Genomic DNA, 72,089 nt, shown 5'->3' with positions numbered 1-72,089 from the left:
GGATTTTTTTGTTTGTTTTCTGGGCTCCCTTCCCTCCCTATCTCTTGGGAAGAACAGATAAAAAAGCAGCATGGTTAAAGGGATTATGGGCCACATGGTACTTGTCCCGTGGCAGCTACTGGGTTACCATTGCCTAGCTAAAGGTTATTTAATTGAACACACTTTATAAAAATAATTAAAAAAAAAATTTAAAAAAATCTCTAAATCAGCCTATTTTTCACACAAAATATTCTGACCATACAGGCATTAAAACAATGATGCTAACATTTAGAGTAGGAGTGTTTTTTGAAGTTTCTCTTAACTCAGGGTTTTTCAGATAGGCATTAGGAACCTGGAATCAGCTGCTCTAACCTCTTATCCAAGTGCAATGTAGACACTAATAACGCTTGAAATATTTATAATGTTTGCCAAACACCAAGTTTCCTAGGAATGAAACAGAGGTTGACCAGTTTGAAGGATGTAGACCTTCTTCCTCCTAAACCTGAAATATAGAAATCAATGTTTGCTTTAAAGTAGTACTAAGTTGAGGAATTGTAGGTTGTTAGGAAAAAGATATATTAGTAGTTTACAGATAAGTTGTGTGCTGTTAAGGAATTGCCTTCCCTAGTCCATGGAAACAGTGATCAAAAGGAGTGCAAATGCAAGTATGTCCTTCAGGATCTTGAGCCTAAGCCCAGCATTTGGTTTCCAAGGAGAAATCTTGCTTGCATTAGATCAAGGGGCAGGGGGTAAATAAACATCTGCTGTTCACAGGAATTTGCATCACAAAACTGTATAGTACAGTGCTTCTTCAGATGACAAAGTTCTTGTTCTCAGAAACAAACTTATAATAACAAGGACATCTGCTTGTTTCTGCCATATTTAAGGAACAGAAAATTACTGTTTGGTCAAGTTATCACTGTGTGATACGTAATGCCATTCTTTTCATCCTGATTTCCAAATCTGTCTTGTCTTGAGGGAAAAAGAAATCATAAGACTTTCTCTGGATATATTTAATGTCTAATTGCTGTCTTAATATTTGAATTTTTCCTTATCGACTAAATTTGCAGTGGTAGCACAGTTCTAAAAATTACTTAGCATGTTCATTTTTAGACTATTTCATTCCATCTTTCTGTCACATTATGCTCTTTTTCAAATTATTCCACTATTTTCAGAGAAGAGGCTTGACAGAGTTGTTATTAAAAATCAGAGATGAAAATACAGTGTCTCACGTAATTCCTACCCTTTGCTATGTAGCAATAAAAGGATAGGAAATTGTTTCATGTTTTATTTGTCTTTGTAGCCTCATAAGTGTATATTAAGCTGATTTCTGTAATTCTTGTGAAATCAGTTCTTGCATGTCCACTGTGCTCTTTGCTCACAGGCTGTGCAGCATCACACATACCCTTCTGCCCCATCCCAGCAGCTGGAGCATCCTACACCACTTAGGTTTTGCTGTGGGACCACCTGCTCTTCAGCTGTACAGGGCTACTGCTCCATGAGTGTGGGTCTCCGATATCCCAGCATGCTTTGTGGAGCTTCCTTCAGAAAGTGTGACTTCTCCAGCCTAGAGTTTCCAGAGTGGTAAGCACTCTGTTTTCAAGAACCCTATTCCATTGCTGGAGCTACTTTGTGCTTTATCGTTCTGAACACACGTGATAGTTGAAGTAGATGGATTTTGCACAGTATTTCTAAAATGTTTTCTTTCTTTCCAGCTCCTTGAGGAAGCGGGAATTAAAGAGTGCACCATCCTTCCATCTCTCACCATTTGCAGGTGTTCTGCAGTGTGTGGTTTGATGTCCTCTCACACTCATTTTCTTTCCGAACTCCATTCACACCGTTATGTATCACTTCAGAAGATCAGGGTTTTTTTCTAAATCATGGAGTCTCTTCTCCGCCTCACTGTTAACTGCATCTTTGGCTGACCCTGATTTTTCAGATTATCCATTTTTGCCTGTCCTAGTTTCACAGCCCGTGAGTTCTTTAGTGACATCTCTGGTGTAGTGACGTCTGTCTACTATGTTGCTTCATCAGACTTTCCATTCAACTCACTACATTTCAGGGAAGTTAGTTTTGTTTAGGGTTTCACCACTGTACTCTGGGCAATATCTGTTTGGTTTATTAAGCATTTCTGACCACAGTTTATATAAGAATCAGATGCTTGGACATATCTCAAGTCTTGCAAAAGTTGTCAGCCAGAAAATGCTCACACAAGGTTGGTCAGTAGTTGCATGCATTTTTTTGAGTCTGTTTTTAATAGAAAAACTGAAATCACTTCAACTACAGGAAAGTGTATCAACCCCATCTCTTGTGATGTTCTTTGAAAGCTGGTAATACTCTTCACTTTTATCTCTTCAACTCATCTGTATTTTTGATCCATTTTCTGTTCTTCTCTAGGGTTTACACACAAGTTCCCTAATATCAAACATCAAAGTTTCCACTTTCTTTCTTTTCTAGAACAGATTACATCTCCCTACATAGTTGATAAATTGATCAGAAATTACCACTAAGTTAGTTTACAAGTCGAGTTCTTCGTGACTTAGAATTTCTCTTTTAGCACACCTCTTCTGTTCTTAGTATTATTTTCTTAAAATTTCTTTTGGTAATGTTCCTTCTCACCAATTGGATTACTCTTGTCTTCACCTAGTTCTCCTTTTTTTCTGAAGCTTGTCTGTTACAGCTTTGGTTATGTTTGGTTTTGTTATATATATTCTCTATATCTTGGTATTTCATTGTCTTGTAGCATAATGTCTATGTTCTCTTTAGCCCAATGCTTGCTGTTCTTACTTAATCCTGCTTCACTTATGCCAAGTTGATAGTTCTCCCAAAAGGAATATGAGACAAGGATTTAGTAAAGCTAAGAGTTTAGAATATATAGAATATAGGAATTCACTGATGGTCCAGAAATGAAGCAAATAAAGATTTCATAAGTCACTGTGCACCAGCAAACATAGAAATGCTGAAGCTTTACTTTGAAATTTAATTTGATACACTTATGTCACTACCATTCTGACTAATTGTTTCTTATAACATCCCATATTTGTCTAAACTATTGGTTTTCCAGTCTGAGGACAATCTCTAACTAGCTCCTCAAACTACCCCTCCAGACAGTGGAAACAGTGCAGCCATTGGAGTCATCTCTGCCAAACTGAAAAGCTGCCAGTTCTGAAGCTTTTCTTTTTGTTCCTCAGACAGCTTTTTTATTCCATATTCTATTGTACCTTCTTTGATTGAAATCCCTTGCCAAATGCTCTTGAAAAATCTAAATATAACTACATCCTCTGAATTTGCCTTTATCTTGGTGGTAGTACCTTCAAAGGACTCTTGCAGGTAAGATAAATGTTCTTTTCACAGTACAAATGAATATGGAATAACATTTCAGCTGCGCATGGATCTGAAGGAATGTTGAAAAATGTGACAAATTTTACCACGGTGGCTTTATACTACCTCTTTATACTCAGCTTTTCAAGTAAAGCATAATTGCTTTCACTAGCATCCATTTTTTCAAGATTCTCACTTGAACTACAGAATCTTTTGAGGATTTTCAGGTGAAGAGGGGTTAAGCTCTTTTTGGATGCTTCTTGAACTTAAGCCACCTATCAAAGAATAATAAATGAATTCCTAAAATGTAGCGATAGCACAGTGAAGAGAAGGGATGCATGATATATACTATTCCAAATGCAATACAAACATTTATTCTTAAAAAAAAAAGAAAAAAAAGAGACAATAGTCATTGTTACACGTTCTTTTTTTCCAGAAAGGAAGTATAAATGCTTTCATACTTTTTAAAATTTGTGTTTGTTTTCATGCATAAACATACTTTAGCTCTTTATAAAGAAATGTACAAAAATTTCATGTAAAAAAAAATTCAGCTGAAAGTAGATGAAAGCTGTTGCAGAAGTATTACATATGGCTTGCCCTGTTCCTGTTGTCTCTTAGCATTTCCTTATAGCACTTCTGGGAACAGAATAGGTGGTGAGGTGGGCTCTTGGGCTAATGTAAGTCACCAACTTACCTGTAGTATTTCAGTCTCACAGTTAGGAAACTGATATATCCATATATTCTATCAGAAAGGTCCAAATATAATTTTATGCTGAGTGACCACCCTTACAAAGCCAGTATTCTTTATGCAAAGAATATTATGTAAATAGTTTCTGCACGTAACATGTTTTCCGAGTGTTGAAAATGTATACAGAATAGCTCCTAAAGAATTCCAAGGTGAGCTACAATTTAGGTTTTGAGCTAGTGTGATGGATGAAAATGTATGAAGCAAACTGCTCATATTAAAACATAATACTATTCCCATTTTTGATAAATAGGTTTATTTAACAAATTTGCACTCTGCTTGTCTTGCAGTCTTCTGGAAAGTCTAGTTAACAAGTAAAAACTGAATGGACATCTCATATTCTCATTTCTTGAGTTTCCTAAAAGCAGAAAATAGAGAGTTCAGGTGGTTGGTAATACCCAGGAAACGCTATGTATGCAGTCTGTATGGTTACCCTGCATGGGAGCAGGGAGAGATGGAGTGATGTCACCAGAACATATCCAGGATGCATCACCTCTGAAAATGCAGGTGTCCACAGATGAAGTGACCTTTTTTTTTGCCATATGCTCGTAAGGGTAATCAGAAGTCATTTTGAAAGGGGTTGCAGCTTGTTTCTGTAGTTGTTTCTTTGTGCTGCTGCATCAGGGGGCATGCTGAATCTGAGCATTAACTTAAAATGTCAGTTGCTAACCTTTTGAACAGTCACGCAGTGAGCTCTTACCATTCAATGACAGGCATATATAATTAGGTGCCTAAATTTCACTCACCTTTTTCCTAGAGGGCATTTTCATTAGGACCACAAACAGCAAGCTTTTCATTCTGGAGGATGCAGAGCCACAGGAGCAAATGTATTTCACTGTTTGCTTTCATGCTTTCTGACAAACACCTACAAAACAGTGCTAGAATAAAAATGAAAATACTCCACGTACACAGTCGGCTTTTGGCTTTACGTTGTGCAAAATAGAAACTTGTCCCCAGAAAAAGTCAGATTGTGTCTCACAGGGACAGTCTACCTGATTGGAAACCCATTTAGTGTTGGCAGGAAACTAGAAAAGGTCAAACTTTATGCTTATTCATGACTTACTCTGTAAAATCAGAGACAATTCTTAAGTAGACTAACCAAAGCAGAAGCGGTGCAGGTTTCAGCATAGCTGGCCTCATCCTTTCTCTAAGGATGGTCATACTGAGGAATCAGTTCTGATGTTTCTGTGCCCTGAGAACTTTAGGAAAAAAAGGGCCACAAGCAAAAAAGCAAGCTCTTAAATGTGCTATACTTCAGGACAGAGACTTCCATCTCCGAAGAAAACTAGAAAGAAACCTGTATGATGAGCATATTATATTTTCTTTTTGAACCATGGGGCTCATCCCCATGCTCCTGAGGTACAGTATTACAGTCCCTCATTCCCCACCTTACGTCTAGCTGTGTGTTTGCAAAATGTTTCTTTTGTAACCAAGAGATTTCAAATGTGCTTTCAGAAACATTAAAGGCTGTGAAAATGCTGTCAAAAATGATTTGCCAGACCCAATTTGAAGTAAATATTTATTCTTTCTTTGTGAGTCCTGTCACCGCTGTGTGAGAGCTAATGAATACATCTCCTGGGAAGCGTGGGCGACAATACCACAGGCCCCCACCCTGCAGCCACGGCTGTCTCCTGGGCTGATGCGGGGTTGGGTTTTTACAGAGCTGCCTGTGGGCTCTCTAGGGACCAGCTGCTGTGCCACCGTGGTAGCAAGCAGTTGCTTCACTAAAGCTCTGTGGGCTAAATACTGAGAAATTAAGGCAAGACAAACCTCCAACAGGTGTTTGTCATAGGGCTGAGGCTGATGTGAGGGGGCAGTACTGAATCCTGCTTGCTGAGGCTGATGTGAGGGGGCAGTACTGAATCCTGCTTGCTGAGGCTGATGTGAGGGGGCAGTACTGAATCCTGCTTGCTTTAGACACGTTGAATACTGGGTTTCTTGAAGGAGGAATTGTTCTTGGTATTTTAAAAGGGTTCTTGCAGAAAAAAAACCCTGGCCTTAAAATGCTGTTGGAGTGTATATAGTAAATGATTTTGTGTTTTCCTTTCTGACAACATGAGAAACCTTATTTCAGGTTCTGAGGCAATTTTTAAATAATTAAGGAACCATTGATTTTACCCAGGGGAATGAGCATTTGTGTGCGCAGGCTAGAGTGTCACTGAAATACAAGTTTTCCCTTTGTCATATGACAGACACAGGCATATGGAAGAGGAGATACAGCTAAAAAAAAAAAAAAATCTGTTCTATTAAATACCTCACAGGGAAGACTCAAAAAACCAGATCGAGCAAAGAGCTGCCTCAGGTGCAGTTACAAAAACTTCTGTACTCTGTAAGAGGCATTTGACTTTCTAGGAAGAATTAACACATTTGATATTAAGCTGGTTAGGTTAGGTTTTAATGCATAAATTATAGCATACCTTAGCATTGCAATGGGTACCCATTTCCATGGAAGATTCTCAAAGCCAGCAATCAGTGTGTACTCCTTCTATTGTTGTTAAACACCTATTTTCATGTATTTCTTCATTTGTTTGACTCACATTTACTGCACAACAAAACACAAATCCATGGTTAGCTGTTGCTGATTTTATCACAGTGGTCATTCAAGGAACCATTATTATTTTTCCCTCAAGCATACACAAGTTGGTCTGTCTTTTAAAACGTTGCTCTCCTAATACCTTTCCCCTGCATGCTGATTTAAGAATTGTAAACATGCTGATTAAATTTTACCATATTTCATGTCTTAGTGAAAAGCTTCCTTGTAATTATAAGTACCAATTACAGGTTTTAACATCTTCATTTTGAAACCAGTTGCCAGTTCAGAGCAAGACACTGATTTTTTAATTGCCCTTGACACTGGCTGTGTTTGGAGCATGTGTTTGGTATATACGGTATAGTTAGCAAGTGCTTTGGAAAAGGGCATTCGTATGCTGAACCACAAATATTTCTACACATCTTTTAGCTCACAAATGATGATGAAGCTTCTCTTCTCTGATGGTAATTTTATTACAGTGATTGGATCAACTCAGGATTAAACCTTCTCAGGTTTGGCAATAGCCTCTTACACTGTGATACTATAGGTCATGCTTTTGACAAGAGGACTAATTGCATTGTTTCTGTGAAGGTCTGTTCATATTTATGTTTTTCCACTAGAATAGCACCCAAACCATTTTTCAGACAATTAGCTCACAGTACTTTTTTACCATTTTTTTTTCAGAACAAAAAACTAACTTTTCTTTAATTAAGTTTTTCACACATTCCCTCAAGTGTCAAAAAGATAGAACCACTTTTGTTTCAGATGGCTGAAAATTCCACCCCTACATATATCTTCAAATATTAAAGGTGGGGGAAGGGTGTATGTGTGAACTAAATAAATGGCTTTGTCTTGGAGAGACATCAGGCCTCTAGCACTACAGATTTCATTCAGAATGTTAACGTATACAAAATTGGGAAAACAATGTGATGTTATGGCTCCTATAATTCAACTTGCCCAACATTCCTGTGTTTTGCTAGAATAAATAGAATGTCAGAAAGCAGTAAATAAAGCTGTATGTTAGTACAGGTCTAAATTATAAGGCATGGCATGAGTAATGCTTTTAGTTAAACTGGCTGGGATAAAAACTTATCGATGTTGTCAGTCTTCATGCTTCAGGATGCACATTGATCACTCAAAAAGGTTGGGAAAAAAGGTATGCCCCCATAGCCCATTCTTCTTCCTTTCACTGCAAGTTTATTGAGTATTAGCATCTTAATTGCTTTCTGGTTTATTTGCTTTCCCCTGTTGTTGACTCCTGCTGAAGATTACCTTACATATTGGTTTAACCTGATAAAATAATTCCTGTTCATATTAACAGCAAGATGTAGTGAGGAATTATGTGGCCACGTGTGAACTGATTAGAATTTTATTTGTTTTCTGATTTCCTTAAAAAGAGGTGTCAGATCTGTCTTAGGAAGATTAACCTGCCATTAACCTAAGTGCTATCAAGAAGATAAAGGCTTGGCAGCCTATAAGCTGTTAATTGAAAACTTTTTTTCTATAGCAGTCACTTAGCAAAAAGTAAAAGCATCCAATTTCACCCACATTTTTCTACAAAAACTGCAAGTAGGGTGTTGCACAAGAAAATGGTACTTTAAATATAGAGACCTCTATCCTGAGAGTTTGTTGCTACAATCAGAACTGTGAACTGGGGTGCTTTAGCACTGAGGTATGTTCATTCCCCAGAAATGCCATTTAAGATCTCTTCCATGCACCCCCGGCACAGAGCTGTAACTCACATCTGGAATGTCCTCTAAGAAACTGAAGACCTTTTTCAAAAAGAAACGTATTTTGCAAGGTGACACAGAAGGAGACATCCAGGGATTGATTTCAAATTGTTAAGCCATTCAACATATGTGTTGTTAAGGCAAAAATACTTCCAGCCTAGCTTCTTTCCTATATAATTTTGCAAGTACCTCTTCCCAATCTAAAGGAAAACACCTGTTTTGTGAACCGTGGATGCCGTTACAACTGATGTGAAAAACAGTGATCCAGAAATTATCTCTGTGAGGAATTTATTTAAAACACCAGAACTGCTGTACAAGAATAAATCATATCAAGATTGGACACAGGGATGATGCTAAACCGCCTGCTGCTTAAAAAAACATTTTTTAAACTAGTGTCTTATAGTACTGTACCGTCATTGCAGATAGAAAGCAGTTGTGCACAAATACGAATTTATCAAGTTTCTTTTAAAGCACGATAAAAGGCCGTGCTGTGGCAGGAAAAGTAGCATGGATGGACTTTCAGTGTCTTAAAGCCAGTAATGCTCTTAGTATGGTGACTGAGCACTCTAAATATCTGGCTTGGGATTTCATTTGCCTTAATTACTACTGGGTCATTTGTCTTAAAGTGCTGACTTCTTGAAACCATAAGGTTGGGGATGTAGTGAAAGTCAACCTACAAACCTGATGATAACTTCATTTAATATTTTCTTACAATTATTTGCACAAATGTAAACAACTTAGAAAAATATTAAGCCCTTTAAATAGTAGGTTTATCTTTTCCTCTCTTTCTCCCTGTCTCATTCTCTTTCTTTCCAGAAAAAAAAAAAGAAAAGAAAAGAAAAAACTACTGATATAGTACATAGGAGGTGAAGACATATCTATTAACTTTCAGAAATGAAAATTTCATAGCCAGAGGCTAATTTACAAAATTATAAAGAAATACAGGAAAAGTAGTTTCTTGAAAATAGTGTGAATTGAACACCTCAGAATCAAGAGGGTGAAGCGTAAGAGGAAGATAAATCAGGCAAAGCTTAGAAGGTATTAGCTGGTTATATTCATGAATTTGTTGAAGAGTTTCACTATAGTACAGAATGGGAGTTTTAGGGTAGAAAGAATATTTAAAAAATCCTAATGTCATTTTTAATTGAACAAAAGAAACCTGCACCAATTTCTGGCACCTTTGGTGGAGAAAGAGAATGACTTTCAAATCAAGGAGCAGTTTATATAACAGAGTATGGATGGATAGTAGTCTTGCATTAGGAATTAGCAGTCAATTTAAGAGCAGAATATTCCTGAGCTGATTGGAAGCAAAATAATTCCATTAAACTAAATGTCAGAAACATTTTGAGTGCTTATAGCTCACAACTGTTTCTCATAAGGTATACAAAGTTTGGCACTGAGCAAAGCTCCAAGGGTGTATGTTATTTATTATCAGATCTTGGAGTTCATCCCTTTTGGGGTGATATCCCAGGAAGCTGTTTAGATTGCAGTCCTTTTGGTCAAGATGAATCATAGTTGTGTTACTTTCATTTATACTGTGTTCCATGTTTTGCCTGCAACTGAATACCTGCTATATGTAAATAAAGTGATTTTTAAGAGGTAGCATGCATGATAGAGCTGGATTATAGATTAGTATCATCTGACCCAAGTTTGCAGATCTTACTAAGACATGTTACAAATGAAATCACCCACTCGCTGTTTCCTTTCTGCAGTAGAGGGCCTGTGCTGCTGATGTGCAAGAAGAAGTTGAGTCTATACACCATACTTAATATGGCTAAAACAACTACATTATTAAGACACCTGTTTGAGTTACACCAAAATTTTTGGTTTAGTGACCAAGGATCCACCATAATACAAGTTTTACCTAATATGTATCATTTGACCCCAATCTGTCTTTAATTTCTGCTTAGATAGTGTTGTGGTTGTCCAATAAATTATGAATAGCTATAAACTCACTCCAAATGGTTATGCTTTAAACATTAACTTTTAAAAATTACTGCATAATTCTCTCCAGGTGTGCCACCCCTCACAATGCTTATCTTTTCTGTTTCCATGTGAGCTTCATTTAGATCTTATGCCACTGTCTCAGTTTGTTTAAAACACATACACCTCTTACACTATGATTTGCCTTTCCTCGCCTAGCTCTCTGGACACAGTCTTTCTCTCATTTTTGTGTTTCAAACCGTGCAAACTCTGGCATTTTGTCAGAATAAAAGTAGGTAGTAATATTCACTAATACTAGGCCCAGGCTCTTCGTAAAACTGGGCTAGGTCTTCTTAAGTTCTTGGATATCTGGCAATTTTAAATGCACTGAGATCAACCATTTAATCTGTCAGGTGGAATAATGTAGGATAGGTTTGATGAATAGTTTGCACAACACATATTATCCCTGTTTCATGACTAGCTGAAGTGCCTGATACTCATTATACCCTGCTTTACCTCATTCTTATGTGTTATGATTTACCTCATTCTTATGTTTCATCATGCCTGAATGGTGTCAATAATAGCTTCAGTATTGCTTTCTATTTGTAGGAATGTGTTGTTAAGAACTGGAGTAAGTTACATCTGTCTTGATCCTTTCCTTGCTTGGAAAGCATGACATCGCTTCCTTTCCTCATCCCTTTAATCATCTCTTTGGCCCTGTTGGCATTAGCTACATCAACACACTTCAGGGAAATGGCATAGCTAAGGCTTGTCTAAACTGAATTGAGAACCTACCGTGGCCACAAGAGATGAACAAGAGCTGTTAGTGTTCTTCATCTTGCTGGATCCTTTTGGTCCACTAGCATCACCCTGCTCTTTTGGAGCATTTTGTTTTCTTTTCTTACATCTTCTTTAATTCTGGGGAACTTGAGGTGGGATTTTTGATGTTGGGTTTGGCTTTTTTATGTTGTTGTTTGGGTTTTTTTGGATTGGCTTTTTTGGGCATTTTGACTGGTTTGGTTTGGGTTTTTTTGCTTTAAGCTAGAAGCTTGCCTGTCTCCTTTCATGAGCTAAAATTCTTGACTTTCCATGACTCCTATACTAGAGATAGATCCATGATTAACTTTTGTGGCTGATCTGATTTCATTGTAGCTGATAATCAACTTTCTTTTACCACAAAGAAAGTTACAGTACTGTTCAAAACCACTTCATAAAACCATTTTTCCAGGGTATCTGTACTGATAAGCAAGAGTGCACATGGATAGAAGATAACCAATGACAATTACACTGTGAAAAAGCCTCTATTATTCTCAGATGGTAACTCCTATCACCTCTATAATAAAGGCCTGCTACTAGCTCTGTTACAAATCCCTATTCTTCTGAAATATATAACAGTTCTCAAAGTATACTTTAAGATAAAACTTGGTATAATAAACCTAATATTGAAGAGCAAGTGTGAAATTACCCACTCACTTTTCAGGAGGCAATCAAAGAGGGACGTCGAAGCAGTTATGTGCTATACATAAATGACAGGAAATTGTAGGCTAGTATGAATCTATACCTCTGATTCAACAGGGAATTCAGATTCTGTCTCCAATAGTCTGCACCCCACTGAGCGCTTTCCCTGCAAAACCAGTCCTGTTTCTTCTCCTTCCTTTTGGAGTTTGCCTGTCAAAGGGCAGAATGAGTGAAGAGGCTGACCTGGTGCTGTCTTGAGCTGTTGGGTGGGAGGTTTAAGCTGCTTCAGTCAGCTTTTGACAGTGGCTGTGAATAGGGTTCTTCCACTCGCATCAGTCCAATCACTTCTCTTAGAGATCTCTATGTCTGCTTATGATGTTATTTATTAACGGTCAGCAGATAGACATATTTAAGATCATTAAGTCAAGTTAAAGAACTTACAAAAAGCTTGATCTTTTTCACCAACTCTGGTGAAATGCTTTGTGTGACCTTATATATATATATATATATATATATATATATATGTGTCTTTGCTCTATACTGTGGCCAGCAATTGGGTACCCACCAGCCCCTCACTCACACCTTCACCCACCTCAGTCCCCCAGGAGTTGGAGGAGGGAATGGGAACAGCAAAAATGAGAAAAATTTGTGGTTCAATATAAAGAATGCGTCATAATCTGTTTCACAATAATGATGAGCTGGTGTCTGAAAATTTATTGGATTGAAATGGGAAATAACCTGTAAATATTTCTGTAAGGAAATTTACACCTCAGCTCTGCCATTTTAAACCCAATAACATCAGTGGACCTGTTTCTGATGAAAATAGAAGCAAAGATAAATTAGGAAGCAGTTGCACCTGATGAGCCAGTAGCACCTGGCTTTTGTTAGCTAAAGCCATGTTTTTAATCAAAACTTCGGTAGATTAACACATAGAAAACTTGAATTTATTGTAAATGGCATTTTATAAACTTTGCTTCAAGATGAGACTGAAGATTTACTATGGCATGAGGCTTTTCCTAGATTTGAGTGTGATCTTGAATCTGATGCATGGAATTTTTTTCTTCCATACCCATTGAAATGATTATTTTATTCTTTTAAAGATTTAAATCACAAGCATAGCTAATTTTGAAAAACTAAAAATAATTCTACATGCAACATTTTTTTGAAAATAAATGCCTCTTCATGTAAGTGATATCTATAGAATTCTTGTTTATTCTTGTTGTTCTTCATTTCCTGGTAATTTATTTTATAAATATAGTGTTAAGACAATAAATCTGGCATTTTTGATGAAAACACAGTCTCAATTATTTTCCGAAAGAAGACTTTAAAAGCAGTGATTAAACACCTATTCTCTAAACTGCCAAAAAAACCAGAAAGGGTTTTTCTAAGACCCTGCTGTTCACCCATATTATTAGAGTCAAGGATTTGTTCAAGGTTTCAGATCCCTTAATCATGCTAGCTTAGCTTCAGTGGTACATTTTTAGCATGTAGTTAGAACAATATAACTGCTACTTTATGCAGCTGTGAGAAAATGTAGCTGCTTAACTCCAGTGTGCCAAACACAACATGTAGTCTTGTAAGGCTTGTAGGAACATCTGCTCTCATAAATTTGCTATAATAAGACTCTCTGGTCTGGGGTTTTGGATGTCTGACCCTAGTCCTGTCAGGGTGGCTAAATGCAATGTAGCATTCAGCCAACTGTCTTGTTCTTTGTTGGATAAATGTCTGTAAAGACACATAGAGTGTGCCTGCACAGAGGTAAGATAAATGCAAAACGCACTTCAGTAACACTAATGCAGGTACTAAAATAATGTTATATCAGAAGGGGGTGGTATCTGGACAAATAATTTTCCAGCAGTACCTCAGTCATTTATCTTTATGCGGCATCTTGAACTGCTGCTGTGTCCAGTATCAATTTCTGCACTTTACAATATGTATCAAACCCAGGAATTTTTGCTTTGAATTTTCTCATGTGCTTCTCTTAAAAGTCAGTGAAAGGAAGCCCACTAAATAAACCTTTATTTTTAGGAGATTTCTCAAAGTAATTTAATTTTTTCTGGAGATGGTAAGAGTCAGAATATTGTCTTGTCAATACTGAAATACTAGATATTTTAGTGTAAAATATCCAACATTAAAAAAAATCCAAATATATAACACTAGGTGTTTCTTAAAAATTTTAGTCTGTTTCCCATTTTCCTTATCTTTGTGCAAAAGTACATATTCACCTGCTAATTGCTTGATTTTGTGTGTTTGAGTTAATTAAGTTCTAAAGTTTCACTCCACCAACCACTTCTTATTTGCTCTTTAACAAAATTTACAGCTCTAATTCACTTGTCTTCATAGTACAAATGTACCTGTCTCCTGTTGGATGAAAGAATATGTTGAAGGATGCCTTCTGTCCATCCCTGACTGATGCTATTAGACTCCAGCAGGCAAAACAGATGATTTAATCAACATTTTCCTGGCTTACACTGTGTGTATCACACCCTACCTTACACAGCCAGCTGTCAAGGAGACCATGTTTTTCAAGAAACATATACTCTTGTTCCCAAAGCAAAAGCAGATGTTTGATACCTGAGCTACTTTCTCTCCACTTCTTTCAAATTTTTCCAACCCTTTCTCTTCCTGAGAAGTATTAGTACTGCCATCATTTGGAAGGGCTCAAACCTACTGGACCCTACTAGCAAGCCTTTCTGTTAGCCCTTTGTTTTCACTTTGCTCTTACACTTCTAAATGCACTTTTTCTGCTGAAGAGGCTGGGGTAGCCACCCCTTCCTTAATCCCTGCTTTCAGGACCAAGTGAGCTTTAGAATTGTGCTGCAGGGTTGGAGAAAACCAGAGCCTTGGGACCAGTGCCCTAAGCCCAGTGGAGGTTTCACGTGCTTCCACAGCCTTGACTCAAAATTAAGGACAGTGTGGTCTCCATGATTTCAAGTTTTAGTTTGACACTTACTGTGGTCAGCTTTAGAATGTTAACTGCTAAGAAGGCAATAGGAAGGGTACCTCTAACTTTCTTTAAGTGTATTCTGTTCTCTGCTTGCTTAGTGTACTGAAGAAGTCTGTACCATTATATGGGAAGCTGGTGCAGTGACAGCATTCATGGGATTTGGGATCTTCCCTGTGCATGTGGAAGAGCTGAAAATGTCATTTAAGGTAAGCTTTTCTATGCGAATACTTAAGCAATCCTGCTCTGTTCATCTTGTGTGCTGGTGAGTTTGAATCCAATTTCAGTTTGTGTTTCAGAGTCTTATGCACAAACATAGAGAAAGTTTGAGTGCTGTTCAAAATGTCCAGAACATAGCAAACCTCTGACCAAGTTTTAACCTGTCTGGAATCAGTGCCCTGAAGTTTTACTGCAAGCAGAAATCCTCAGGTGCATAGAGATCGCCTGGACTGTGCTTTTGTTAAGTCTACGTGTGGGTGACAGTTGCAGTTTTGGAGACTTGGCTGTTGTTTGTTCCAACAGGGACAGTGCTGTTCAGCTGTGATTTTAATAAGGAACTGAGAGATTCCTCCCTTCGCACGCTGAATTCCTCTTTTACAACATTACATAACTCTAATCCTGGTTTCAGCACTTCAACAGGATGAAAGTGGCAGGTATTTGGCTCTTTTCCTGTCACATCACCATAGTGTAATGGTGGATTTAGCAGGGTGAAATGAGGATTTTCATCTCTTACCACCTCTTATGTCTATCTCTGAAGCCAGTAATAGCCATGCCCCCTGTGGGTGTTCAGGACTGTTTTTCAGGGGCTGAAAGACTGTTCCTTTTTATGGACAGTGAGTTGAATTAAAAGTGAAGCTGCAAGTAGTTTGTCCTTGGATGAGGGAGGAAATCTTTGGTTTAGTGCTGAAGTCAGCAGTCAGGAAATTGTGTAAGTTGAATACATAAGTTTTTGGCAGATGCTGTGTTTCTACGAGATTTGGAGGAGGAACTGGGATTTGAGAGTATAACTTCGAAACACTGCACTTAGAATTTAAACTGGATGCATTGCAGCAGCAGTGCTATTAAACTCTCTTTGCAACTCTCACTTTTTACTGCAGGAGTTTTGGATATTTTCAGCCTGAAAATATTATCTCCTGAAACAAAAAGAAGTAGTATACTAAGCAAATGACAGAATGAGGGACATATTCCACACCTCTGCTAACACTGATCATTAAAACTAAGAAGCTCTAGGTCAGGTCTAAAGACCACCTGGTCCCATAGAAAGTTTCTGCTCTCCAGGAGTTTTTTACACTGAATCACTGGATAAAGTATAGTTTAGTATATTCTTCTTAAACTACTGAAAAAATATAGGCAGGAACTAAGATTAGAACGTCAAAACTTAACCAGGTTTCTTACTTAACAAATATCAACTTGTGAAGTAAAAAAGGTGGGGATATGAAGAAGTTTTACAGGTATTTATTAGCAAAGTGGTGACATTTCCAGTGAATATAGCTGCTGTATCCAGCTACCTCAGTAAGATTGTTAATATAATTACTCTAAGTCATTTTCTGAGATAAGAAAAACAATCTCTAAATTAGAAAAAATGTTGAAATCGTTCAAAAACATTTTAGTGACTGATAGAGAAAAAGCTGCTGTGTTTTGTTTTGTTATTCTTTTATTCAGTAGATACAGTTTGTAAAAGAACAAGAGCACACTGCAGTTGAACTGCCAGATTTTAGTTCATGCATCAAACGGTATCTTCAAATGTGTGTTCTAAGCATGATATAGCAGTCATCATTATTATGTGTCTGAAACTGAGCAGATGTTCAATAAAATTGCCAGAAATACCAGTGGCTCCCTAAAGTGACTTTTCTGCCAATAGGGAGAAATGCATTAAACACAGCCTTTCAATGATGTTCTCTGGGAAAAGATGACAGCCTTAAGGGCAGAAGTACATGCATCTGAAATGCTACCAGTGTCAGCCTTTCCAGTGAGACTTTTTGCAGGTAACATTAAGCTTGCAAGAAGCGGCTTTCATTACTCTCTAAGTGCAGTGGTATAATAACTGAATGTATAAGGTGGGGTCTCACACAAGTTTGCAGTACAAGTTTCCAGGTGTGTTAACCCTCTGTCTGTGATTGTGGCTGCACTTCATTTATTGAAATTACATCCATGATACTTTTACATCCATCTTAAGGCATACAGTAGAGAAGGCATCCTTCTTATAATCAAGAAGGATTATTAGGTAATGCAGATGAGGCAACATGAATATTCTGTCTGAAAGAAGTTCCTCCTTCATGCCTTTTCTCCTTTGCAACCCTTCCCTTCCTTGCTGAACTCAAAAGCACTGTGCATGCAGTGACATGAGTAAATACACTGTAAATTGTTTAGTGGAAGCTGTCACATTCCCACAGCAGGAGGCAGCTCTTCATCACCCCTTCCAAGGATAGAGGCAGAGAAGTGGGAGGGAATCTCATCCACAAGATGCCAAGTGACTAAGTCAGGTGTCAGATCTGCACACACTACTTCTGGCCCTACCATGGTTTCACTGCAGCTCCAAGACAAATCTCTTTCTGTGCTCCCACTTCTTATCTGAAATAAAGGAAGTGTTTTTTTAAAAAATTCTTTCCATCACAGATGTAAAATTATAATAAAAAAGCTTTCTGTTCTTCTGCTGGCACTGTGTGGAAGACACATTGATATCACAGACGCATAGTGAAGACAACAAAGAGTTGGCCTGCAGTCCAGTTCCTTAATTTTAGTCACAGCAAATTATACACTATGGCTGCCAGATGCCATTTTATACAGCTGGTTAAAAAAAACCTGAATGAATTATCATAAAATTGAGAAGTTTTCAGCTACTTAAAAGTGTACTTATTTAGAAACTGCCCATTAAGGAAATTTTCTGCTAGTTCTTCTAATGGAATGGTGCGCACTCAAGTCTTGTAAGCACGCTTTGTGTGTACGATTTTAATCTTTCTCCATGAAAGCTCTGACCAAGTTACAAGAAGTTAAAGCCTTGGGCCATTTAAAAGCATTGGTTTCATTTGTTGCACGTGGTTTGTTTCCCTCCACTCTATCAGGGAAAAGCTGCACTGTGGTTGTCAGTGAAGATGCCCTGTCTGAGTGACCAGGACGCATCTTTCCTGGCCTTGGCGCTTTAGAAATCTTCATCCCTGATGTTTATTTGCTTTTATTGTCATTGAACTTAGACATCTGCTGTAGCTTTTTTCCAAGCATAGGCTATCAAGAGAACAGCTTGCCTGCACACCCCTAGGGGGTCTTACATCTATGTTCACAGTATGGGAACCTACAGCTGCCTGACTCTATTGACTCAGAATTTGAGTATCTTCAACTATAAGAGATCCAGAGTGGTGTAATTTGGAAAAAAAAATAAAAAAATAAGGAGAGTATCCCATTCTCTGACATACGGATGCAGGCAGAGTTCCTGTTTCATTGGAAACCACGGTGATCCTGACTGTGGCAAGCCATGCATAGACAAAATTTTTCCAATGAGTTTTGTGAGGGAAGTGATTGGCTTCTCCTGTTTTTCAGTGCAGACAGTGTTTGCTTTTGTCCCCATTGTCAGCTGCACTGAAATTTTGGTTGAAGCAATGTACAGGGTGCTGGTGGAGGGCTGCAGGGCTGGTGGGGAGTGGCCAAGACTGCCCCATGCTGAGCACAGCCGGTTTCAGCTCACTGCACTGGACCCACCCAGGGGTACAGCTGAACCCTGCAGCCGCAATGGCTGTGCCTCAGGAAAAGCCTGTGTGACTGCACAGCCAGTGAGGAGTGGGGGGAAGCATGTTAAAAACAGCTCTTCAGAGAGAGAAGTCAGAGAAGGAGGAGATGCTCCAGGTGTCCAAGCAGAGACTCCCTGGCAGCCTCTGGAGGGGATCACGCTAGAGCAGGTATGCACACTGAAGCCCACGGAGAGGACCACACTACGGCAGTTGGACATGCCCTGAAGGAGCTGTGGCCTGTGGATACCCACACTGGAGCAAGTTGATCCTGAAGAGATGTAGGCCATGGGAAAGAGCCACCCTGGAGAACTGGAAAAGAGTGCAGAGAAAGGAGAGGCAGAGAAGAGGTGCTAAGGACTTACCACAGCCCCCATTTCCTACACTACTCATGGGGAGGAAGCAGAGAAGTCAGGAATGAGGGAGTGAAGTTGGGAATGGAAAAAAGAGACGAGGTGGGAAAGGTGTTGTTTTGTCTTTTTTTCTCAGCATAGTACTCCATTTTAATTGAGAATGAACTAAATTAATTTTGTCCATGTCAAGTCTCTTTTTGCTCATGACAGTAATTGGTAATCAATCTTCCTCTCTTTATCTCAACCTTTGAGCTTTTTCGTCTTATTTTCTCCCCTGTCCTGCTGAGGAGGCAGAACGCGAGAGCGGCTGGGTGGGCACCTGGCAGCTGGCCAGAGACAACCCACCACAATCATTTACAACAGAAATTGTTACGCTTTAGAAGTCACTCTGGGTAAGTACAGTTACTCAGATTTATTTTTACCACTCCATGTTACATGTGTTTAGTTGCCACGTTTTGCCTCTGTGGACAAATTGCTACCCGCTTGTTTCTACAACTGTGCAGATGTAGAATAAACTCACAAGACAGGACTACAGCACCATTCAGAGAAGCTGCAGCTCACTCTGCCCCCATTAATAAGCTGCTTTTCTCCAGCTTCCGCATATTGCTAATTCAATTTAGAAGTAAAAGCTTTCAGACACCTTTAATGTGAAAAGCAAAGATCAGATATTTTCATGCAAAGTTTGAATAGCTTCCCCATCAAGGGCCCAAGAAACTAAGAGATTTGTTTTCAGGAATCTTTTTATATTTTGTCCTAATGCTGTCTTGCAGCATCAGGAAAGTCTTCTACCTGTGCCTGTTTACTGGGGGGCTTGTGTTACTGAGAGGTGCCAGCAGCTGGTTGTCCAAGGTGCGCATTCACATTCTTAGAGGTTTTTCTCAGCAACACACTTCAGTTTTTCAAACTTTTCAAGGAATTGTTCTACAGTGTTAAACAGCCTGTTGTGGTTCTTCTGGTGAGTTTCATTTTAGATCAAAGGATATGAAACTTGTAATAGTGCTAGAGGGCAGGTTTATCAGTTGTCCTGGCCTTTTTCTCTGATATTGCAGACTTATTATTTTTAAATACTCCAATGACACCTTTAAGGCATAGGAGGACAAATCAGCTATGAAAATGTCGTTATTCACCAGCTGATGGTACAGAACTAGTTTACTCAGCTAGGGCTTTCTTGCCCTCCTGAGTTTAATTAGTGTTCTTTCCTTTCTCTGTTTGCTTTTGTTCTGTTGTTTCTCCTCTTAAATCCTTTTATACACACACAATACCTTGTCAATGTAAATACTAATTATTTTTACTTTCAAATAAGAACAGAGATTCTTCCTGAACAATTAAAGTTTAAATCATACTACACCCATGTAAAAAATTTTCTTTAAAATTCATTTCTATTCCAAGATCAAGTGCCACTATATAGGTGTTATTATGTCTTGTGGATGCTTTTTCAAAAAAAAACAAAAAAGCATTCCTTGATTTATATTGTTAAATTTATTAAGGAACTATGTTTAATATTTCAGAGAGCCTTAAGTTATGTGAAGCAGACAAAAAGGTTAAGCCTGATTCAGATAACCTTTCAGTTATTGTTGCAAAATATTTTGGCAGTCAAAACTATCAAAAGGTTACTGAAGAAAGAATTTAGTTCACTTAAATGTTTTTTGTGAACTTTTTTGGGGGGGGTTGTGAATACATCAATTTCTTTGATAACAGGCTGGAAAATTTGTTCTCAAACTCAATAATGCAAAAGCAGGGTGCTTAATTTTAAGTAAATCTTCAGATTGAGAGGAATTTCTCTAGGAGGTGTATCTTGTGTCTTGGACAAATCACATCAACATGGTGATTTTTAAGAACCATGAGTGAAGTAAAATTAATCTATGAGAGGTCAGTTTTCCAGGCTCATACAAACAGCTCTTGCTGTCAAGAATAGGTCACATATTTCACTGTGAAGTGCTTTGCAAGGGAGAGTAAAATCCTTATGCTCACTGTTGTGTGCTGAACATGTGATTTTTAGGGGATAAGAATTTTTTCCTATCATGCCATATCTTCCTAGTATTTTCTACCAATTCAGTGAATATTGTATTCTCTCAGAATATGAAAGTTTGGAACAGATTAAAATGCCAGCTCACAAATTTGGAAGTTCAGTTGAGGTGCCTATTTTCACCTAAGTATAATGGCTGAGAGGAACCTACTTGGTTTCACAAACGTAATACGCAGCCCCCACTTCTTAAGCTAAAGAGCACATTTCTTTTCATGAAATTAAACCTTAAGACACCTTTGGAACATCAATCACTTTTTTTCCTCTTGCTTTCTTTTCAAATTTTGATTGTAAGTCTAAGTCAAATTTTTCAGAGCTTAGAGTACAAGTGGTTTACTCTTAATAATGAATGCTGATATTATGATCTGTTATGTAATGATGAAAATACTTTAAAAATGCAAAAAAGAAATCTGTAATACATCAGCAAAATTGTCTGGAAGCAATGATCTTTACTTTCCAAACTCTAACAGATATCCTGTGCCTTTATTTTAATTGCATGTGCTGATTAAGCATTATTTTCCTCTTTTAAATGCGCTGAAGTTGTGCCTTCCTACTCAAAGAGTGTAGCTTCTCTGCAGCTACACTCAAAGAGTGTAAGTTTTGTAATGTGTAGTTTTGTCAGGTTTTCAGACTAAAACACAGAGGAATACTTGTTAAAAAACATTTGAATAAATGTTGTTCCTGCTGGTATTTTTTCATAAACTTTCTCAAGAATTACAGCAGCCAGGAACTATCTTGAGATTGCTGTGGTGGGATGAAACAACTTTTGAGCACAGTCAGTGCTGCTTAGCACAGTGGTGATGAATTTCCTCTTGAGGAATAAGTTAAACTATGAAAGGTCAAAAGGTCTTCACGCATCTTTCATTTAAATTAAATTCCATGCTGGTTTTATTTTTCTGTATTGCCTCTCAGGATGTAATACCAAATGCTGATAGTAAGATAAAAAAGATATTGTTTTCCTTTTTGTTTCCTTCATCCTATCCTATTAACAGACCTTGCTCTCAACTACCCAGGGTTCTTCTGGCAGTAAAGCAGGAGTGGCAAAAGTCACAAGTTTTTTCAGCCTGAACTTACTAATGTAAAAAACTGGCATTGTGGCTGGCCAAAGGTTCAGGCTTTGGATATGCTACAAAGTTACTGTAATCACGAGTCCATTCTGCATTAGTTGCTGTTGACCATACATGAACCTTACAGGCCACTGTTTGCATGTCCTCTATTATGGATTATTAACCACGGTGAGTTAACTAGCTAGTAATTCTCTACACGCTGATGAATATTTATAGGAGTTCCTAGCAGAAATACATTTTAAAGGAAGTTCAGGGTTGCCTTTATCTATGATATAAAACAAAACAGTCTGTTTAGATTATGAAGACTATTTCATACTGTTTAAAAATGAAAGAGAAAAATTCTCTCATCATATCTACAAAGCAGACTGTGCTTACGAACTGCAGCAAAACTATGAGCTGCAAACATAGCTTTTCAAGGAAAACTTAGTAGCCTGAAGGGAAAGACGGCAGAAATACTGCAGTGCCTTCATAGGGTAAACTACATTTGATTTTCAAATATTTCTTGTTATTGAACAAAATAAGAAAAATGTGGCTGGTCCTGGGCTTCCAGAGTAAGGAGCATGTCCATCGATAAGCACAGATACGTACAGACAGTATCTCTGCTTGTTCACTTTGCGCTGGTCTTGCTGCTCAGGTAATTCCAGGCTCTACCCCAGGAAGGGACTGGCAGATTACATGCAATTACTGCTATCAAATCAAATTATGATTTCTTTTCAAGGCTAATACTACTAAGCACATTATGTATGTTCTTCAAATTGTTTGTATAACCACTTTACAGATACTAATTGTGAAATTGTTTCATTAATTCCTTTTGGTGAACTTTATGATATTTAGTATCCCTCTGAAGGATATAAGTTTTATTTATCCTATCTCTCTTTCCCACATAGGGTAGGGGAAAGGGGACGGTTGCCTTTTTTTTTTTTTTTTAAGATAGAACAGTGTGTGTTGTGTAAGAGTTCCAGAAAGATTATGGATTAACGGTGTCACCTTAATACTTTAGAAAGGGCTTTAGTAGCATTAGAATATTACTTAAGTAACCTTAACAGCAATTTAGAAACCACTTACAAAACTAATTTTAATAAGGCATCTAATAAAGTTTGAGAACCACTCTTTTGTCCCTGTGTGCTCCATGACTTTAGTAGTAGATTTCTGCATATGTATTGTTTTGTCACTTAAGAAAAGAGGTATCGGACCTAGCACAATAGCAAGGAACTAATTTACAGGTTTCTTACTGGGTATTCAGAGTTGCATATTTTCACATACAAGCACACTGAGAAACTTATAAGTAAATTAAAAAGAAAAGTGTCCTAATAAAGAAGCATTAAGCCTGTGCAAAAAAAAAAAATATGGGAAGATGCAAATAGAAACTGTACAGAAAATATGATTTACCGTCAATGCTTTTATGATAATTATGCAACTTACAAATAAAGTGGGTTTGCCTGCATTGTACCCAGACATCCATCTAAGACAGGACCCTCAGAACACCAGCCTTTTTTCCAAAATGACTTATCTTCAGTCAGTCTGACTACCAGCTGAATAAAGATAAGCCCGTTAAACACTCTCTGGGTCATGTCTGGCGTATAAAAATAGCCACACTTCACTAGACAGGTCAAAGATACTTCAGGTCCACTGTCTTGTCTCTGGCAATAGCCAGAAGCACATGCCTAGGGAACAGACATTCCTTAGTCACACTCTGCTTCCAGCAGCCTATGGCCATTCAATTAAATAACAAGTTCCACAAATAGGTTAAATGGACTTTTCCTCCATGAAATTATCTATTTTTTTAAACTCATATTTACTTTTAGCCTCCACACCACCTTGTGCTAATCAGTCCCACATTATAATTACAGATACTTTTTTCTTAAAGAAATCTGATTCTTTCTCAAACTATTTTGCAGGAATTTTTCACAGAATTCCAAAAAGACTGTCTTGAGGTTAAAGGAAAGTAAGACTTTTCGGTTCAGTCACCTGTGATTTTTACAGCTACAGTTAAGGCTGTCACTGTAGTAAAGGGATCAAATAAAAATTCTAAATGGTGCTGTCTTCCTACATCCATAAGTCCAAACATCTTATTCCTGTGGCTTGTAGAGGCTGATAGTGCTAATACACAACACTGAGAGAGACTGAGGGAGAATTTAGCTATGGGGAAAAGTGGGGTACAGAGTTTAGTCCCTTGAATCTTCTCTCTAAAATAGATGTGGATTTCTCTATCCTGATATTATTGTTCACATTGTCTGCAGTTCTGTGTTTCAAATGTTTCATTAAACTTTCCCCTATATCTTATGGCATCATCTGTAGAAAACTTGAAATTTCCTAGATACATTTTATCAGACCCTCAAGGGTTTTTGCTTCACAACGTGTCAATAACCTTGAGTCCCCACTATTGCATATGAAGGTGCAAGTATCTCTAAATATTACATATGAAGATCTGGTACAGTGCTGAGAGATTCCACGTGACCTGGATGGGTTTATCCAATCATATTCAGTGGAAAATAAGCACATAGTGTATCTTTGATACTCAGGCAATAGGTTTCTGTTTGCAAGTGTTGATGCTGGATTAAAGTCTATAGAATTAAATTCTGGTTTTTACTCTAATGTGTAATTTTAGCTTCTTCTTTCCATGCCTCATGTTTATGGCAGAATTTATTATAAATTTTTTTTATCCTTTCTTGAAGTGCCTTACATTCTCAAAGTCTTGCCAGTCTCTCTGCTACCAGTTTCTTTGCTTCTTCCAGTTGCCTTTCCTCCCCTTTGTATCACATTGCCTACAGACCTACAATGCAAGTTTTTCTCTACTTCTGCATTCTCCCTCATTTTACTTCTAGACTTTGCTTGGAGGGTAATACACATGAAGAAATGTAATGCCCAACTAACCTGGATGTGGAGATGCAATAAATCTGAGAAAACTGTGCTTTAAATAGAGAAGTAACTTTTCCTGAGTGAAAGTGAGGATTTTAAATGGCTAAAAAGAACAGTGTTGCCAGCATAGCCCTTCTAATCTGTGTGAACTTCATCACTATAATCCCTCAGTAAAGCTATTCTAATAGGAACGTGGCCAACAGAAATTCCTTTACAAGCAGTCTCTTCTCCTACTTGCACTTAATTTGAACTTCCATGTTTCCATTTTATTCTGGGTTATTGCACTGCTTCTTTAAATATTCTGGCTGTTTTCTCTTACTTCTTTTTTAATTACAACCTTTGCTGATAAGCATCTCATGCTTGTTCATATGCTTATTTTGTCAAATGCTTCAGTGTAAAATTTAAGGGGTTTTTTTTTCAGATTCATCAAATAGGTAATTTACAATAGCTTGATGATTATCTTGAAGAATTATTTCAGTAAATGTAGATTTTTCTGACATTTTAACCTTGTTTTCCAGAAGAACAATCACAGCAGTTAGGAGAGTCTTCCATGCCATATGAAAGAAATATGCATGTTTTCAAGGAATGAGACGGGACTGAGATGGCATAGCTTTTGATACTTGCATTTATGCTGTTGCTTTTTTCAGAAGAATGTTTGAAAACTGAAACATATAAAAAATTATTGCAGACCCCTGTATTTACCAAAAAAAAAAATCATCTATGGCTCCTGAAACTTATGTTCAAACCTTTGATTTTTTTCTTTTGAATACTGCTATTATTTCAGGGGATCAGGGAAAGTAAGTTTGAGTAACAACAGAGTTTTTTAAAACTCCCTCTTCTCATTGAACAAGCAATTTGGCTGATATACACCAGAAAATTCTGTGTCAGCATTTCCAGTTCCTAGCTGCTGAAAATTAAGATTTGATGAACAATAAAAGGCTGAAGATTGACACTTCAAGCTACCTTTATTTTCCTTGCCGTTCTTGATTATTACAAATACAGCATTCTTTGCCTATGAGTGATATTTTGAAGTGGAGTGTTTACAAATACCACTTCACATGTTTCATATTTATTCTGGTTTAATATCATATAGAAAATCCCTGCTGCTTCTCAGTATTGAAGGTCTTGATCTTATAACTGACAGCACATTAGTGGGCAGCTATTGTTGCTCTGGGGAATCTGTTGAAAGCAGTGCAAGGAAAAACTAGAGATTAGAAAAAAATCACCTTTTAATGATAGTTATGGTAAATGTCACTGTTGAAGTCCTCCAGTGTGCTTCTTTCCCCCTTCTCTCCCTCCTCAGCAGCATTGCCCTGACTGGCTGCACACTCTAGTTTATGCAGTGAGGTTACAAATATGTTTTGAAAGTCTGTTCCACTGACAGTCCAGCTTGTTGTCCTTTTGCAGTGAAGGCTTGTACCCATTTCTGAGAATACCTTGCAATTCTTATCTTACATAATTAGCATGTCACAGCTCTTTGTTTGCCTAAAGAATTCAACTGACTTCAAAACGTCCACGTGAACCTGTGTGCCACAGCATAGAGCCTGCCCTAAACTTCATGCAGCATGAGCATCTTGCCCATCTGGCTATGCCACCCTCACTGCTCACACCCCACAGGTGCACCACCACTCATCCCTTTGGCACCCAAAAAACATGTCTCGTGACATGTCCAACAGCAGCGTTCAGTTTCTTTGCAGTTTTAAGATCAAATTTGTCTCTCGCAACCGTTGACGCGGCTTTTGCAGCTGAACCAGCATGAACCTCGGCCCAGAGGAAAATTCATCTCATGAAGCTGCACAGCACCCCAGGGCAGCCAGACTGTGCAGAGAAATGCTGCTCAGGTGGTGCTCTCTGTCCTCTTGTGAGGCACCACGGGAGTGCCGCTGGTGAGACAGCACCTTTGCAGTGGGCTGAAGTGTAGCAGTTGTATTTTAGCATTCTACCACAACTAGTGCATGCCACAGTGTGCACTGTAAGGCTTAAAGCTGTAAAACTGTACAGTGCTATGTACCTCAATACAGCACAGATATTATGGCACTACAAGTTTCCACAAACAATTTGAAACAGCAGAAGCAGCAGTCCCGCACCCCTTCTACTGCTGGCCACCCTTTTCCACCCTTGTTTTATCTGTTCTCTTATAGAACCCAAAGTTTTGTGAGACCAGGCAATGCAAAACTGTAAATAATGTTGTCTAAAGCTAACTATATTTTTTAGTATTCAGCCTATATTTATTAGTATTCAAAAGTATTCAAAGCTTATTCAATTCAAGCTTTTGCCTGGATCTGTTCTTATACTTTTTCCCAAGTGCAACCACAAACATTCATGCTGGCCTAAGGGAAGGGAAAGAATGGGATTGAATGAGCAGTGGCAGTGGGGGAGCAATTTTTAGGACATTAGCTTACAGAAGACTGAGATGTTTGTAGAACTGCTGTCTAAAGACAATGGCAAGTTTTTCGTGCTTAGTGTACAGCTACTTTCAGTTTTTTCAAGTTATCCAAGTCAAATTGTGTTGCAGTTTTGATTTTTAAGGTAAGATTTGGATCAGGGTACATACAGAAGTAATAAAAATGAAAAGTCATTTACCACAAGGCAGCTGCACAAATCGTATCCGAGTATTAAAATGGGGTTGAAGTTTTAGTTAAAACTTTGTGAATTACTAAAATTAAGGTTTAGAAACTACTCTGAATATTCCTGCATGTTGCCCTTTCAATATCCAGTTTAAATTATTTTAGCACCACAGGTGCCAGTGCAAGATATAATGCAATGGTATAATCAGTTCATCTGAGGCTCTGCAGACTGACTGTGCACAAAGATTGTAATCAGCTGATAAAACCATGGGGCACTAAAACTGGCCGCCAGTAATCTTGCTAGGGTGCTATATTTACTTAGTCTATTCTGGTAGTGATCTGTAAGAGGTTTAAAGTAGCTCTCGAAGGCAGAGTTGGTGTTTGAATGATCATTGTTTGGAAGCAAGAATCAGCATTTGGATGAATAGATACTGAAAAAAGTTACCTGGTATGTTCGATGCAATGGGTGCTGCTGGATCAGCAGATGACATTAATGCTATGGAAATTCACCACTGGTACACAAAATTTATGAAGGAGTGCCCATCTGGACAACTTTGTCTACATGAATTTAAACATGTCCTGGATCTACACGGACTTACTCCGGAAGCTAACAGCTATGTTGAACAAGTATTTCACACATTTGACATGAATAAGGTAAGAATTCATTCCTGACTTCCTGGCTTTCTTGTGGCTGTGTCATTTGATGCACTCAGCAACGTGTCTCAGAGAGCTGGCAATGCTCCCTACTCAGAAATAATGAAAGTGATTCACAGGTGATGCAATAGAAAATTATGAGTAAATAAACATGAGTGGCAGGCAAACAATTTCGAATGCTCTGTTCCCCGTTCATTTTACCAGCTTGCAAGTTGCATAGTTATTCTAATACATGCTGATTGTTTCTCACCTTCGAAAGCGAGATTTTTATGATTATTTCCAGTGTGTATTAATAATTGAAATTTTTATTTATATAACTGCTTGAAAAATCTTTCTAAGGTAGTAAGTTGGTTTGGTTGGATTCATAGGTATTAATGTTTTAAGATTATGCAACGTAGATACAATATGATTTCTTCTGTTGCTGGATTCATTCTGAGCACCTTCTGCAGCTTAATTCAATCCCCCTTTTCCAGACACTTCTGTCTGCTTTAGATCCATCATCCCAATTTTACTGCTTCACATTCTATGTCACCCTAAAGATACGTCCAGCAGCTGTTAGCTGCATTGCTGTCTTATGTTCTTCATACTCGGTGTTCCTACAGGTTCCTTCTAGCCACAAGACTCATCCACAAGACTGTGCCTTGTTATTTTCCCCTTAAGCCAAAGTAACACTTTCTATCAAATGCTACTAAGGAAGTGAAGAGTCATCTGTAATTCCTGTATTTGTCCTTGGCTAAAATAAGGTTTAGGCTGAATTAATAATACTACAAACTCAGCTTTCAGATAATAGACCAGATAAGCCCACCATGGTATAAAAATTTATTTAAAAAAAAAATAATAAAGCATTAGTGTTCTCTATCCACATAATTTATCTCAAAGAGTTCAGAGATGCTAAGGAAAATGTGTTATTACACTACACAAATTACTTTAGTGATAGATTAAAACTGGTCCAAATAGTAGCCAAAACTACTCCAGACAGTTTCCAGCTCCAGAAATGGCCCTTCTGTTCTTCATTACAGAAATAATTATATTTGTTTCAGAAAATGCTGAGAGTATAAGGTACCTCATGTGCTCTTACATCCAACATTAAATTTCTTGTATGGTGCCCAGCAGACTAAGAATTCCCAGAGTCACTACCTCTGTTACACCATTTTCCTGTTATGCGTATTTCCATACACACCTTCACCTCCAATTCAGCTTGATTTTTTGTATTTATGTGATTCTTTCTTGCATAATCTTCAAGGACTGTTCCTATAAAATCAGACTCATTGCATGCTCTTTTCTTCCCCCCACCAATCACCAGATGGTTAAACATACCGGAATTTGATTAAGTAGCATCACCTAACTCAATTAACATGCTAATTACAGATCATGAACAAACTTCCAGTCCACAAACATGGAACCTGACTGACAGAAATTGTCAACTTGCTGTGTTCTTTTCAATTAATAAATCAATATGCTAAGTTCCCCAGAAAAGCTTTATCAGTGCTAACCTTGGACAACACCCTTGGACACTGTCTGAGCTCATCTGGGAGCTTTTCCAGTTTAGCTCTAAAGTGTGCTGCAAAAAGCCCTTGACACACCAGTGCTCCTGAAATTATTCGGAAATACTCACAAAATTTATTTTAGACAAATAGTTTCAAATCAACTACTGACTTGAGGGCACTTCAGAAAGTTGAGCGTGCAGCTGGTTTTAGTTATTTTTCAGAAAACTGGACCGTGAAATAAACACTCCCTGAAATCAGGCTTCTGTCAGGAAGACAGTGTACCAGGGCAGGGCCGACCACAGGCACAGGGAGATTGAGCCCTTGCCAAGATGAGATAACCGAGGGTTTGAAGAGAGAGGAAGAAAGTAAGTAGCCTTCAAACAGTTTTGTGCCAACAGAAAAGCCTGGGAGAACTTGTCACTACTGCTGATACTGGTCTCTATATTTGGAAAATATCTATTGTACTCAGTAAATAGTGCATCCAGTACAGGCAGATAGCACAAAATAAACCAGATAGCAACTTTCAGGGCACGGTTGCTTTTCAGCTTGCCCCATTCAGCTTTGTCCACCATTTGTAGTCTTTGCAATACTATTTGAAATCAAAATTGTAACAGTTTTCTTCACTTCTTTATATTACCTGTTTGTATTACTTGTTTATATGTACGTTGAGAATGTACATATAAACTGTTTATTCTAACAGTTGAAATGTTACAGTTGTGAAGAATACTTATTTAGTATTTAAGAGGTTATTTAAGAGTACCTTTTTGTAAGGAAAAACCATTTTGCAAATGCAGCTAGTAACTTCTATGAAGACAAGCTTTACGTGCACCTGGGACGTGTCTCAACAGAGAAAGAACTCCAAACCAAAAAGATGGTGACCTTTGGGGGTCTTGGGGGTTTGGGTTTTGGTTTTTCTTATTGTTTTTTAATGGGGCAGTGTCTTTTGGTTCACCAATTTTTGACAAGTTACCAATTACAGGGCCCTTCCCCCACTATAAGGAGCTTAGCAACCAGGGAGCAGTTTGCTCAACTTATCTGATGAACATTAGATGTATGCCTTAAACTTTTCAGGTTATATACACATCAGAGTTTGACTCTTACTACCAATCAATCTCTCATCCCCTTCTCCAGTTTCCCCACAACTTTTTAATGAATTGGCATATTTCAACCCAATTTCAAAGAGTAGACATTTTGGTTTATTAGTTCCTAATGTTTTCATAAAATTTAGCAGCTGCATAGCAGGGACACACCCAGAACAAATGCCCCACTCATGCAAGACTCAGCTTTTATTCCTTGTTTAAGGCAACAGTTGGCTGGCTAAATGATCAGGCAATTGCTTCCTTTTGTCTGATGAGGATATAGGGAGGAGCTGGGGTACCAGGATGTGAGGATTTAGGAGACAAAAGACATAGTTTGTGCTAATCTAGGCTTTTGTTTTTCTGTTCCCAGAAGGGCTTGTTTAATTAATGTTACATTTCAGACAGAAAAAGATGTTTCAATTTTTTATCCGTCTGGAAGTCTTCCCACAATTTTAATGAAATTTAGCAATGATTTGGCCTTTAGGGCTTCATAAAATCCACTATAAAACTGCTTATGCTAGGTTTATAACCTCATTATTTAATAATGAGCTCCCACTAAATATCTGATATTCATTTCCAGTTTTGCAAGATATTGTAACAATCCCCTATTAGCTACTGTAATCTTAGGCATAGATTTTATTGTGTATTTTCTTAATTCAGCTGTTGCTCACCTGTAGCAATAGGAACAGGCAAAGCTATTTAGAAGGCAGAACAAGAATGGCACATTTAGAATTGTTAAATACACAAGATTGTATAGCCTATATCCATTTGTAGATGGAGATAAAATGAAGGATGTGGCATCCACTCCCAGATAAAAGGCTGGTAAATTGTAATATTTGTCCAGTCTATTTGTATAATTTAGTCACTGGAAAGGCTTAAACACTTAGAGAAATAAATCAAGTGAACCGGAATATTTTACCTGAATGTTTTACTTTTTCCTTTTTAATAATAGAAAATATTTAATTTTTATGAAATGGCAACAGTCTATTTTTTAATGAAATGGCAACAGTATAACTACATGGTTCAGGTACGATACATAACATCTAGATAGCTGTAGCTCAGTTTTTTTCTTCTCTTGCCTTGAATAAAGTCTTGTGAAAGCCTCACTGAAAACCCTGTGGCAAACAAGAACCAGGACCTCTCAAGACACATGCCAGGATTTCATAAGCCTCCCCTTTGGGATTCATACTGAGTCTGTTTAGTTTGATATGATGTGTATATTTATCTGTTTTAATTTATGTTTCCTGTGAAGTCATTCTGTTGGGCTTCAGGCTGGCTTAGGGGACTGGTTTACATAAGAAGAAGAATGAGCTGTTGGCATACCAGCTTGCCAAGAGTAACCCATTTGGGATTTTTATGTCTTAGCACTGGCTTTCTCAGTAACGCTATCTTCATATTGTTCTTGATCATTCTGACTACATTGACACTCCTAACAAGAGCATGGCTTATGTGCAGTGCAATCAAAAAAGCATTTGTCTTCTGGATTCTGCTCTTAATACAAAAATCCAGATCAAGACTCCTTTCCATGCTTAGCAGAGACTAAGGATATTATTTCAAGATGACTCAGCTCCTTTCAAGTTAGATGTACCGAGTCTCTCTACCCTGCTTTATACATCAATGGGATAACAACCTATCTAATTAAGTCAGTGGAAACTAACTCTTTCTTAACAGAATAAACAGATTGTGAAAAAAACTACACATAAATCAAGTTTCTGAAATGGCATAACATGTGCAGATATAAAAAGTCATTATCATTCAGACTGTCTTGCCCACAGCAGTGCAATTACATTTTGAAGTTGAAAATTGCAAGGTTAGTTTTCTTTTGTTTTCTTCCCCACCCCTCTACCCCCTTCCAAACTCTGTGTGTTATTTTTCTTCTGCTGGAGGATCAGATTTTTTCTGCTACCATCATTTTTTCGTGATGGTAAAAATCCTGCAGGTTGCCAGATCTTTGATGTTAGTGGATGAGAAAAAGAATTTGGGATCTAATTTCTTGCAGCATGCATTTGGCATTTAGGAAGTGAGATTCCAAGCAAACAGACTTTGGTGTCTGCGAGCTTCTCCCTGAACCTGAAATTGCTCAAGGTGCCTCCGTCATCTTCCAGCTTCTATGATACTGAAAGTGCCATGCTTTAAATATTCAAATTTCTATCTCTGTATTATCTGAAAATCCATCACTGAGACTGCGAACAGAACGAAGAGAACGTGTGCGTTAAGTGGATTATGCAAATGAAGAATTACGATTACTTTTTAGTGCCTCCTCATGCTCTTACTGTTTCAGAATTATATACATAAGGACACATTCCTAGTTCTTTTTAACCTTAGGATTATATCAAAAGTGCTTATCCCATGCTTAGTTTAGATAGGATGTTAAGTCAAAGTATGTAGTTTAAATTGTAGAGTCATGAAGAATCTCTTCTCAGTAAAAAGTCCCCTTCTTGAATTTCACTAGCTCCTCTTTATATCCTTTTTTCAGGTTCTGTTGTGTGAGTTTCAGCACTCTTTGTATTTAAATAACCTGATATTTTCTGTGAGAGATTATCAGAACATTTTTTTCAGTGCTAATGGTACATAATTTTGTACATTATTTTCTGTTTGTACATTATTTTCCTTCATCTGGATAAATACTTACTGGCGGAGTCACCAGAGTCACCAAACACATCACTACTATTTTGCAGAATTTGTGATTATGATTCTTCCTGTTTTCCAAGGGGTTGAATGCAAAGTTCTCCAAGCAAAGCACAGCAACACCATTTCACAATTTGGGAATCATTCAAATTCATCTAACTGCATTTTTAGTGCAAAGCATTTTGAGTCTAGTAAGAGTGCCGAGGCTGCAAACCTGACACAGGCTCCTACAAACATGAGCACTAATGTCATGTTTTGTCTTCAACAGAATCCCTGTAAAAGCAGGTTTAGCCCTGAGAACATGTCAAGTTCACTCCAGACGGACAAAGATCCACCTATTGACAAGCTCTTCAAAAATTTACTAAGTGAGTTTGTTTTCTTGTAGATGGGGCTGGATGAGAGTCTTAAAACCCTCATGTTCTCCTTTTCACTACTGGAAGGTTGTGTGAATATTGTTGTCTTCCCTCTCCATTTTAAAAATTACTTTCCCTGCCATTTCCAAAGCAAGATGGAAATAAATGTCCAAGGAGTGGAAGGAGGAAACAGCGTCTCATCCCTTCTTTATACGTTAATTGAAAACATTGTGGAACTGAAATACAAGTTGCAGAATAAAAGTGTTGAAAAGATAGTTAAAATTTTAACAAGAGATTCATTCTCCATCAGAAACAGAGCCGATACTTGGACAAAAGCAACACAGGGGAAAAAATGTGTTTGTTTGCTCGTCTGCAGTGAGAGGGAGAGGAGGCTGGCAGCGGCAGCCACAAGACCCAGCCCCTCAGGGTGTCTCTCCGCAGGGCCTGTCACTCCACTGGCCCAGAAAAGCACTCGAACAGGGATTACTAGACAGAAATATCTTTAGCAACCACAACCAGCCCTTGTCTTTCGAACTCGGGCCACTAGGAGATGCTCAGTGTCTGCTCAGTTTGGGAAAGACTTCAGGCACCCAGAAAGGAAATGTCTCCAATCAAAACAACGGTTCCTAATTAGGGAAGACAGCCTCGCCTTTTAATTAAATGTTTGCTGATGACTCTATTGGCTTGGGTTTGCCTTTTCCAAAGTGCTTAACTCAGTGGATTTGATTGCTAGTAGCGGGGGCGGGGGGGAGAAAAAAAAAGGAAGAAAAAAAAAAGGATGATTTAATATCAAAATTTATTCCAAATACCTGTGCTGTGGTAGGCAGATAAAAACAGGAAGCTGAGATTTAGAGTTGTTTAAGGATCTACATGTAACATTATTAAGTGGAAAAATCCAATTTCTCTAAGATGAAATCCCTCATGAAAATAGCCTGTGGCATCAAAATGTTGTTGGGGTAGGGTCAATTTGGAGATATCACCCTCAAGATGAAGATTTTTGGGGACTCCTCCTTCAGTTTATCAGTATGCAAAAGTTCAGGGATTTCTTTTCTTCTTATTTCTTCCAGTTGAAGCCAGGACATTTTGTTGACCTCTCATATATTCCCTACATGAGAGGCCTCTTTCCTGTCATTTCTATTAAGACCACTGAAAAATAACAGTTTACCAGTGGATTGCTACTCTCACTTGCAGTTCCCTGATGTCCACCTGGCAAGGCGCAGCCCAAGCTCTTTCCAATCATGAGTTCAGGAAAATGAGTGAATTTGCAATAGCTACAAAAACAAAGTATTCCTGACTTTTCCTCCAGTCAAAGGAGGATGCATCTCTTTGGCAACTAAAAACATCGATGAACAGCTTCAGCAATGGGCTCTCATTGTGTTAAGTCTTGAACTCCAAATGCAAAATGTAAAGCTGGTATCTCAGAGCTCTTCCCATAATCATTAAAACTAAAACAACTGCTCTACAAATGGTTCTGTGGGAAGTACAAGACTTGTTATTTCATTATACATGGTCTGTTCGTTATTTAAATGGTGCACTGTAGCATATGTGGCGAACAACACCCACAAAATCATGTCTGTAATTGGCTTAATGACCAAAAAAACATCTTAAACTAGACTGTTCACAACTAAGATAAGAACAGTTGACTATCTCATCACTGGGACATGTATCATTGAGGTAAGTTCATAATCCCCATGTCAGGAATAATCAAGCAGTAGTACAAAAAGAAATCAGACATAATAGGCTCCTATAGATATATTTTAAATGGTCACTGCCTTTTCTTCAGTTTAAAATCCATACACAAAATCAAAGGGTTCATTGTTTGTAGAACTACAGAAGCAGGCACACAAGGAATGTGGCTGTGAGCTAGCGAAGCTGTGCCAGTGCTTGATCAGTGTTTTCAATGAGAGAATAATTAAGCAATTGTGTGTCCCACAGTGGTGCCAGGGTTGAAACACCACAGAAATTAGCAATGACCTCTCTTTTCCCCATCCTCATGCTTGAGTTAGCAAGAATTTGGTGAGTCCTGTCATCTCAGGCAGACAAATTAGGCGTTGTGTACTACTACAAATTTACCTCATTGGGGCAAAAACTTTCTGGTGTATGAGGGAGAGGAAAACAATCCTTAAAAGCAAGCTACATTCTGATGAAGATAGGAGAAGGAAACGCCAGCTCGGTCCTCCTCCTTTTGTAATATGTATAGGAGGAGAAATGTGGAATTGAGAAGCTAAATACTCATTCAAATAGTTAGAAAACTGTACAGTTGTCCACAGAGAGAAGATGGTGATTGTTGGGACCTCACAGTTTGGGTCTTAAAAAAATCCCAAACAACAAAAACCCACAGAAACCTCAAACTGTTAAAGCCTTCATAGGTAAATTTTCTGACTAGGATAGGCCATTCCAGTTCTTCCTGGAGGATAACCTCCTCTTTCCACAATTTTTTATCTTGTCCAGATGACTCTTTCACTTGGGCTGCCTAGGTAGTCCCTCTGGAAACACCCCACGCAGGTCTGCCTTAACTGGAAGGTAGGTTGCATCCACCTTAAGAGACATAAACAGTCACTGAAGTTGGCTACAGATGAGTAGCCACGTCCCTGTGGGGAGTTGGCAAGGTAGTTAATAGAGGGAGATGGAAGGAAACTGCTCTAAAGGAAGTTGGCTAGTCAGGGACATGGGAATGCTTTCTCTGGTCCTGCCCACACAGCTCCCCTCTGTGGCCGAAATGAGCAGTGGTAGATTTCCATATACACTCAGCACCAGTAAGATCCAGCATCTGATTGCAATGGAGTTCTGGGAAGAAAGGGAATGGAGAAAGAAAGAAGTGGGGCAAAATCCAGAAGCATGATCTGAGTCACAAAGGAGAGAGAAACGGCATTTTCTCAGAGCAAACACAACATAGAAATTACCGAGTAAGGAAAAAGGAAGTGAGACTGGATTGAGCTGGAACAGATGCAAAAAGTTAATTGCAAAGGTGACACAAATTTAGATAAAAGCCTGTGGATTAGCTTTTTATGCAAATGCATTTAAAACTTGGCACTTCAAGCACTAGCAGCTCTCTTTTTTGTCTCACACTTCAGGCAGGTATCATTCTACTGGAGTTTCACAACACAGAGATGTAGTATCTGCTGCCTACAGCTGAGTTACTTCTGTTTTCACAATACCCAAGAGAAAGAGAATGTCATCTTTATTATTTTATTTTTCTGCTTTTTTATGTATCAAGGTAGTTCCTGATCACCCTACTGGGAAGCTTTGTTTTGTTGTGATATGCTTTTTTAAAAAGGTTCAACTTCTCCTTTCAAATGCTATCAAAAGACTACCTTTTTTTCCTTGTAAAGAAATCTGAATTACATCATCACTTCCAAAACTAAGATATTTTATACCATTATCAGAGCAGAACTAAGGAATGTGATTTTTTTTTTCTCATTGTTCCCTACAGAGAGAGTTTTGCAGTGTGCATTTCCTGTGTGCCCATGTTCTTGCAGTTTAGCAATAGTCTGTCCCTGAAGCAGCAATCTTTATTACAGGACTGTCATTTTCAGTGCAAGTGCATAGTCCTGCTGTTGCCTGTTTGTATCCTTTTCTTAATTCCCAGAATATTGTACAGACTCCAGAAAGCTTCTTGGCATCTCAATAGATACTGTAATTTTGTCTTCATCTTTTAGAATCAATTTAGTTTGGTGCAGATATTTCATTGGGAATTGCTTCACTGGGCTTCCTGTATATAAACTAGCCTCTGTACCCATTGTTTCAGCATTCTGTGAAATGGTTTTGCTGTATTAATTTATTCAGTTCAGCTCCACATTGTTATCAATTTTTCTATTTTTGTTTATAAAAGTAGAAATGCTCCAATGCCTTTGGCTTCTGGAACAAGTGATTTCCATAGAATTTCTACTATCTCAGCATAGGCTTTGTCTGTGAGTTTATCAAGTGCTGTCAAACTATGCAGCAGGTTATAAATTTTAGTCTTTTTGTGCTCCATAAAACTCACCTTTCTTTTTATGTCAGCTGTTATATCAGCTATTATATACTATTCCAGTCCCCTATTAGGGATGACGGATGCTGTGAGACTAAATTATAAATCAGATTATTTTCTACCCAGGCAGTTTTGCTGTCTTTTACATGTATTTTAATTATTTTTATTAAGCTAAAACGATTCTGAAAACAGGTATTACTTTAAAAGCATTCAAACTTTAACTTAACATTCTCTTAGAAGTCTTTTACCAGAATCTACAAAACCTGACAAAAATCCAACTTCTAAGGCCCTATCTTTAAGGTAACACAGCAATCTTTCATGTGCCTCACTCACCATGGGTACATTTTCCCAAGACTTGCTATTTGGAAGCAACTAGAAGAAGGAGTGTGTGGGTTTTTTTCAGGGGGAGAGAAGAAGAGGAAGGGGAGAGGGATCAGTATATGTGAGCAACTCCCAAGTTCCCTGTGCCTAAGTGGAATCCTGTGAATAGTGCTTGCTCAAGATCATGGGAAGAGATGAGAGAGATCTGCCCAAGTGAAAGAGGTGAAAGAGATAAAAGATGACTAGCACTGGGTGAGTTATTGATGGACAGTTCTTAACTTACTCATATCACATTCCTGGTACGCTGTTGTCTTGGTTTCAGCTGGGATAGAGTTCATTTTCTTCCTAGTAGCTGGTACAATGCTGTGGTTTGGATTTAGCAGGAGAGCAATATTGATAGCACATTGATGATTTGGTTGTTGCTAAGTAGTGTTTATCCTAAGTCAAGGACTTTTCAGTGTCTCGTGCTCTGCCAGTGAGGAGGTGCACAAGAAGGTGGGAGGGAGCTTAGCCAGGACAGTTGACCCAAACTAACCAAAAGGATATTTCATACCATAGAATGCCATGCTCAGTATGTAAACTAAGGGGAGTTGGCTGGTAGGGGCCCACTGCCACTCAGGGATGAGCTGGACATTGGTCAGTGGGTAGAGAGCTAATGTATTGTACACCACTTGGTTTTTGGGGGGCTATTCCTTTCTTGCATTATTATTATCATTATTCACTTTATTTTAGTTCAATTATTAAACTATTCTTAACCCACAAGTTTTACCTTTTTTTTTCCTATTTTCCTCCCCATCCCACCAGGGTTGGGGACAGGAGTGAGAGCGAGAGCACAGCCACCTGGTACTTAGTTGCCAGCTGGGCTTAAGCCACACCACCTGTCTTTCTCTGGTGTTTGACACAAGGACTGGTTATTTAAGAGCAGAGCTGAGGGAGAAAATTCAGGATTATTGTCAGACTGTTCATCCTTAAGAGGTTTGTCTGCTTATTTCCTTTCCCCTCCCTTGTCCTCACATCCTCTTCATTCACCCTCGCTGCTCCAGACAGCACTCATCTGCAGAAAAGACGCCTGCGTGGGATTTGGTTTCACTCTCCCTCAGTCACTGGGATCACACAGCAGCTCTGGGGTTGGCACATGGTCTCTGGAGTAAAGCCAACACTCCAGCTACCCAGTTTGCTCTGTTTTTTGCCTGCTGAACCAGTCAATGTCTGTATTTTTCTATTTGATCCTCAGAAGTTCATGGGCACCTGAGGAGTGTTCAAGCGTCCTTACTTGTCTGCCCCATTTTGAAGTATGCAATATTAAACTTAATGATGTCCTTGTGGAGACAGCTGTAGCACAGACCACTAAGAGTATGGGAGTCCTTCTCAAAAACTGACCTGATCTTATAAGATATTTATTGTTCCCTGGCTGAAGTCAGGCTGGAGGACAGTTGTTGTTTTTCCTGGGCACTCACCACCTCACAGGACTTTGCTCTTTAACTCCACTGTGTGATTATAAATGAAAAGGATGAGTGGTAGTGTCTTTTTTTCTGCATCACTAACATCCTATATTTTTACACTGGTATTTATAGCTCCAAATTTCTTTGTCCTGTAGTAATACTCCTGAGCCACTCTTCTCCTTGTATAAAAGTTAATCAGTAGAGGAGTATTACTGATACTTAAGCCCTTTCTTGAACTTCCAGAGGAAGAAGGAATTCAGCTCCTGAAAACTGTAAATTAAAAGCATGACTAGAGCACTGACCAATAGCAATGAAACCTTATTTAATTCACGTATCAGACTAAGCTGATTCTTGTGAAAGAAATTACAATAAAAGATTTCTCTTCCACTCAGCTTCTGTCATGAGGCTGGTGACCAAAATTGTGTGTTGTATCTAGGAACCCATGCTGAGAGGGAGGAAATAGGGTGCAATTGCACGTAAATAACAGATACCACACAGCATATTTATGATAAAAAGTACCCCAGAAGGAGTTCAAAGGGCTCAATTTTTGGAAAGGCTTAATACACTTAAAACAAAGAGGATGTAATAATGGGCATTTTCCATCCTTATTTACAGCAAAAGTTACAGCTATTCCTTACAGGTAGTCTAGGATTAGACTCATGTATTGCTAATTGTTTGTATATAATTCAAAATCAATCAATTTAGGATCTCCTCATTTTTCTTTTCATAACATGAATGTTTGTAGTCAATGGGAGAGTGGTGAACCACAATTTGAGCATGGTGGTCTTTGCTTCTACTTGAGCCAGATTGTGAAATCCCATCTATTTTAGAACTGGGCATTAAAGGTAATCTCTCACAAGTACCAATAGGCACTAAATAAAAATAGAAACTTATCACTGTAAGATGTTTAACGTGGCCATTTAAAAGCTGTATTAGCCTGAGTTGTGGTCATAAGCAAGACTGAACCTGGCAGATAGAAATGTGAATAGAGACAGTTTCTCTGTAATAACATGGGCGCCCAAGAATCTATACCAAAAGATGCCCCTGCTCAGATGCACCATTATTACAGCAAATTTATGAGAGAATGTCCATCTGGGATGCTTAGTCTGCATGAATTCAAGAGACTTTTGGATATTCCAGGGACGGATCCACAGGTTGATCTATACATTAAACGAGTGTTTGACATCTTTGATCTGAACCACGTAAGCCTTCTTTTCCTTATTTATTTTTTATCTCATGCTCTTGCTTTGTTTGTGAGCTGTAGCCTGCAGGGTCTTCTTTGTGCTCTGCTTCCAAAACTGCTGTTGTGGTCAGGGTTGTAATTATGGTGTACTAGAGGTGAAGAAGTGGGACTGTGCTGTGAGGGCTTGGAATAGGACTTTTGTTGGTATTTTCCAGGGGCACTTAAAAAATGTCAAAAAACAATTCTGAAAATGAGATGTAATTTCCAGCTCACTGGTTATTCTTCTATCCATTACTTATCCTGCGCTTGTATATAAGCATATGAAAACATTGTTGTGCTCAAAGTTACTAGGTTCTTACCACAATGTTAGACAGAGGGAAATATGGTCTGCACTTAACCGAAGATGAAGCGCAATGTAGATAAATGGATTTTCCCAAAGTACTATATGGAACCTGTGGCAGAGAGGAAAATGTAACTCAGATGAGGTGATCACATACAGTGTAAAAGTTAGAAGACAAAGCAGACTACTGAATGAAGAGGTCAAGTAGTTTCTCCAGGCTGTATTTCTAATTTAGCCTCCCTCCTACTGCAATAACTGCTTGTGATTGCAATCAGCTCTCTATAATGTAACTGGCTCCCACACAGACAACATGTATTTTCCTTAGCTGAAGACATGGTCGTCTGGTACTTCCATGTAGCACCTTTCACTAGGTGTAGAAGACCTTAGTCTATGTGGCTGTGGAGGGAAAGAGCATTTGCTCACCTTTAGTTGCTGTGGCAGTGGCCAAACACATTTAACATAGGAACCATATGCTAATTTTTGCTTCTCTATCTGGTGTTACAGAGCCGTGTCGCCTTGCTCTGCAGGTAGTCATCACTCAGGTAGATCACTAGCCTGTGTGTTAGGTTTTTAGAAGATCAACCTGGCTAGGGAAGGATGTCAGACAAACAAAACTAAAACCGGTTTATTCGAGACACAAAAAAAACCCAGAAAGGAATAATTTAAGATGCAAGTTTTAAATCCTGGGCTCACAATAGCTTTTTACAGAGCTTTATAGGTGTGTTGTATTTTAATCTCTATTCAGTACAATGATTATATTCCTTTTGCCATATAACCTTTTTCTTTTTCTAGCATTGTTAACACTGCTCTGTTTTCTTAACTTTTTTCCCTTTGTTACAGCAACTAATGACCACTGTGTTTCAGGAATACCTCTAGAAACAACCAGCATCAATCAAACACTTTCCAAGTACAGGGCTGTGACAGTTTTTATTTAATTAAGTTGGGAATAAATTGGCAAAGCCCAGCTTCTCAGGGCAAGAAAAAAGGAGTGGTTTATGCTGTTGACGAGGTAAAATACGACGATCTCTTTATTCCATGCACTCAGTTTTTGTCCTGTAACCTTTCTACAGCTTTTTCTCCTCCCTAGGGCTTTTGGCAAAAATGTAGACTTTGATCCTGAAAAATGCTTTTTAGTTAAGTACAGTTGAAGAGTGGTCAGTGGATGGCTGACTGGGAGTATCACACGGTGGGCTCTGAAATGGCAGCTATGATTGTACAAAGGGGACAATACCCTTCCTTGACATTATGTAGAACATTTAGACACTGTGCAGTATTATACAGATGAAAATCTTTCATCTCCAAGCCATAGAAATTCATGGATGTAAGTGGTTGCAAGCACAACGCACAAATTCAGAAATAATTTGGACATTTGAGCTTTTGCTTACATTCAGTTCCTTCAGTGCTATAACAACTTCTCCAGTAAGTAGATTAAAATTTTGTTTCCTTTGCTACTGTATTCTTGTCTGGTTTTTGCTTTCTAATAAAGAGGTCACTATTCCAGTGAGTGGCAAAGTACACAAAATTTCTTGATAGAAATTATTTCCTTCCTCTTAATAATACTCTTTATATAGAAGTGCTGTTAGACAGCTACCATAGTCACAGTCATAGAATATTCTGAACAAACTTGGACCTTCTCCCATGCTTCCTCCAGCTGACTTTTTGTAGATATATTAGCTTACCTTTTTCCTTTTCTAACCATGGTTTAATAGTGAGGGTTTACTGTTTAAAATTGTTATGACTTCTGTTGCTTAAGGTTATCATAATAGCATATAGTTAAAGGTTGATCTAAATCTAAAGAAACTCATAATGGAAAACTTGAGTCATTTAATATGGTCTTCTACTCTCAGCATAAAAGATACTTTTCTCATGTAGGCTTCCGTTTCCTCAAAATAGGAATCTGCTCAGAAAGCTCTGCTCTGTAGGGTTAGCCCTGAGATTAATCTACAATTCCTGTTATAGCAGCCTAATACCTCTTGAGTTAAGCTGGGGAGATCCATGCTTGGAGGTATTCCATCAAAGAACAAAATGATAAAACACTCATGGAAATGTGCATAGACTTTCTCCTCTGTGTTTCATGTGTACCCTGTTAAAAACCTCTAGCATGTAAGCTGTAGAATATTAACATGCATCGTGGGATGCCAATGGGACTGTGGCACAGAGAGGTAATTACAGTTGTGAATTGTATTTCACCTCCTCATTAGCCTTCCTGCTTCCAGCTGAAGCCTGTTACAGACATCCTTCTCCTTCTTAGGATTGTTATTTAAAAAGAAAACAACTTTCCATTAAACTGAAAATAGCTAAAAAGGAATTATGGCAGCACGATAAGTTTTTTTGACAATTATGATAGATTGAAAGACTGGTCAAAACTTGCATCACTCAGGTTGTCCAGATAAATATCAACAGGAATTCAGTTGCAAGACAAGCCTTATCATTCCCCGTATTTCTTCAGGTTGGAGATTTCCCCACTCATGGAAATTACTACGGCCAGTGGACGTACGACAGGGAAGGGCACAACTTCACAGGGCAATTCAACGCCATGCAGAGATTGAGGTCAGCTCTGGTCTTGGCAGCAGGCAGACCGTGTAAGCTCAGAGCAATGCACTAACCGACCATGCCAAAATGCTGCTGTGGTGGTATGGCTTCTTGGACTCAGCTCCTGTGCTTATATGTGTCAGAGCATAGGGAATCACACCTCTGGCTCAACAAAGTGCACTTGTTCAATGTACAAAGGCTATTTCCAGTCAGGGCCTGTTTCTATGGGAGGTTAGGGACAAAGGTAATGCCTTAAAAGCTTTCTTCTCAGGAATGTACTAAATAAATGCTAACCATTTTTGGTGTGTCTCTTGTGCAGATCACCAGCAGATATGTAATTAAATGACCTTATACATCAAGTACACAGATGTCTTCAATTTTTCGATATTTCTTAAAAACAAGAGCTATGTGTGAAGACTTTTCAGCCCTTATTTGACCTCTGTGGGATGTTTTGCTAATAATTAAACAAACAAAAAAACAAATAAGCTAACAAAGTTTGAAAGTTGTTTTCTTCATCATTCTTAGCGGTAGTGAAAAATAAAGATGCTGAATGTTCAAAACTGTAATTGCAAAGTTAACTTTCCTGGAGATTATCACAAGCAGTGCGGGAGGTAGCATTTCAGCAGAAGTTTTTATTGATGACTCATACATTAATACTTGTAAGCATTATTTATATAATGACATTGGTAGTATAATAAATGGTAGGTTTATCTTCTGCCACAGCTTTCCAATGAAAACCTTTGAAAATAATATCTTTATTAAAATATAAGCCCATTCAAATTAATTTTTTTAAAGGACCCTGTTTATTAGATTTTAAAAGAGTCCCTCTTTGGGGAAAAATTATCTCAATCTTCTTCAACCTTAAACTGTTTGTAATACAAAAATTATAAGTCTGCAGGCTTTAATTCTTCTTACTTTTTTTATTACCTCTGCATCTCGATCCACACACAGTGTCATGCAGTCCTGGTTCATGCATTCTACTGATGAATTTTAGAGGGGAAACAGCTATGTTTATCTAAAATACCTCAGTAGTTGCCAAGTATACTGATGTATATTTGGGTTTCTGTGAGAATATGTATTTCAGAGTGATTATATCTGTCAAAATGAGGTTCCACTGACGTTAAAGGAGAAAACGTATCTAGGAAAATAATGTCTGGTGTATCCATAATATAGTTGGAAGTGTTAGTTGATCTTAAGCAGAACTAAGGAAAAATTCTATAATCATCATTGCTACTATTTAACACTTATTCTAAAATACCTTCTTTCTTCAAAACCAGAAACCCAGATCATTGCCATTCACTCTCACTGGCTTGCAGATAGGTTTTGCCACTACTAAAAATAAAAACTGAATACTGTGATAATTGATTGATTGTGTTCTTACGACCTGTGAAGGACAAAATTTGCATAGCCGTTTAACTTGAAGATACCTACTGAAAATGGGATGTGCTGTTGTAGTTCTCTTACTGCTTCTTTTCTCATTAATTGAAACTACTTACAGGAATATCTGTCAGTTGCTTTGTAAGAAAATCGGATTTTAAAAGGTAGGATTACTGTGAAGAGTAAAGAAGATTAATAGGTATGTGGCACTGAAGGAAAATTATGTAAGTTCAAGGATTTTCTGTTAATATTTATAAAGCATTGGACAGACCAAAACCACTATTTTTTGCTACACTTCATATGCAGAGATAAAGTTGGTAGATGCACAAAAATGGACACTCCCCAGCAGTTTTAGAAATCTTTAGATAAGGCACAAGTTGATGTCAGTCTTTAATCATTTTTCTAGCTTGTGCTTTTCATTTAAAATTTAAAGTAGTCCTCTGATAAAATAGAGTTCATCTGACATAATTATGCAGATTAGAATGATAAAAAATATTTTAAAAGGAATCACTTTTAAAACATAAAGTTTAAAAGGGCTGTTTGATGTAGAACAGATAATAAGGAAAGCAAAAATGTGTCACTTCAATAGATCTTCATTGTGTGTCAAAATGACTATATCGCAATGTAAACTAAATCTCAGGCTACCTTTTTTTTTCCTGAAGAATAATGTTTCCCTTTACTCCATGTACTTTGCACAATCCTGACAAGTGTTGGGAGGTAGACTACCTTTCCTTTTTTTTTTATCCTACCTCATTCCCCACTGTCCTGCTGTGTCTTTATAGTTTAGATTTTCAGGTAGACTTTTCATCACCTGATTTTGTGTTCTGTATATAAATAGATGTTATCTTTGGTTATAGGGGCATGAATGTGATTAGCCAAGTGGATCTTCTTTGGTATTGTAGTAGAAGGACATGAGAGTCATTTGGCCATGAAATTCTCTGTGAAAGTAGTGGCTGCGCCTCATATTCCATGAAAAGCATGCAAATGTTCACAGAAAGATGTGATATTTCTCAGAGGTGTTTGTCATTATTGTAACTTGTTCTTCATTTGACTTTCAATTGTTTTCTCCCTCCACTTTTTCCCTCTTCTTAAGAATTGTGAGAGACAGAAGAATGTTATTTTCATCTATATGAGGCAATTGGTCTAGAGATTCTAGTGAAGACTTTATTTTGTTAAAGATTGATGTGCCCCAACTTTGCAAGAGTAAGCTGGCACTATGTGTTAGCTGCCTTCCACATATTCACAGAAGGTAGGAAGAGCCCTTAAAGGATGAAATAAAATGAGTGCTGGTGAGCAGTGCTTCAGAAACTACCTAGAGACTAAATCTTAAGTGTTTCCACCTCTTGTGGGATTAACTATAATGGCTCAGGGTATCTTTGATAACTCTCCTTTGCTAGAAAATATTATCTTCAGTTGGACTTTCTTTCTCAGATTGTCTTGCTCTGATGTGTCCTCAGAACCAGGAATAGTTGCTTTGATATGAATTTTCAGGCTGCCTAAGGAACTGCTTAGCCTGTTGGCTGCATCCTTATATGTTTGCAGACATAACCAAAGTTGATACAATAAAATCGGGTGTAATAGTTAATCTTATGCAAAGCAGGAAGAGCAAGGATGATAATCAGAGAAATATTTTCCAGACTTTCCTGAACAGCTTTCCTCTTTTGTATCCTAAGTCACTGAAAAGTTGTGCAAACATAAGGTCAGCAACACCCATAACATTAGGGAAGTTTTCAGCCTGAAATGACTCCCTGGGCACTTTTCTTATCTTGCTGTAACCAGCCAGTTTAACCAAGGCAATAACGTTGCAGCAACAACATCTGCATTACACACTACACTGTGAGGCCAAGAGCCACATAAGCTGATCTTGTGTCAAGGCAGGCTATGTTTTACATTATTCTTTTCCCATGGTTCTTGTGTTGGCCCAGCACTACCTCTTTTCCCAGAACTGTCTAACTCTCGCTTTTTCTTACTTTGAAGCCTTTTTCACTCTCGTAATTGCCTCCAATAATTCCTCTCAACAAGAAATGCTTTAAAAATTTATTTTCATGACAGTCACAGCAATAAAAAACTGTGTCAAAAAATTAATCAGCTTCTAAACCAAGGTTCAGAAGAAAATAAGAATCTAGAGATGTCTTAGCCAGAAAGAATTCTTCTGTCAGAAGTAACAAAAACAGTTCTTACTTCCTGAAATATTTGGACATTTTGAAGGTGGCATGTACAAATCCTTTTCCCATTAGTTTCAGGCACAATCTAACAAAAGCAACAAAAACAACAAAGCCAAATCATTTGTTTCTCTTTAATCTGGAGTAATGTTGCATAAAATTATCTCAAATGTAAAGTAACTAGCCTGATTATTGTAAATGAGGAGGTTAAATTGTGCTTTGCTTTGTGCAAGGCAGTATAGTTATATAATTTTTCTCAGCATCCTTAAGTGCCTTTGAAAGCTGCAGTACCCTTTTTAAAAATTCTATGCAATAAGGACTATGTTCTATGAATATTTCACCTGGTTCCATGAAGCACTATTTATTTATAGACTGGTCTTAGGAATGTCTTTTTTCTCCTTCTGAACCACCTCCCACACATTTTATGTTCAATTTTATATATTGATTCTGTTACTTTGTAAGGACATTCCACAATTATTGGTGCAATTTCATAATCTTAATTTTGTTTCCTAGTGGTTTGGCACAGGACTCACTGCTCTGATAGTACAAACTTATGCCGTAATAATGTGTAATTACCAGCTAAAAGCCTGCATTATCATTAAAATCATCACTTGCTTAATTTAAGTACAGTTGAATTCTTGACTATAGCATTTGAAATTATGTGTTCTGAGTTATGATATAAAAGTTTTGGACCAGAGGTAAAAAATGCCTAATAGTGCCACAGCACCATCAAGCATAGAAGGCCAATTCTATGGGACATTAAAGTGATATCTGTCTCAGATTTCCATTACAGCATTGCACAATTTAGTGGCTTTTGCTTTTTTTTTTTTTGCCTTTCAAAAAGATAATCTGAATTTTGAATAAATTTTTCTCTTTGAAAATCATAATTTCAAAATATTCAAACAGACAAGTCCTATTAAGTAATATTCTGATTGCAGTTTCCTTACATTGCACAGCCTTGATCCGTAGCTGGATTGGATTATGTTATGAGGTGGGGCAGCCCTACTCACAGTGCACACCATGGAGCATCCCCACCCCACTGAACAGCCTCTTCCTTGCCATCTTTGTACAGCATGCCCAGGCTCACTGCTTTTGCCACAGAGATTTGCTACACTCAGGTAGAGGGTCCATCCCACTGTAGAGGATGCCTGGGCCAAAGGCATGGTTTGTGCACAGGGCAAGGCTTAAGCTCTGCCAGGGGACGTTGTGGTTGGATATTAGGAAGAAATTCTTTGCAGAGAGGGTAATCAGGCATTGGAATGGGCTGCTCAGGGAAGTGGTGGATTCTCCATCCCTGGAGGTTTTTAAGAGGAGACTGGGTGTGGCACTTAGTGCCATGGTCTGGTAACCACAGTGGTAGTGGATCAAGGGTTGGACTTGGTGATCTTGGAGGTCCTTTCCAACCCAGCTGAGTCTATGATTCTATGATACTCCATCCACCCATGCCTTGGCAGGTGGCTGTTGGAGGTCCCCTCTCCCAGCAGGACACAGTAACTGAGATCTGCAGGTTAAGGAAGCCCAGCCCGCAGGTCCCGTACGAAGCTGTAATGCTGACCAGGTTGCACAAGAGACCTAGAGAAAATGAATTGTTGCCAAAAAGTACTGACAGTGAAAATCTAGCACCTAGAGGTTTGGTCAAGTGATTCTTTGGCTTTACGCTTTTTCCTTTAACATGGATTAAATGTGTATCACGTGTATTTTTACTGAATGTCCTCCAGAAACAAATGTAGCAAAACTCGATGTTAGTCAGTATAGAAAGGGAAGAATGTGAAAGAATGATGAATTTCAATTTTATTTAAACGTAAACTTAATTCTCTACACAATCTCCTATTGAGCTGTGCTACATCTGCTCCTATAGTCCCTGACTGTTTTTAAAACAAAAGAAAGGGTTTAGAGTTGTTTCCTCCACAGTTACTCAGGGACAAAAATTATTCATCAAACTGAAGCAACTACACTTTTCTAACATGTTTCTTTGAAAATTTAATTTAAGTGTAAGCAAATTAGCTTGTACTCTGCAGTTTTCACTGAGCTTAAAAAGCATTTGGAGTGCATTACTACCATTACCAGCTAACAGTGTAATTTTGTCACTGTAATTTTGTGAATAGGCAATGAAGATTAACTTTGTACAATTAATCATAATTACTTTTAAATATTACATGTTAAATTATGATGTATGTAAAGGGGAAAGTAATTTTAATATGAAAAATTCAGGAATCTGCTTCTTTTATTTAAAGACATTTTAAGCATTTTTTAAAAGTGCAACTATCTTTTTTTCTATTTATTTCCTTATTAATTAAGAATAGAGCAGTAAGAGGTTTAAATTTTCTTCTTTTTCCCCTTTATCATTTAAGTATTTATTTGAAACATCAAAAGTATGCAAACATGACTCACATTTGTTGGTGACAATGTTGCTGGTGAGCAACACTTTAAAATACTTCTTGCAGAAAAAATGCAGCAGAAATTGAATGTGGTGTTTTAACTAACTTTTTACTTCACTGAAGTCCTTTATTTGATAATACCAAGTAGTTTAGGCGATGAAAGTATATGTGTGTAACTTTTAGGAGTCTTTTTGCATACATCCCTTAAGATTCTAACAGCATTATATAAATGCACCTGACATAATCTGCCAAATAGAACATCTTTGCCGCTAGAATATGTGTATGTGTTCAATGTACTTTTCCTGGAAGTTGGTCCTGTTACATTTTTGAGTTTGTCAAACAAGAAAAATTTGCTTGAATTCTCAGCAAGAAATTTGCTGGAAAATGTGTTACCATGGTTATATTTTTTGTGGGTTTTTTTCTCTTTTGCCTACTGCTTTGTTTTAAGTTGGGAAAGATGCTCCTAAAAGCACAGGGAGAAGCTCAAAATTAGAAAGCTGAACACCACCATCCATGAAAGGATGGGAAAGGGCTAGGTCTTTCCAGTACAGCCTTCTTGGGCACTACTATGCCATGATGCAGGCTGAGCAGAGGCCACAGCCCAATGCCTTGGTGACTTCCCTGTATCTCTGCTTCTCCAGTAATCTGGAAAAAAAATTCTGCATGATGGCAGGGAGTTGGGGGGTAGTGGTTAATTTTAAAGAAAGAAAACTGTTTGTCATCTTAATGTTTAGGATTTCACCAGGTTTTACCAGGGGAGTGTACAAACCGGGACGCATAGCTGGCTCTGCATTTCCAACTCCTCCGACACAAAGGTCCAGGTAATTTCCAGGTCGCCAGACCTTGCAGGTCCTCTTCATCTGGGCAAAGCAGAACCTTGTGTAACAGTCTGGTCAATACAGCCTCATCTCTTTACGTAACTGTTGGTGTGCAATGATTACAAAACCGCTTAACAAGTCTGCAGCTCCCAATTCCCTGCTTTGTTCTTCATCCCTCTCTAATAGTCTTTGCTTGCTGAGGTCTCTCCCGCCCCATGACAAATGCCAGCTTTATTTACTTACAAAACTGGTGATTCTGGCCATAGCCTGTAGGGTATCTGGAGCTCTGTCCAAGCCCCAAACTCCAATATCAGACCCTAGGGATGTGCCAAAGTAACAGAGGTACAAGTAGCTCTGTATTTCTTCAATAATGTGTATGCAAACTTTGAGGAACAGCTGAAAGCATTAAGAAGGAAAAACAAAGGAAGGATGGTTGGACCCAATGATCTGGGAGGCCTTTTCCAACAAAAATGATTCTATGAAATGAGGGAAGATGAAGTGGAGTGAAACAAATTCTCCTTTAGATTTCTGAGGCAGAGAAAGCAGTGTTATATTTGAAATCGGGTGCAGAGAGAAAAAGAGAAGCACGTAGGATTAGCTATAAATTTCACAGTTATTCTGAGCTGTTGATCTATGCCTCCTCCCTCTGTCTTAAGAGGTTTAAGTAGTATTCTGAAAGACAAGGGGTGGGAAAGGAAGGTAGCTTAATGACCTAAGCCCTAGGTTTGAAATACCTGGACCATCTATATCTGTGCACTTATTAATCCCGATAAACCATTTGAGCTATTCTCCTGGTCTCAGGTTGAGTTTAGAGATTTTTCAGTAGCAAATTTTGGAAAAAAGGCACTGCTTATTTTGTATAGACTCTTGTTAGAGTCCTCCAAGTAAGATGATGAGGTCACTCACTAGAGGGTTTTGCAGGGACAGAAAGAAACTGTCCCTTTCCACATGCGTAGCCACTGTGTGTGGCGGGACATGGCTGACTATCCCTGTAGCATTGTCACTGTCAGGAAGTCAGTCAGGTAAGAGCTAGGCAGCCAAAACACCAAGTTCAGATCACTCTGGCTCAAGCTTGGATAACCACGCTGTTTCATATCAGCTACATATTCATAGCTGACAAGTCAATTATTTGTAATCTCTATAGTTCACAGTTATAAGAGTTTTTTAAGGATCTGTGAAGATTAGCAATGCTATTCTGGGAATGGAAGGGTAATACCCTCCTACAGATCCAGGGCTGGGGTATTAATGGCCGTCATGTAACACGACGGTGTCTCATGGTCTGGCTTTGCCCTCAGAGGACACACAACTCTGTCCTCACCCAATAATGGTGAACAGCCTCCAGCAACAGCATGTAGACTGACATTCCAAAGCAAAAACCTCTCATAAAATGATAACATTAAATTCCTTTCTCCTCAGGAGATCCTGTAACTAACGAAAAACTGAAATAGGCCCTGGACCCCAGGCAGTGGCAGTCAGAGCCAGTGGTGCCCTGAGAGCCCTGAGGACCGATTTCACATCATCAGTAAACTTTCCTGCCATTTTTGGAGCCTCCCTTTGTCTTTGTTGTGTGAATCAAACTGTTCCAAGTGGCTTAAAAAAATCACTCATCAGCAAAAGCAAAACAGGTTACAAAAGCGCAGTATCAAAGGGCACAAACACATGCATGACTCTGATGCATCCTTGAAGCTTCTAGTTTACCCAGTCAAGATCTTAAAAGAATAAAAAGATATCTATGTTTTTATTAGGCCTACTATGTGTAGAAGAAAGTCCAGAAGACTTTGGGGCATGTAAAAGAAGTTTTGAACCCATTTTTATTTTTATCTCTCCACCCCACTCCTCAGAACTGCATTGGGAGATCTCCGTCCCTCTATTTTAACCATACTCAGAGGGGCGCCTGACCCCATCTGCCTCTGCCCATTCAGGCAGGGGACTGTGCAGGACTTCACCATCCCTACAGATGCCCATGAGATCCCAGTGGGATGTGCTGCAGACAAGGAAAGCAGGGCCAGCACCACCCAGATACTGATAAGAAGCCCACACACAGAATAAATGCATCCATCATCCAAGTCTGCTCTGTATCCTAAGCTGCTGAACAAGCAGGTTTAACTCCATTTAATAAAAACATTACAAATTTGCCCTTTGAGACAATAACAGGGTAAAGCATCAAAAGTAAATTATTTATATAATCCACCACTGGTAATCAGTTCTGCTTATTATGTTGTTGGGATTGTTTTTAAATTTTATTTTCTTACTATTTATTTTATTATTTTTACAGTAGCCCTTTCCTTGTGAATTAATGACCTCCTAACAAGCAACAGATACTTTGCTGTGCATGCTGCACATAGTGACGTTTTACAGAGCCCAGAGATACATAAGGACCTACCTAGATACTTGTATTGTGAATGATTATTGAGCAGCAGATAGGTAAATCAGCACAGGAGTATTCTTTTAATAACATCATAACACATTTACTGCATTATTTGTTGTACTCACAGAACCACAGGATGATCTTCATAGGTTACTGTTATGATTTTTTCATTATTTAATGTGCTATTTTGAGATGTTACTGTAAAAAGTACAGTATTTATCTGAGAAAACTCGGTATATGTGCAACAAGATCGTCATTCTTTTGCATCACATAAATGTTTCCTTTTCTACCTACAGTGTATATTTTTAGTGTAGAAAGGAAAACCAGTACATTTCTCATCAGTGCTTTTATGCAATGCATCTGGTTCCACGTCATGTAGACCATCATTCCTACCTTCTCAGTATTTCTATTCCTGGTGGACTGGCTGCTGCTTAACATGTTGCCGGTGGTCTTTGCACAACTACAAAATGTGACTGGGGCTTTTTTGGCAACTACCATTTCTTTCAGGTGTTTTTCAGAGGTGGGAGTTTTTTGACCTTGCCCTTCAGTCCCTTCTTGTTTGGGACAGGCCATATGATCCACCAGAACAAAATTACATACCCAAACACATTAAGCTGATTATTACATTGTCCAAATTTCTGATGTTTTGAGAGAACAACAATAGTGACACCAAGTTGTAGAAAGAAGGCCAACAAAATAATATTTTCAAAAAAACCAGGTAAAATGTAAGGGAGAAAGAACAAAATTAATCTAGTCTCAGACATTCAGCAAACCTAAAATTAATCTGTAGTTTCAATAAGCAGTATGAAATGCAATAAAAAAGCAGCAATGTGAAATGCATCTAACCATATTCTTAATAGATACATCAAATCAGATGATGGAAATGTAATCAGCAAATTACATTTTGTCCTCCAGCAAAATACTTTATGAGATCCTTCTTGAAATAATACTTGCAAAAATTGAAATTCAAGCCGGTGTGCCAAAAAGAAGCATAAAGTTTGTGGTGCGTGATATGTCATGTTTGGTAAAGCATCTGCTTTTAATACTAGGCCTAATTTTGTTTGAAAATTACATGCAGTTACTGTCAAATTTCATTTAATCCCAAACAGTGGTTGAATGGTGTCTTTGCCTTTGCTGTGTTTGCTGTGATTGCTATTAGCGTAAAACCAGCAACCACAACAGAACCTGCAGAGAGTCTGTGAAGCAACAGTCAGTCTGCACAAGTTATGCACACAGCATTTCTGCATGTACACTAAATCCAGTGTGTTTGAATACATTAGATTTATCTCTGAGGTGCTACTCTGCAACAGCCTTGCACAGAAATCAAAACAAGCACTACAAGGTGCTGCTAGGAGCTCTGACGCAGATCAGCATCATGGGGTCACAACTCTGAGGAATCTAAAAAGAGAATGAAGAAGAGAAAAAAGAGGATGGACCCCTATGTAAAAAATTTATTCAGCCTTTGAGAACTCACATTCACTAGGCAGATAGATGTGTGGGGATAGATTTATATTTGTTTTGGTTTGTTCTCAACTGAAGGTAGAAGCAGAGCTCTCAATCTCAGTATCTTTTAGTCCTTGTAAATTCCTGCTTGTTGACATTTTTTGCATGCTTTTGTGTTTCATTCCTTGTCACCAGAATATACTGATAGTGCCTGGAGATCTTCAAAAAGACATGTCAGATGTGGCATTTAGGGACACAGCTTAGTGATGGATTTGGAAGTGCTGAGTTAACTGTTGGACCTGATGATCTTAAGGGTCTTTTCCAACCTCAGTAAGTCTAGGATTCTCATTATGGCAGTGAGTCACACTGCAACCTTACAGGACTCCTCTTCCTTCAGACTTAATGCCTGGTGATTGCAAAACCTCAACTGGCAAGACGTGTGTTGATGTATGACAATAAAAATAAGCAACATGCTAAACCTACTAGAAACTCATCCAACCTTCTCTTTTCAGTCATAGGCCCTCTGAAACTGATTACCGTCTTTCCGAGGTTTCCCAAGCAATTGGATTCTGACCAACATAAAGATCACAAGACTAAATTTGCCAGCTGTTAATTCCTTTATATGCACATGGAAAACAGTTGAAGCAAGTACTATCCAAATTCAGCAACTGTTTCTTCCATCCTAACCACATTTTTACAGAAACAGAAGAACCTGACTATAGAGGCCTGTCCTTGACAGCTTCAGAGAAGGAGTAGGAATTAAATCAACCTGAAATGCTCTTTACCTACGAATATCGCCAGTCCTCAATATTTAGAGCTTAGTTTATGATTTGAAGGCTTTATATCCCATGCAAAATGTATTCATCTGAGAGACCTGATGTTTATATGGATAAACCACAGTACATGGGGTTCATGCCAGATTATTATTATTACATGATCTCTCAGATGAAAAACACCTGGGACAGCTCTGTTGTACTGGAAAGCATACGTAGTTCAGCAGTATGGATGTAAACAACTCTGCTGTAGATACTTCATTAGTACCAAATCAGATATCCCAGACTCCTCTTTTCCCCATGTTGCAGTTTCCCACAAAACCGTTTTTTATTTTTCTTCTCAAAGCCTGTCAATAACAATTGCTCAGAACAGATTTACCCCTGGCCTACACTGCCCCCAGCTTTTAGGGGAGAACAAAACTGTCTTTGCTAACACCTCTTCCTATAGATCTTACACTTGAGTGTATCCTTTTTTAATACCACAGGAGATTTCTATCTTAAGGGGCTTCATAAATCAATGTGTATTGTAGTGAATTTGATGACCTGTTTCTGTGCAATCACCAGAATGTACTGAAAACCAGCATTGTTAAATAGGTGTTTGGGTTTTTTTCTCTCTCTCTCTCTTTTAGGATGGATTTATAGACTTCTTGGAGTTCATAGCTGCAATAAATTTGGTTATACGAGGGAAAATTGACCAAAAATTGAAATGGTATTTCAAGCTATACGATGCTGATGGAAATGGATGTATTGACAAAAAAGAACTACTAAGCATATTCTCGGTAAGCAAGTTATGACCAATAGCAAGAACATTTGACACAGTGCATTGCCCCTGAAACAGTGGTTCCTCATGTCTTGTAAATGGATTGTCTGTACTTTACCTAATGTTTTACAGTTGTAAAACCAGAATTTACAGTGGCTAGTGACACTCCTGCCATTAGTTTCTTCCCTATTGAGCATATCTAAATAGTATTTTACTCTAAGCAATAGTTCTACAGATAAAATACTTTACTTAAAGTGAAAAACTGTAGAAACACTAGAGGCATTACTGTGATAAACTATACTATAAGGCAGGGTAGAACTGTAGCAGCATAATGAATAAAACAGATGGTTACAAGTGTATGTGCCAGTCCATTGTGGAAAACTGGCTTCTCAAAATGAGCTCGCTGCAAGAAAAATATAGATGTCAACAAAATATTGCAATATTTTAATTTTTTTAAAGGCCTTTAGATTTGTGTACTACAACTGCCATTACCCCTATTTTAAAACTTAATCAGGGAAATATAATTTTACTATTAAATCATATAGTGACAGTGGGATAAAAATATTGTCAAAATTTTGCAGAAAATGGGTCCACTTCAAACACACAAAAGCAAAGCAGTGCAATTCTTTCTTTAAAATTATTTCTGTATTTTTCACTTGCTCTAGTGAAATAATATTTTGAACTGCAGTAGCTGCTTTCATCCAAAAGGTATGTTAGGGTTCCTTGCAAATATGTATGGCTTAATACTGCTCCCTAAATGTACAGGGCTCATTACAGATCAAAGTAACAACATAAACAAGGAAAGTACTTTTCCTGGAATTACAATAAATGTCAGTAAAAAAGGCCTTGTCCAAAAAGATATGTCATATCTGAGACATTAATTTAGAATCACAGAACTCCTATTAAAAATTCATCTGTCTCTACAGTTATGCAAACTTTGGACCAACAAATCATTATCAAAACTCCTTCCAGATAACCATGCACCCTTTCAATGCCCAGTTACTTTGTTTTACTGTTAAGGTGATTCCGTGGTAGACAGTGACTCAGATACTTCAGGAACCAGTGCTTTACTCTTAGCACTACAATAAATTTAACTGTGACAGGAGTACAACTTTATTCTGAAGACTGCAGTAGAGTCAGACATATAAAACACCAAAAGTATCTAAAGTATGAATTAGTAATACAAATAAGTTTATGTACCCATTTTTGCAAAAATTCTCATTTCCTTTTGAAATGGACAGGAATTTTGGACACTTTGGGTTTGGTATTTTTATGGTCTTATTTGATGAATTAAGGTTACTGTTTTTAAAAAGCTGTAAAGTAAAGACAGTGACAGTCAAGAATTTCACATCAGTGCTGAATAGGTTTAACTTACATTTTATTTAAATACAATGATTTCTAATATAATATCAGAAATACCAAAAGAAACAACTGGCACATACAGTGAATTTTCTTACACAACACAGTTCACCTCAAGATAATTCAAGTGTAGAAAAACAAATTCTACAGTATGCCCATTATAGAACATATATGCATGTTTATATATGCACATATTTTCCCAGTCAATTACTAATTGGGATATTGAGTTTGAATCTAACTCTGTAAACACATCCTTGTCACATCTGAGCCACTGGATGTTAACATGGAGGCTCCTATTTTATTAACCCGAATGATCACCACCATTAACCCGAATGAGTGTAAAAATTACTGCCTCAGTGAATGGGATACAATTTTTCAAAAACATTCACTTATACCTTTAGTCCAAATATTGAGTCCTTTTCCTACAGAAAAATAAACAAAAGAAAAAAAACACAAAAGAAAACAAACAAAAAAACCAACAACAACCAAAAAACAAACTAGAGGGGATACTTTTGGTTTTCTTAACTTCTTTGGAGGTCAAGTACATTCTGCCAACTTCCAGAACTGCTGGTCTGACTTTGTTTGTGATTACTAAGTTAAACATGTCTTAATAGAAAAATAGCTTAGGCTTTCTCTGCATGTACTTTCAGCTGTGAAAAACAGTACTGTATTTAAATCACATAGACCATAGGGCAATCTGAAGACACAGAACTCTCTAGGGCCAGTTAAAAATGCTGGTGTGGAATCTAAAGTGTATTACAGAGCAGAGGTGCCACATGGTTCTTCAGACTTTCAGAGATATGTAAATTAGTCTGCAATCTTCAGGCTGTGTTATGTTAATTAAATTGCAATCCTCATTACTGAAGATTTACTTGAAATAGCTATTTATTTAGTGATTTTTGAAAGGGTCTGGGAACTAAAGAGTTGCACTGCAATTACTGGTGCTGCCAGTGTATTGTTTTTGCAACTTGATGGAAAAAACTCTGAAAGAATTTTCTGTTTCTGCCCTCAGGCTATCCAGGCTATAAATGGCTACACCAACATGAGTGCTGAAGAGTTCACAAACATGGTATTTCAGAAGATAGATGTGAACAATGATGGTAAGAATCTAGCTTTTGTTGGCACTGGCAGGGACTTTCCTCTGGAAGAGAGGGAGTTGCACACACTACTTAAGAACTGACTGTTTTAGATTAACTGAAAGCCAAAACTCTTTTTTATTCATATTATTTCAGCTTTACAGTGAAGTGTAAATCAATGACATAGGAATCACATGCAGTAGGCGCTAAAGCACAGAGGTCTTGCACTGTTCACCAAAAATGCCAGTTCTCTGGTTGCACAGCAAAATGAAAGTGTGATTGAGGGGGTTTTTTTTTAGTTTATTTGCGTTGGCTTAATCTATCTAAAATCGTTAAAAAAATACAAATAAGATGCATGGTTGTATATGCTCTAGCATGTTCTAAAGATTGGACAGCATATTGGATGTCCCTTGAAGGCTGACTGTTAACACATGCTAAAACACATGCTACTGTTTTTTTCCTCAAGATAGCTAGATTAAGCCAATTGGACTTGCATTTGTAAACTAAGACTTCAGTTCACTGCTTCAGAGTTGTTTCTAACAGAAAACTTCTCACATGTGAATATCTCCCCTCAAACTTCTAATCATGAAGATCCTCCTTCCACTGACAATTACATTTTACATCAATTGCTGCAATCATTGACAAACTAGGAATATTAGGAAAGCATTATAGAACAAAGTGAAGTCACAGACAGGAATTTTGGGCATTTTGAGGGGGATATTTCTATGGTCTTATTTGGTGTATTAACATTACTTTTTTAAAAAGCTGTTTACAATATATAATCAGAGTATAAACAGTGATCTTGTGGCACATATGGAGGATACACTAGTAGATGATTTTTTTCCCCCATCTCCTTGGCCCATTCTTTGGGTGAAGACAAATTACAAAAGGATTCCAAATAACACAGTCAGGATCTAGCATCTAAACCCAAATTCTATGATTATTCCCCAATTTGACCAGATATTTACTGCAAGTAACAATTGTATCTGAGCTAAAACATCAGCTGGAAAAATAATTTTGTGCCACACATTTTAGCAAGGAAAAGCCAGAACATGATTTATTTAGAATTATCTTCATAATAATTCCCTTTCAAACTGTTTTCCATAGTTTGTTAGTGTTTTAATTGCTGCAAAGGAACAGGACTAGCTCCACCTGAGGAACGGGCCGAGTTTTACCAAGTTTAGCTTCAACTATGCTGCCTCTCTGTAGCTTCTTATTAAAGAAACGTGCAAACAGACAAATAAGTTGCAATGTCCTTCCTTACATGAAATAACAATAAATAATCCCATGGTTGTAAAGAACAATTCTTAAAACAGACCTCCTGTTGGTTTTGCAATTTATTTTCATTAGCTCGAGGAAATCCAAGGCCCATCACGGCAGCAGCGAGTCTGGGCCTGCCAGTGTAGCCACATCTCACTGGCAACTGCAGTGTAGTTTGTGCTCTTGTGCACTGCTGTTGGTGCTTGGAAATGTGCAGCCTGGGAACAAAAGGAAGGAATTCAAGACCAGTTGACCTGAATAAACAGGAAAATGATGCCACATGTCCACGTGAAAAGTCCAGGAACGCCATCCACCCAAAGACCTCAGTCAGAGGCAATACAGAGGGAAGGGGAGGGGAACAGTAAGGAATGCCTGGGATAGAAGGAGAATTCAGGAGAAGTGAGAGGATGAGTGGCAAAGCAGGGGATGCATACAAGCATACAGAGATGGTTTGTTCTGTCTCTGCTTCTGGGATGATTATATAAGGGGACTGCTATTGAAAGAAGCAGCACAAACCATCTCAGGGCACTGCATCCCAGCCCCTGGACAGGGTCTTATTACTTTCACTGAAGCCTAAGAGCCTAAGAGCTAGGACTTCTGTCAAATGATGTCCTTCCTCTTTATATGAGCCTGTCACTGGTGTAGCAAGGACACATGTGACTAAACAGAAAGCAGCCTTTACTGACTATGAGTAGAAAGTGATTTTCACATTTTTCAAATGCTGATCGTTTTCCTTTTTCACATCAAGTGAAGTTTCCAAGGCTGCCGTGGACAAAAACAAATCCAACAAAAATCCCTACAGGTAGTGCTTAAACCTGAAAAGAGCCAAAAGTCAGCCAGCTAAGCATTCACCAGACATGTACACAACCTGAATTCCTGCTCCCCTGCACCCTGGGGCCCTAACTCATCCAGCTATTTTCCTTTGCTGGACTTTTGTCATTTCTTATTTTAGTGAGAAATCATTCATTGTTGTGAATTTCACAAGAAACTTTAAATCATTCTCAGAGGAAAGAATCAAGCTTTTCTTATTAAACCAAGCTTTCTTTTTCCTTCTCAAAGTAAAACAGTATTCCGATTTTTCAGTAGAAGAGATTTTAAAGTTGTCTTGCACCTTCTAAGTTATTAGCTGATTTTGACATGAGCCCAAAAAATCACACTCTAAATGCCCATTTCAGTTCCCTGGAAGAATTTATCCAATCAAACCACTTAGCTAGGTTTTTTTAGTACATCCGATCATGGCTCTAAATAATCCTAGTAGTCAACACAGGTACTATGCCTAGTAATCCTCAGCAAATCACACTCTAATCTCTGTTAAAACCAGCTACAGGATAAATTCCAGTTAGCTCACTGAGAATTGGTTCATAAATCTAAGTTCAGCATTGATACAGGCTTCATTAGTGCCCTGTTACACACATTTATGAGCACTTACAATTGTCTCAGACTTCAGTGAAAGTTGTGCTTGACCTGTTTTAACACTAAAAAAGTGAGTCTGAATTCTAGGATCTGACTGATGCAAAGTAGGAAAACATTATCAAATGCTCTACCTGCATTTGCCTATCAGCAGAGAACAGAAACCTTCCTAAGGGATTCGGTCTGGCATGAATGGCCTTGTGTTGGATGGAGAATGATTTCTGGGTTTCTCAGTTCCTAAGGAGTATTTTACTTTCTTTTAGGGGAACTGACTTTGGAAGAGTTTATCAACGGTGTGGAAAGAGATGAGGACCTAATGGAATTGATTTCGAAAAGTTTTGACCTTTCCAACGTACTCAAAGTCATACAGAACGGCAGGAGGAACAGCGTCTGAAGGATCCAGTGACAGATGTGGCCTTTGTGTCATCATTTCAAGGAAGATAATATTTGATATATTCAGAGAGCCTGATGTTGTTAAATCCTGCTCGGGCAATAGCGAGCAGCCTGCTCCAGGAGTAACAATTTTCACTCTTCATATATCTACTTTTCTTTTCTTTATTCTTTTCCTTGCTCATGACTGTGGCAGCCACAGGGAAAAAAACCATCTTCGGCTGCCTATAATAGAAAAGGTATTTGATGCAGTAAAAGTAACTTACTTGGTCTCTATGAGCATGTTATGGTTAAAACCCAGACAGCAACTAAGCACCACCCAGCTGCTGGCTCACTGCACTCCAGTGGGATGGGGAAGAGTGAAAGTGCAAAAACTTGTGGGCTGAGATAAAGACAATTTAAAAGGTGAAGAAAAAGCTGTGCACTCAAGCAAAGCAGAACAAGGACTTCATTCACCTCTCCCCATGGGCAGGCAAGTGTTCAGCCGGCTCCAGGAAAGCATGGATCCATCAAGCATAATGGTGACTTGGGAAGACAAAAGCCATCACTCTGAACATTCCCTCCCTTGCTTCTTTTTCCCCAACTGTATATGCTGAGCATGACGCCTTGTGGTGTGGGATATCCCTGTGGTCAGTTGGGGTCAGCTGCCCCAGCTGTGTCCCCTCCCAGCTTCTTGTGCACCCCGAGCCTTCTCACTGGTGGGGTGAGAGGCAGAAAAAGACTTGATGCTATGCAAGCACTTCTCAGCAGTAATGAAAACATCTTTGTGTTATCAGTGTTGTTTTGGTCACAAATCCAAAACACAGCCTAATACCAGCTACTATGAAGAAAATTACCTCTATCCAAGCTGAAACCAGCACGTTCTCTTCTGTTCAGATTAATCAATAAAATAATGAAAATAATACAAAATGCAACCTTTCTAGATGACACAGAGTTAATAAATTTCTTCTTTTAATTCTGGGGGGTTTAACCCTACTACCTAAAGGGTGGACACAAACTTCTAGGTAGGACTGGGTTCTATCCAGATCAATTAAGACCAAAGCCTACTTTGTATTAACCTAACATTTGCTCTAATCAGTACTCAAAATTGGATTACAGTCTCTGGGAAACACCTCAGTCAGCTTAACATTCCCAAGATGTGTATCATCCTTAACAAGTCTTCTACAACTCTTGATTTTATTACATCCGTAAATTAAAATAATATGATATTTTGATGTTTCTTTCAGGGTTCAGTTACTGTTCTTTCAAATTAACCTTTTATAAAAGTGCTGGAATTAAATTTTTTATCTTTCTAGAGCAAAATTAGAAGTTCAAAGAATAGCTAAAACCCAAATCATTTTGCAAGCACTCCAAGAGATTTGTGTCCTTTGACTTGTATGTCCTCCTTTGCAAAATAATTTGTTTTCACTGGGCTCACCCCTGGTTATGACACTGCTGGCTTCTCCAAAACAGACAGCCTTTTCCCGACAGGAAGTACTAATTTAGGTATCTTTGTCCTGCCTAGATACTTGGGTGAAAGCTTTTAGCAATTGAGTTTCTTTGAGACTTTTACCTCCTTTCAAACTGGGTTGCAATTGTCTCTGAAGGTGGTAGCTGTCAGGAGTGAAGGGAAGGCATTTTCAGATGGCATGATCACATATTCCTCATTTTTTTAGGAAACCAGGCTCAAAACAACACAACTTTACTTTATAAATAATAAGATTAATTCTATGAGCTGAGATGGAATGGCATGAAATATCTGCAAAGGGAAAATTATAGTTCTTTCTGGTTCTATTGGGATTGATTCTCAAGTCTGTAACAAGTTTTATCAAATTCCTATATTATAAGACTAAGTTCTCCTTGGCTGACAGTGCCCTGTAGGCATCACACTAATACTAGTTATTGTTAGAAGCATCAGTTTTATACAAAGTAATTTGTGCAAGGATTGGTGCAGGTTGAACAAAACAATTTTTAAGACTTCAATATGAAAATGTTTTTCTTCCAAATTCACTTCAAATCCATGTCCACTGCAAATGAAATGTACTCCATCATCTACCATTATTATCCCAGGTTCTAGATATAGTAAGAGCATGCAATATGCATCACTTGACATTATAAACAGTCCTGACATTATAGTTCTGACATTTGAATCTTTTACATCCTTAAAAAAAAAAAAAAAAAAGAGAGAATGATGTATGAGATTGCTGATGGTTTGAATATTAAGTTCTTGTATTTATTCATCATTGACACATTAATATGTCACTGTCAGTATCAGTTTTCTCACACCCAGACTTCAGAAAGCCACTTCTCTTAATCTAATGCTTTTGTATTTAAAGCCGACAAGGGTGGTGTCCTTCAGAATTGCCTTTACAATATGTAAAATAAAATGATCCGATCTAAGCAGCTTGGGCAGCTGTGTTTTGGACTTCTGGTTTTAAACTAATGAAGTGATGGACTTGGAAAAATGACTACTATCTACGTACACTGACTTTTTTTTATAAGGGATTTTAAAAAGAGTATTTTCGTTTAAGTTTGCCTAATTTTTCTGTGTAACTGTAATTATATGAAGTGAATTACCAATTCAAGGAGAGTGTTGTGTTGCATTAAAAAATGATAAATATAAGGAACTTCTTTGCCATATTTTGTTAAACTAAATTTTAAAGGTGTAGATGACATGCTCATTTTCTACACTTTAATTTAAAAATCATTTAGCGGAAACCTGTGTAATTAAGAAGCAAGTATCTTTGCAGTTTAACGTAAAAACTGTGGCACATCATTTCAAAAATTATTTACCTATAGTAACTCCACATGTTTGGGACTATGTGTAAGAGTCTATCTAATTTATAATTTTTTTAAAGTTAATTTCCTTTCACTACTTAAGCACAACTTGATAAACAGCTGCTTGAGATAAATGCATCATGGCCACAATTTCTATTGGTCTTATTTTTATAAACTTGTCAGCTGCTCATCAGTGTATCAGTGGAATCAGGTGGCACACAGAAAACCTGTCAAGTGTGAAGCTGCACCTCATCTTTCTAGACCTGCTTTGTAGTCACAAGGGTAAGTTGTAAGTTGACCTGACTATCAGAATGTCTATTACTAGTTTAATAGACAGCAGAAAAAAGAAGCCCAGTGTTGGATCATGTTATGTACTCACCTTAGCAAATACTTATGTGGTTTAGGGCAGTGCCGAGCTGCTGATCCTGAGGGCTGCTAGAGCCCACAGGAGCGATTTTGCTCATAAGCCCCACATGGGAGAAAAAAGACATTATAGCAGATGCTCTCAAGAAGTGTCTTTGTCAGCAAGATTGATGCAGACACCAGCTGTGAGTGTCTGGAGAAGCTGGACTGCCTGCATCATCATCACAGGGGGGTAGGCTTTAATTAAGATGGATGTGCACCGAGAATAGCTAATCATTTTGTCACCATATTCACCTTGGAAAGAATTACAGGTTTTAAATTCACTCTGTGTAGCTGGGTGAGCTTTGCCAATCCACAGGGTAATTGATAGTTTCTTTTCTAATATAAGCTCTTTTAATGTTAAGAAATCCTTATGACTTACATTTTATTGCATGCAAACAGCTAGCAGTAATTAGCCTGACAGTCCCCTTTTTCAAACAATTCCTAATTGTCCTAAAATTATCTCCTTTTCTAGTGGCGCAATATGCTAAGAAAATAAATAGGTACTTTTTTTTTCCTGAGAATATAGGAATTCAAAGCCACAAGTAAATTGCCTTTTCTAGTAGATATGAAATTAGCATTAACAGTCAGGATTAAACTTTATGCTATAGTCATGCATCCATGACAAAATGGGATGATAACTTGCCATGATGTGGAAGAGATCTCATAGTTGCATTTAATTTTTGCTCTTATGTAAGATTAGCTGTACCATACAGACCATAAAAGCTAAAAACTCAGCTGAACACCCAAAGTTGGAGTTCCCTGCGTGCAAGGGCATATGTCCATTTACTTGGAGAGATTTCTAGAAGTCTTGCATGATTATAGAACTTGCTGAAGATATCAGGGAGAGATTTTTAAATGTCATTTTGAAAATTTCTGCTAAATACAGTAGAATACTCAAAAAAAAAAAATAGGAAATGTATCTAGTTTTACACTGTACTTTTTGACCTGCTATTATAAACCTGACATAAAAAAAACCCATAACTAATAGTCACTTGCCAAGGCAAACAGCTCCAGTGCAGGCACATCACACAGCAGAGCAGGGAATCACTGCAAGCAGGGGGAATTTCTAAAGCCAGGGAAACTGCAGGAGGTGGCCAAGAGCCATGTGGAGCTGGCAGCTTTTGCCCTGGAGCGGCTCCCTCAGCATGGGCTGAGTCAGCTGTTCCCACTCTCTCATAAGGGGCCCGTAGGGAGAACGGTGAACAGAGTGGCAACAGGGTGTAATGTGGGAGTTCACACAGGCAGGGCGAGCAAGAAGGGCTCCCCTCCAACCATCTGGGAGCAGCCAACAGAGGCAGCAAACAAACCCAGTAGCTGGTGAAGAAGGGCATAAAGAGATCTTTTTATCCCCAGTCTTACTACTGCACACTCCCTCAGGTATGGTTCTGACACGCTGCAGAGCTCATTCCCCTGTAGCCGCTGGTGTCCCTGCACCAGACATGTCAGAAGCTTCCAACCAGCCGGACCTTCTGATGGTACATGTAGCTCTCCAGGTCTCTCCCTCGAAGGCAAAAAGCCTTGCAGAGAGATCTTGACAAATGAGAGGGCTGAGCAATCACCAACTGTATGAAGTTTAACAAATGCAAATGCCAGATTCTGCATGGGATAGGCCAAACCCGGATGTACGTACAGACTGGGGAATGAGATGCTGGAAAGCAGTGCTGCGGAAGGGGACCTGGGAGTCCTGGTCTAGGGCAAATTGAATATAAGTCAGCAGTGCCCTGGCAGCCAGGAGGGCCAACCTGTCCTGGGGGGCATCAGGCAAAGCATCACCAGCTGGTCAAGGGAGGAGATTGTCCCGCTCTGCTCTGCACTGGGGCGGCCTCACCTTGAATATTGTGTGCAGTTTTGGGCACCACAATATAAGAAACCTACAGAGCTTTTAGAGGGCAAAGTAGGGCAATGAAGATGGTGAAGGGCCTTGAGGGGAAGCCATATGAGGAGCGGCTGAGGGCACTTGGTCTGTTCAGCCTGGAGGAGACTGAGGGGAGACCTCACTGCAGTTACAAGTTCCCCATGAGGGGAAGCAGAGAGGCAGGAACCAATCTCTTTTCTCTGGTGATCAGGGATAGGACCTGAGGAAATGACATGAAGCTGTGTCAGAGGAGATTTAGGCTGGATGTTAGGAAAAGTTTTTTCATCCAGAGGGTGGTTGGGCACTGGAACAGGCTCCCCAGGGAAACGGTCATAGCACCAAGCCTGACAGAGTTCAAGAAGGGTTTGGACAATGCTCTCAGGCCCATGGTGTGATTCTTGGGGCTGTCCTGTGCAGGGCCAGCAGTTGAACTTCAATGGCACTATATTTATCATGTTGGACTACATGGACCAACTTGAAAAGTGGCATCTTCAGCTTAGGCCTGCACTGATTTTTGCCTTACATCAGCCATGTGAGAGAAGATTCAGCCATCAAAGATAACTTGGACAGTAATTCTAAAAGTGTTCCTGTGTCACTACTTAATTTTTATTTCCACCTCCTCTGCAGCAGAATCACAAAAGGGTTTGGGTTGAAAGGGACCTTAAAGATTACCTAGTTCCAAACCCCCTGCCATAGGCAGAGAACTTTCCACTACACCAGATTACTCAGAGGCTCATCTAGCCTGGTCTTGAACACCTCTGGGGATGGGGAGTCCACAACCTGTAAGAAAATTTAAGACAGCTTGCTAGGTGGTTTTTACTGTGCTTACAAACAACACTGCAATGAACACTAGCTTTTAAATTGCTAAACCATCAAATGATGCTGGCTCCAGTTTGAAAGTGAGGCCTGAATTTTTTTGTCTCATTTAAAGCTGTACTGTTTACAAAAACCATAGATTAACTCACATCCCATGCAAAGTACTGGAAAGGCTGGGAGGGAGGTCTGGACAGAGTCACATAACACCCAAAAAGACCACAGGAAAGAAGAAGCAGGGGGAGAAACCTTAAAAGGGAGAGGAGGTAGCAAAGATCAGGCCTCATGAAAGGGATATCATGGTGTGACAATCTCTGTTCCTAAGGGACATGTCTAAAAGTCAAAGTCTAAATGTCAGAATATGGAAAAGAGGAAAAGAAGAGACAAAGGCTATGGAGAGGTATGTTCATGTTGTGACTGTTCTGTACCTCGGACAGTACTTGACAACTCAGTTGCTTCTACCAGTGTGCAACAAAACATTATGCAGAAAGTATACAGTATTTAATCTGAGGGTCTGTCTGAGATTTGGCCTTCCTTGATGCCCTAATGGAATTGCAAAACTTTTCCAACAACACACTGTTGAAGGTAGAGCCCGAAGTGGTCAGACACATTTATCACCTCCTGTACAAAAGTACAAACCAAAACTGTCTTCTGAAATTGTCTAGCACTCAGAAACAGTCAGATTAACAATGTTACAAATAAAGAATCTGAAATAGTGATAATCTGCCCAGCAGTTTCTTCTACCTGAGGAGAGGCACTGGTGGTATTGCACCTGATTTCTCAAATAGCAAGGGAACTAACCACTCAAGATATCTTTTGTTTATTCACTGAGAATGTTCAACCATCCAGAAAAACAAAAGCACCTTTCATTGGTTCTGTCTTATTTTCATTAGCCATGCAAGTTAGCAAGGTAGAAACGGGTGCATTGGCAGGCAGAATTTTCCATGCTGTGGAAAAACTGTTTATTTAGGAAACACAGTAAATTCTTCCTCATAAGTCACTAAATGTTCTCTGAATGGCAATTCTCAATAGAGTCTGAGCAACCGATGTAAAGAGAAAATGGTCAGTATTTTATTCTCCTATCCCATGAGCCATCTCGTCTTCTGGCTTTTTGAATACACATAGCAATTACAGGTTTTTTAGATTTCACCTTTCCTGGAAAACTCAAAGTATACTCAGAATGATAAATGAATATGAACTCACAATCCATTTGTGGTCCCATATAAGTCAATAATCCCATTGATTGCAAACCAGAACAGAATTTCTTCACACTGACATCTAAAGAATACATCAAATTCTTGATTTATTCAGACTCTTATTAACCTTTTATGTAGCACAGTATTTCTGTGGGCTATTGCAGAAGGATGTAGGGAAGGAACGAAATAAGCATTTTGAAAACACTTTTTTTAAAAAAGTGATGTTTTAGAATCATGATCATTTCCCTTTTAAAAATCAATGAAATATTCATGGAAAGGGTTGACACAGTTTTGAGTGTATCAAAAGAAACTAAACTCCCATCAGGCTTCAGGCAGAGCTTTTCATTCTTACCATCCGTTCACGTGTTCCTTCCATCTCTGTCCCCAAAGCAATAAAAATTATGTGGGGTTTTTTTTACACTGGCAGCATACCTCCGGCATATAGCTTTAATGGTTCTGGACAATATTGGAAGAGTTTGCACTTTTCCTTCTCTTTTTATTTAAATTACAAATATTTGACAAACTGCTTCTATCCTGGAGGATTTCAAATCCCCTCAGATTTAAAACACAGCTCACTTTTAAAAAGCTGCTAACAGAGGAAAAAGTTGAACATTTGCAATTAAACCTGGGTTTATTGTTCTTTCATTGTTCCTTTATTATACTAAGGGTGCTTATACCAAAGAGAATCTTAATTCCCTCGTCCTCGTTTATTTTTTAATTAGGTCAGTCTTCCCTTTCATATCCTGTTCACCAGCTCAGTCTCTAATGGCAGGGTCGGTTAGCAATCAGCTTCTAGGAAAGAATATAATAATTTAGTCATCTTCTAAGTAATGAAAAAAACCACACAAAAAATCCAAGCTTTTTAATTATCAGTCAATTTTTTGTATCTAAAATGGTGAGATTCCCAAGGACCCAAATTAGGAACTGATTTTCCTTAGATTGTCAGTGGGAAGAGGAAGTTCTTGTAGTGAAAGGTCAGCACATGAGATCTACCATCTAAAAAAGCTGATATAAAAAAATCAAACAAAATTAAGGTGTAGTGCTGCTCCCTAAGAAGGGAAGCTCCCAAAAACATGTGTTCTGCCTGCCAGGGTTAGTAAATGCCTCTGGAGAACACAATTATAAATCTTACCTTGTTATTTTCTGATGGTTTTGATTGTTGTAGAAAGCACATTCGTGCCCACTCAGATACAGGATGTGTTCTGCTGTCACCTTCACTGCCTCCTCTCCAGAAATGCCAAATGCTGCCACATCTTTGAAGAGAAGTCAAATGTGAACAGTAGGTACAAAAGTTAGGTGGAAACTGTTCAACAAATCATGGAATCATACAATCATGGAATGGCTTGGATTGGAAGGAACCTTAAAGATCATCTAGTTACAATCATGTAATGAGCAAAGTCACCTTCCGCCAGACCAGGTTGCTCAAAGCCCCATCCAACCTGGCCTTGAACACTTCCAGGGATGGGGCAGCCACAGCTTCTCCGGGCAACCTGTGCCTCACCACCCTCACAGTAAAAAATTTCTTCCTAATATCTAATCTAAACCTGACCTTTTTCAGTTTAAAGCCATTCCCCCTTGTTCTGTCACTACACACCTTGTACAAAGTGTCTCTCCATCTTTCTTGTGTGCTCCCTTGAGGTACCGGAAGGCCGCAATTAGGCCCACCCCAAAGCCTTCTCTTCTTCAGGCTGAACAATCCCAATTCTCTCATTCTTTACTCATAGAAAGGGTGATCCATCCCTCTGATCAACTTGGTAGCCCTACTCTGGACTTGCTCTAACAGGTCCATGTCCTTCCTGTGCTGGGGACCCCAGAGCTGGATGCAGCACTGCAGGTGGGGTCTCACCAGAGCAGGGTCAAGGGGTAGAACCACCTCCCTTGACCTGCTGCCCACACCTGCTTTTGATGCAGTCCAGTGCACATGGCCGAGTCATGTCCAGCCTCTCACCCACCAGCACACCCAAGTCCTTCTCGCCAGGGCTGCTCTCATTCTGTTCATCCCTAGCCTGGATTGATACTGAAGGTTGCCCTGATCCAGGTGCAGTACCAGCACTTGGTCTTGTTAAATCTCATGAGATTCCCATGGGCCCACTTCTCAAGCTTGTCCAGATCCCTGTGGATGGCATCCTGTTCTTCAGGTGTGTCAACAGCACCACTCAGCTAGGTGTCATCTCCAAAGTCACTGGGGGTACACTCAATCCCTTCATCATTAGTGAAGATATTAGATAACATTTGTCCCAATACAGATCCCTGAGGGACACCACTTGTCACTGATGTCCATTAGGACTCTGAGCTATTGACCACTACCCTCTGGATACAACTATCCCAACAATTTCTTATCCATCTAACAGTTTACCCATCAAATCCATCTCTCTCCAATTTAGACAGAAGGATATTGTAAGGCACCATGTCAAAAGCTTTACAGAATCCAGACAAACAATATCTGGAGCCATTCCCTTGTCCACTAATGCTGTTGTTTCAGACAGAAGAGAAATCCTGAAATCAAAATCCTTCTAGCCCCTCCCCTTTGACTTCTCCTGAAAGTCATTATGGCAAAGCATGTTTGTGGCAAGCCAGTCTGCTGCTGGCAGGAGGGAATATTTATGTGATAAGCAAGAAAATCAGATATGAATGGGTTATGATGGGTTGTTTGTTCATGTCTTTTCTCCTTTTCCCACTGTTCGGTCTGCTTGTGGCTGAGGTGGCTTTTTCCCCCCTTCCAAATCTTTTCTGCTTTCTTCTACTTATTCAGAGTACTACTGCAAGCTTGAGGGAGAGGGAGTCAGACCCTGAGAACAAGCAGAAGGGGATGGATAAAAATGGCTTTCTGCATCTGAAAGTACTTTCTGAGTAGCTCTGCGATGGAGAAAACTCGTTACTTACATATGTGCTACTTGTGCTGCTTACTTTAATTTCTTTCATTTCTACTTTGCATTGACATTCAAGGCACACTGAGAAGATGAACTTTCCTTTTTACTAAAGAGATATAATAGAGCATATTTCCCTATATATCTAAAACAGAGACATCTGGAAATGAGAGCCATGGTACAAGGAGGCCTTGTGACACTATTCCCATGACAAGGCTCTGCTTATCAGACTGAGAAATGCATTTCACATGTTGTAGTAATTTTGCAAATAAAAATTGCCACAGATGGTGTTAGTTTTTCTGGAGTTTATGAGATTAGTATTTGGCTACAGATCAATCTCCATGTTTCCGTGATACCAAAAAGAGTGCAGAGATAGAGCAGCCTGAATAATCACAAACTTTTCTTAAACGAGATTTTGTTCAGCCAATTTCACTACAACCTCTGCAGTAATATGGGGACTGGACATAGTGAGCTTTATAAATCCAGCTCCAATTTCCCCTCTAAAAGTAATCCTATTCTGCATCTGCAAATGATTCCTCATCATCTCTTGTTTCCCCACACGCTGCTAATCCATGTATGGTATCACCTTTAAAACATATAAGCAAAAGGTACAACCCCTTGACTAGCAGCTTCTTTGCTTCCTCCCAGCACCCTTCTCCTTGTTGAGACAATCTTACCCCCCACCTCACAATATAGGTCTGCGTCCACCTTACTAGACCTTCTCTAATCGCACAGAAATGTCTAAGAAAGTAAATCTTAACCTCATGCATCATAACAGTAAGGCAGGAAAAAGTGCAAAGCAATACTTTCTTTTTCTTTCTAAATTATTTGACTGAATTGTGCCAAAAAGCAAACTGAATCTTTAACTGAGCATGGTGTTGTGTGATGCTCAAAATGTTGGATTAAGTGACGGGGAGCACAACATTCACCTCATCAAAGCAGTACAATGAACACACACAGAGCTCAGAGTCACACAATAAGCATTAGGGGTGCTGCTGAATGATGTGTGAAGGACTGGGGTATAACAGTGTAGGCTGGGAACTTGTCCTCAAATGGGGCATTTCTAAGCATAGGTGCCATCACTGGCTTGTGCAACAGGTGTACAGCTGCAACTAGGGATACTCTACTATGAATCCATGAGAGTTAGATGCAAGATTGGATAAGTCAATTTAGGCAAGGTCCCTCAGGATAAAACAGCTCTGCAGAACCCGGTGCTCTGCTCTTGCCACTTTGACTGTTTCCTTCCCAGATATATCATAAGAAGAATTAGTTTTATCTTCTAACTGGTTTTTGTTTTGATTGTTTGGGTTTTTTTGTTTTCAAGAAGAGAAATGTAGTTTCTCCTTCTTGCTTTGAGAAAAGGGCCTCCAAGCATCCACACTGTGTGCATCTGTTGACGGTTCAAGAAATTTTTC

The 72,089-nt window shown here is 38.5% G+C and overlaps 1 protein-coding gene across 1 annotated transcript; it reads left to right on the top strand.

Moving 5' to 3' along the window:
- Positions 1 to 16,496: 16,496 nt before the first annotated feature.
- On the top strand, positions 16,497 to 63,375 carry GUCA1C (guanylate cyclase activator 1C). Its single transcript, XM_027648756.1, has 6 exons — positions 16,497 to 16,615; positions 18,990 to 19,094; positions 27,703 to 27,872; positions 55,156 to 55,305; positions 57,658 to 57,745; positions 60,655 to 63,375. Exons 1-6 carry the CDS (start codon positions 16,540 to 16,542, stop codon positions 60,783 to 60,785), a joined length of 720 nt encoding a protein of 239 aa, XP_027504557.1. The 5' UTR covers positions 16,497 to 16,539; the 3' UTR covers positions 60,786 to 63,375.
- Positions 63,376 to 72,089: the final 8,714 nt, after the last annotated feature.

The sequence above is a fragment of the Corapipo altera genome, unplaced genomic scaffold (genome assembly GCF_003945725.1).
Source record: "Corapipo altera isolate COAL_440 unplaced genomic scaffold, ASM394572v1 58, whole genome shotgun sequence".
Lineage (NCBI taxonomy): Eukaryota > Metazoa > Chordata > Aves > Passeriformes > Pipridae > Corapipo > Corapipo altera.
The sequence above is the reverse complement of the archived record's forward strand: the minus strand, read 5'-3'. Positions and strand labels throughout refer to the sequence as shown.

What these genes read in the sequence shown, in the direction of transcription:
- GUCA1C (XM_027648756.1), top strand. Translation starts at nt 16,540, where the DNA reads ATGACAGCCTTAAGGGCAGAAGTACATGCATCTGAAATGCTACCAGTG. An exon ending in TCCAGTGAGACTTTTTGCAG is followed by an intron (nt 16,616 to 18,989) that starts GTAACATTAAGC and finishes TGTCCTGCTGAG; the next exon opens with GAGGCAGAACGCGAGAGCGG. An exon ending in ACACATTTGACATGAATAAG is followed by an intron (nt 27,873 to 55,155) that starts GTAAGAATTCAT and finishes TCTCTCTTTTAG; the next exon opens with GATGGATTTATAGACTTCTT.